Genomic DNA, 71432 nt, shown 5'->3' with positions numbered 1-71432 from the left:
GCTCTGTGGTGATTTAAATGAGAAGGAAATCCAAAAACGAAGGAATATATGTATACGTATAGCTGATTCACTTTGCTGTACAGTAGAAACTAACAATATTGTAAAGCAACTATAGTCCAAAAAAAAAGAAAAGAAAAAAAAACTAAAAAAAATAAATGTCCTCTGTAGACTCTTCTATTGGAAAGGGAGCAGATGTACCACCTAAGATGTGACTAAGGGAAGGACCCCAAAGCCACTCAGATGAAGCAACCATTAAAATCAATAGGCTTGGAGGTGGGACAGCGGCTCAGAAAAGTGCTGGGATGTGGCACGAGGCAGAACCCGGTGAGGCCACGTGGAGCTGAAACAGAGTCACATGGAGCAGGACCAGAGGGGGCCAGGCTCAGGGTATGGGGGGGGGACACAGAGTGGGGCAGTGGGCATCTTCTCTCTGCCTAGGACCCCTGCACTGGATGTTTCATTTGTGCCGTCTGGAAACTTGGAGGAACCCAGGAAAAAAAAAAAAATCAGTCAATTCATTTAAAAAAGGACAACACAGAAAATCAAACTAAACGAATGATTTTTCCATCACAAAGCATCGTGTCATTACAAAATAAAAAAGACTAGAAAAGGTCTTCTTCCCACAGTGATGAAACTGCGGTGGTTGGTTTTACAAAGAAAACAGAATTCAGCTGAACGTGCTGTGAGAGTGTGTGAAAAATAGATGTGAAGGCCTTTGAAAAGTTCGAAGCAGTAATAACCGCAGAGCACCAGCAGCTAGGATTTATTGAGCACTTACTATGTGCTGGGCACAGAGCCGGGAGTGCCCACGGAGTTCTCCATGCAGTCTCAGTAACGTGACGGGGACGGTGCTGATAACTGCATCATTATTGATAGCGGGCATTTGTAGTGGGAAAGCACTGTTCTAAGCGCCTCTCATGCCTTTGCTCACTTTGAATGACAACAACCCCAGGAGATGAGGAAGCAGACGCAGAGAAGGGAAACAAACAGCCACCTCGTGGTGTGGGGTGGGCGCCATGGTTATCTCCATCCCACCAGGTAAGAAATGAGCTGCTGAGGTGGGCAAAGTAAGGAACTCAAGGTCAGAGGCACACACTCCGTGAATGTCAGTGGAATGGGAAATAAACATGTTGCTGGTACATGCGGTATTTGGGAGCGTTTCTTATTTAGGAGCGTTTCTTTAGAAGCCTTGGTTTGTGCTGCTTGGCTGGGCATTGGGGGTCATCTTAATGCGAACCACGTGGGCACTCGGTGTGGAGCATATACCATCACACTCTTTGCCAAGGCCAGGTCTTAATGACAGCTTTGGCTGAAACTTAAAGAGGAAAGGGTGCATGCAGACAAGCAGGTAGCTGTCTGTGAAGTCAGTTGAAACCAGGCTAGTGGTTGAAGAACGGGCAGATCACTCAGCTCCTATTGAGGCTGGGCTTGCAGGTGGGGGTGGGGACTGGAAGCAGTTACCTGCCCAACTGTGCTGAGCTTGCAAGAGAGTGGCCCCCAGGGCCTAGCGGGGTCGGGAAGGTGTCTGGGGGAGGAGGGGGAGAGACAGGAAGCATGAAAGCTTAATGACCTGAAGGAAGGTGACGTTTTATGCATTTCTGGTGCAGATGTGCACCTGAGGTGAATTTCTGGCTCCTGCCTGGGCAGTAGTGTGGGAACTGTAGATGGGGGAGGGTTTTGTTTTTTAACTGAGACGTTCTCTCTGTCACCTTGGAGTCTGGTAGGCGGCTCATTTAGAGTTCTCATCCTAGGAGATGGTCCTTCAAGGGCAATTTTATTTTATTTTTTTCAGGTGCTTAACATTTATATTGACGTAGAGTTGATTTACAGTGTTGTGTTAGTTTCAGGTGCACAGCAAAGTAATCCGGATATATATATATATATATATATATAGTTTCAGATTATTTTCCTTTATAGGTTATTACAAGATACTGAATATATTTCCCTGTGCTATACAGTAGCTCCTTGTTGTTTATTTTATATATAGTGGTATGCATCTGTTAATCCCATACTCCTAATTTATCCCTCCTCCCCTCCCCCTTGGTGACTGTAAGTTTTTTTTCTATGTTTCTGTTGTGTAAATAAGTTGATTTGTATCATTTTTTTAGATTCCACATGCAAGTGATATCATATGGTATTTGTCTTTCTCTGACATTTCACTTAGTATGATAATCTCTAAGTCCATCCATGTTGCTACAAATGGCATTATTTCATTATTTTTATGGCTGATTGACATTCCAGTGTGTATCTATCTATATATATACATGTGTATGTGTGTATATATATATACACACACATATATGTGTGTGTGTGTGTGTGTGTGTGTGTATACACACATAGCACATCTTCTTTATCCATCCACCTGTTGATGGACACTGAGGTTGCTTCCATGTCTTGGCTATTGTAAATAGTACTGCAGTGAACATTAGGGTGCATGCATCTTTTCGAATTAGAGCTTTTGTTCAAGGGCAATTTTAATTTACTGACATTGTCACCTTTACCAGGTGGGCAGGGAGAATAGATCTGTTTTGATGTTGAGAACACAGTGTGGAGCAGTTGAAGACAGCGTGGAAGGGGCCAAAGATGTACTTTGTTCTGAAGTTGCAGGGATGGGATGACTCAGATCAGCTCATCCAGGTGACCCCCTCCTCAGGTGAACTTAATCACCAAATGTGGGGAAGGGACTGGGAGTCAGGGGGCCAGTCCTTTGTCCTGTCTCTGACTTCCACCATTTATTTATTCCCCTTCTCATCCCACCAGGGATATGAGACAGCTGTGCCTAAAAGGGAACAGGATTAAAAAAATAATAAGAAAAATCTGGATGATAGGAACATAAGGATAGAAAATAAGATGAATTTGGTGGGAAAGTCATCCACATGGTACATTGTACCAAAAGGTCTGTCTATTTGGTAGGTGATGGGGTGCTGGTTTGCTTCTGTGCTTCCTGGTGGCCAAAGCAAAGAGGTAAACCAGCAGCCTGAGGACCCTCTCTACTGTCTTAAAGGACTTTCTCATCATCAATATGAATAATCAGCAGCTAGTTTCACGGGGCTGTGTCTTATGAAATCCCTCAAGGCCTGAAGGTCTGCCCCAAAGCGCAGTTCAGTGAAAGCAATTCTTCAGGAGCCAAAGCAAATTAATGCCTGTGAAAGATATTTATAAAAGGCTAGATGTAATTACTGTCTCAGCAGGGATTTATGTATCAGATAGAGGATTGGGCCTTGCTAAGCCTGGTTTCTAGAGTCAGAGACACTGTTTAACGCTGGGCTTCTTGACAAGGGTTTCCTCTAACTGCCTTCAGGAGCTGCCCAGTCCTCCAAAATGAGTGATGCAGGAATGTGCTTAGAACAGTGTCTGGCACAAGGTATGTGCTCAGTTAAGTTTGCTTTTTTTAAAAAATTGAAGTATAGCTGATTTACAATGTTGTGTTAATTTCTGCTGTATAGCAAAACAATTCAGTTTTATATACATATATCTTCTTTTCAATTAGGTTTATCACAGGATATCAAATACAGTTCCCTATGCTATACAGTAAGACCCTGTTGTTTATCCATTCTACATATAATAGTTTGCATCTGCTAATCCCAGACTCCCAATCCACTGCTCCTCCACCCCCTCTCCTTGGCAACCACAAGTCTATTCTCTGCTTCTGTGAGTCTGTTTCTGTTTCGTAGATATGTTCATCTGTGTTGTATTTTAAATTTCACATATAAGTGATATCATATGGTATTTGTCTTTCTCTGTCTGACTTACTTCACTTAATATGATAATCTCTAGGTCCATCCATTTGCTACAAATGAAATCATTTCATTCTTTTTTATGGCTGAGTAGTATTCCACTGTGTATATGTACCACATCTTCTTTATCCATTCCTCATTTATCCAATATTTAGGTTGTTTCCATGTCTTGGCTATTGGGAATGGTGCTGCTGTGAACATAGGGGTGCATGTATCTTTTTGAATTATACTTTTGTCCAGTTAAGTTTGTTTTTGGTGCTCTTGGGTGAGAACTAGTGTGCCCAGTTGAAGTCCACTTGCTACACAACATCGAAACCTCTTTACTAAGAACAGGCCCATTTTAGGAGCATTTGTTGGGGGGTATGGTGCTGCTGGCAGGTGGATTATTGAGAGATTTGCTGCAGAGCAAACATGGGACCCAAGATATCTTAACATGTTTGAGGTTCAAGAAAAGACACAGTAAAGGGCAGGACTCTGAGAGCAGAGTGCAGAAAAAGAGAACTAGGTGACTGGGTGAAAGGCAGTGCCTGCTGTACCTCTTCCAGGGATGCTGGCCTGGCTGAAGCAGAGCTGCATTCCTATGTGTTTACAGTCCCACGTGGCATTGGAAGTCACCTTCTAGTCATCATGCAGGTCAGGATATAAGTCCCATGTAAGCCTGTTGGGTATTTGAGGGCTTTCACAGTATCATTTGAGAAAGGATCACTATTCTTAGCTGTGCCATTTAGTCTAAATTACACCAGATACTTCCTGTTCTTAAAAAATCAGCTGCCACTTCAAGAAATCAGGGAACGCTGCAGCTTGAGGCATTCATTCACCTGATGGCCCCCATGTCCTCATCTTACAGAGGGGCAAACTGAGACCCCCCGTGGAAACAGTGAGTTAACAGGAGACTCCCAATCCAGCCCACTCACAGATATGTTAATTACTAAGTAAAATATTGCAAACCACTTCAATATGCATCAGTAAGAGGGACTGGTTAAATAAATAATGGTACATCCTTACAACCAGATGTATGGGTGGAAATATGTTAATGCAGACCATTAAAAAAGAATGAGGTAATGGATTTTTATTGATGTGTAAGAATGTCCGTGACATATTGATGAGTGAAAGAAGCAGTTTGCAAGACAGCATTTTGTGTGTGTGTGTGTGTGTGTGTGTTATTGTACAACAAAATGTAAGAGGTCATTATCTCCATGTGGTAGGATTTCAGATTGTTTTTACTTTCTTCTGTAAGTTTTGTGCAGCATTTACATTTTTTCCTTTCAATGAGTGTGACTTTGTTATTATAAGAAAAGATATGCTAATTTTGAAAACTTCTAATTGCTCATTTAAAATAGGTTTTAGGGAATTCCCTGGTGATCTAGTGGTTACGACTTGGCGCTTTCACTGCTGTGGCCCGGGTTCAGTCCCTGGTCGGGGAACTAAAATCCCACAAGCTTCACGAGGCTGCCGAAAATAAAAGAGGTTTTAAAAGTTATCAAAGAAATACATGCTCATGGTAGAAAACTTGGAAAACTATTTTTTAAAACTAGTAAGAAAAAAGAAAATCTCATCCATTTCTACCATCCAACGTATAGTGGGTAATTGTTTGTTTCCTGTGTATCTTGTGAGGATTTATAAAAAGAATCACATCTGAAAACTGCATAAAATTTGATCTGATCCACATACCAGAATTTACTCACTGGTTTTCTTGAATGTTGGACATCTAGTTCTAGTTTTTCTTCATAACACATATGGTGAAGAACACCCTTGAGCATATATGCTCATCTACACAGTTCCTAAAAGTGGGTCTTCTGATTGAAAAATCACAGGCATTGGTGCAGCCTCGGTACATATTTCCCAATTGCTTTAAAAAGCAATCTATCCGGCACTTTCTAAGTGGCGCAGTGGTTAAGAATCCGCCTGCCAATGCAGGAGACACTGGTTAGATCCCTGCTCCAGGAAGATCCCACATGCTGCAGAGCAACTAAGCCAGTGTGCCACAACTACTGAGCCCATGTGCCACAACTACTGAAGCCCATGAACCTAGAGCCCATGCTCCGCAACAAGAAAGTCCACTGCAATGAGGAGCCCACGCACCACAACAAAGAGTAGCCCCCGCTCTCCGCAACTAGAGAAAGCCCGTGTGCAGCAACAAAGATCCAACACAGCCAATTAAATAAATTTATTTTTTTTAAAAAAGCAATCTATCCATTTACATTCCAGTTCAAAGTATGGGCGAGTGCCTGTTTGATCCCAATCTCATCAAGGTGGCGACCATCTTTTAAAAATAGGTACTAAACTCCGGTTTGCAAGGCAGAAATAGAGACCCAGATGTAGAGAACAAACATATGGACACCAAGTGGAGAAAGCGGGGAGAGTTGGGGGGGAAAGAACTGGAAGATTGGGATACCAAATAGTACACTCTAAATATATGCAGTTTATTGTATGTTAACTGTATCTCAATAAAAGTTCTTAAAAAAAATTACTAAACTAATTAATGATCTTTGAGCTATTAGAGGTCTGTCAGGCTGAAAATCAGGAGGCCAGGCTGGTACAAAGTTCTGGGGTGCTGCGGGCATCCTCTAAAATTGGCTTCACAATCTCTTGCATCCCTTCCTTTACAAAGGCATCCCAATACTTGTTTTCCTTTGCAAAGACATCCCGAAGTATTGGAGGAAAAGACCAAGTAACTTAGAGGTTAAAAGCAATTTTCCCTAAACTCATATGGTATTGTTGTGTGTGGTGAAAGGGAGCGTGGATTTACGTAATTTTAAATTTCACCTAAAGGATAAGCTGGTGAGAATTACTAAGAAATTTTTGAAAAATAGGAGCAGTGAAAGAGAGCTTGTCCTTCTAGATATTAAGCTCTCAGTGTTCTATAAAACTAGTACTAGAAGATAATATAGGCCAATGTTTATCTGATTTAAGGATGAAGGAAAGATGTAACTAAACACAAAATAGTGAAGAGAAGCTATAAAAAGAAAGCCGAAGTAGATTTTAAAATTTTGTAAATCAAAAAGCATCATAATTAAGAAAACATATTTCCAACATATAGGAAGAAGGGTTAATATCCTTATTTATTTATTCATTCATTTAACGTTTATCAAGTTGGGGCACTGTTATAAATGCTAGGGATTCAGTAAAGTATTAAGTACTTTTATACTTTCATAGAAAAAGATAAGACCCTAGCGGAAAAATAGGTGCACGTATAAGCAATTTACAAAAGAAATAGCCAAAAAAAAAAAAAGAAGAAATAGCCAATAAATATATTTTAAAAAAACCACTACCCTAATAATCATGAGCAGGCAGATTAATTCAACAATGAGAAATAATTTTTCACTCTAAAAAAATAACTTAAATATTTTAGAATAGTTCAGCTGAGTTTTGACCCACTGAAGGGTAAATTGGTTAAAACATTTTGGACATAATTTGATAGTAGTTTTTTTAGTGATTAAAAAATAATGTAATTTATTCTAGAAATTCTAGGACTTTATCCTAAGCAATGAATCAGAGATCCAGCCAAGGTTAAACTGACAAGGATTTTATCACAGCATCATCACACACACACACACACACATACACAAATGGACTCAAAGTGTTCAACATTGGAGTCATATTTTAATAAATCAAGGCGCATTTATAAGTGGAAGATTACACAGACATTAGAAACTTTGTTTCCTAAGAATATTTAATGACATATTACTCGGTTTAAAAAGTAGGTTGTAAAACCTTGTGAATGTTTAAATTCTATATGTTTAAAAGCCCACAATATTCCTATATGTGTATATATTTAAAGGACTGAACAGACGTGAAAAAAGTTTGGAAAGATACACAGCACATTGTTGACTTTGGGGAGGAGACTCTTATTTCTGTTTTACAACCAATATTTTATTTTTAAATTTTTGCTATGAGGAAGTAATGCTTTTGCAAACAGGAGCTATTTTAGGAAGATAACATAAGATAAAAAGTGCAATTAACAAAACACACAGGAAGGAATACTTCCTAGCATTATGATGATTTGAATTTTGAACTACATTTTTATTCTTGTCCATATTTTCCAAATTTTCTACAACAAATAAACGTAGCTTTCTTAGCCAGGAAGTAAACCACAACCATTTTTATAAAATGCCTGAAATGTTTAGGTGACCCTTCCAGTCATTTTTACATTTTGGGGTCCCAAAACTCAAGAAACAGGGTACACTTAGTTTGAACCATTGTTAGTTACATGTTCAATGTGTTCTCTTCAACCTCCAGACACGTTCTCATGAAATACTTCTAAATTTGAAGCAATGGGTCCAATTGTTAATCTGGAAAAAGTGCAATAAATAATCACTGTTTCATGCATGTGTCCAGATTTTTCAGACACTCTGTAATGTATTTGTTGCACTGGAGCATGAAGAACAACATATCGAACATAGTATTTGAAAAGGTTTAAAAATAAGTTTAGACTTTCCTGGTGGTCTGGCGGTTGAGACTCCAAGCTTCCAGCACAGGGGCGGGCGCAGGCTTGATCCTTGGTCAGGGAACTGGAATCCTACATGCCGTGTGGCATCGCCAAAAAAAAAAAAAAAAAAAGTTTAACTGGTGGGAATATAATCACAGTACAACCACATTGGAAAATGGTTTGATAATTTCTTTTCCAGTTAAACACGAACCTATCATACAGCATGAGAATTCCACTTGCCCAAGAGAAATGAAAGCATATGTCTAGACACGGCTTGCACACAAATCTTCCCAACAGCGCTGCTCAGAAAAGCCCCAAACTGGAAACGACCCAAATATTCATCAATAGGTAAAGAGACAAACTGAACTGTATCCATATTTCACAACAATACAAAAAGGACAGGCAACCAGCAATACGACAACACGATGAGTCTCTGCATATGGCCCTGAGGGAAGAAGGCAGAAATACAAATGCATGCTATCCGATTTCATTTTTGTAAAATTCTGGAAATGAGAAAGTGAGCTGTTGCAACCTAGAGCCGATCAGAGGTCTCCTGGGGCTGGGGTGAGGGGTGTGACTACACGGGGCATGAGGGAACCTTCTAGGGTGGTGGAGATGTTCTGTATCTTTTCCTTTCTTTCTTTTTTTTGTTTTGAGATGGTCTGTATCTTGATTGTGGTGGTGGTTACATGGCTACATGACAAACAGTGGTTACATTTGTCAGAATTCAACTGCCCACTTAAAATGGGTACATTTTATTGTATGTAAATTTTTACCTCTGCAAAGTTGTGTGTTTTAAAGTGAGTTTATTCTGTGCACGGGGCCCTTCTGAGTGTGGGGTCCTGCACGGGTCCCACACCCATGAAGCAGGCCCTGATTGTTTCCTGGCTTTTCCAATACCTTCACATACTCTGTGTGTGTGTGTGTGTGTGTGTGTGTGTGTGTGTGTGTGTGTTACGCTACATACATGGGATCTTCCTACAAACACTTTTTAAAATTCATTTTCTAACTCAATAACATGCTGAGGTCATCCCTCTGAGTCAATAAATCTAGCGGGACCTCGTTCTCCTGAGAGCACTCCCCCGTAGGGTGTGCCGTGCCGGCACGATCCATCTCCTTTTGATAGCGTTTTAGGATGTTTTCCATTTTTCCCAAGTATCATCATCCAGCCCCCACACGGTACGGGCCTCCGTACACAGAAATTTCTAGGCTTTTTCCCAGTAGCCCGGGCCCCTCCCCGCATAGGACACCATCACTGACGTGTCTAAAGATTGTTTGCCTTTTGCATTTCCCTTCCTGCTTTCTTTCTCTTGAGCTTTAAATAGAGTGGGGAGGTCTCTCTAATCAACGTTCTTCAGCTCAGAGGCTTCTGCCACCCCTCCCCCTCCCTCCAGGGGCCCATGGGACCTGATCCCTTGCTCTCAAATTATGCCTTGGCGCTCCTGGGACCTCGAAGGAAGTCCCCAGGCTAGAAATCAAAGCTGCCGTGGGGTTCCTGAAGTCAAGCAGTCCATGCCTCTGCCCTGGTAGGATTGTCACTAAATACTCACTGCATTTCCAGCAGCCCTGCCACACCTCGGAAGGGTTCCCAGCCTCAGCATTTCCAGAATCTACCACAAGACAGCCTTAGATCTTCACTGGGGAGGGACACAGCCACATTTCAAAGAGGGGAAGTCTCAACCTATATTTTTACCATATACAGCTCACGCTGGCTCCTACACCCACTGGCAACAGCCTCTTGGGCCTCCCGCCGCTGGCTTTGAGGGTCTTCTGAACCTTCAGGGTCACAGGACCTGATGGTCACAGCCTGGAACGTGGGCTCCCCCTCTGTGAGGTCGGCCAACGTTTGTTTACAGCCATCAGGGCTGTTTGAAATGGGAGTGATGGCCTCTGAAAAGTCATCAGATTTTGTGGCCCCTGGAAAGTCACCAGATCCTCTGCTTCCACCTTTGCTGATAAATGACATCCCTGCACTAGGTGATTGATCTTTAAGGATCTCTGAGATTTGGTCCAGGTCCCAAAATGTCAGGGTCCTGGCTCTCCCCCTCCAGAACAGGAGGCATTTTCCACAGCATAGGAGGACTTCAGTCTGTCCTGCTGGGAGCAGGAGGGGGCTCCCGTGGGAGGGGGCTCTCATGGGAGCAACTGACCAGTGAAACCCACTGTCTGATCTGGGCTGGTTGGGCCAGTCGGTGTCCACCCGCCCAGAGCCCTCTGGAGAAGGGATCTCAGGCCCCATCTGGACTCAGGTCCCTCAGAGACTAGTTGATCGGTGTTGATCGCTGTAGTCGATCAGTGGTTCTGCAGGGGGAGGGGACATGCACATTGTCTACCCTAAGCAAAGCCGGGCACTGATGGTGATACAGATTTTATGTGATGGTAACTCCTGCACTAGACAAGGTGTCCGGTGTCGACTGGGCTCCACATGGATTCGCACAGGGGCGATTCAGAGGGAGCATGGGGTGGAGCTCGGGGGCTCGGGGGGCTATAGCAGAGTCCAGGAAGTGAAAAAACACCCACAGAAGGTAAGAGAGTGGGTCAGCATCCTGTGACTAGGCTGGCTGTGTCTGCTAGCTGGCAGTTCCGGAGTTAGGCTTCTGCCCCCGCTAGAGACAGGGGGACAGAGGCCCCTTCCTTCCTGATGATCGCATTCGAAGGAATGGCTCTCAGTCCTTGAGAGAGACACTCCTAGGTGGCGGGAGATACACACACACAAGGCACATCTCAGAGGGACGGAGAAAGGATTCACAATAGTCGGTTTTTATAATGAATGCTCTATGGAAAGGGAGGTGAGGGTCTGTGCTCAGGTGTTGGCTGGAACCAACAGTGAATTCTTTTGGCGCCGTGAGCTTTTCCAGACAGGATCTCAGAGTGAGCCTGGGTCATCCCAGGGATGTGGCCCTAGGCTTCTAGAAGCCACGCTAGAGCCTGGTCTGTTCTCCTAGGGCAGGGGTTTGGACCACACAGTGTATGCCGAGAGTTTTTGAAGTTCTCAACACAGAGAACATGATGTCCTTTGGTACCCCTCCCAGTCTGCGTCCTACCCGTCCCCTTTCATAATTGTTCTTCTCCCACTTTACTAAAATTATGCAAACCCCACCCTTCCAGATCCTCCTTGGTGGGGGAAACCACCGGGGCACTGACAAAGGGACAGTTTGAAGCGTTAGTGCTGGTGGCAAGGAAGTAAATGACTCTAAGACAGATAACACATCATCTTGCAAGTCACATGGTTTCTAGTTTTTCAACAGCATCTTAAGAATTAAGAAGTAATTTGATGCTAGGTTGCTTTGTGATATTTGGCATCTAACTTGGACACAGTTGAAAAAACTGAGTGGCATCACTAGAAAAATTCTTTCTAGTCCCATCCAGTCAGCACTCACATCTATAAAAATGGAAAACAGGATGCTGATGCCTGTCTTGTTTGAGCAATAAATCATATCCATCCGTGGATACATTAGCTCAATGAGAGGGAAGAAATTTTCACACCTCTTTAAGCGAGAGATACATTTCTGATAACATTTAGCTCTTTGTGGCTAATAATTTAATCAAAATTGTAATCCCCATGTTATTTTGATGTGTGTGCTAATAATAATTCTAACAACATAATCTAGGGGGAAAATTTTTATCAGAGCCTTATGACCACAGGAAATACTAAAATTTTAATATTTTAATTTATATACATTTTTGTTTCAAAGAATGGTAGGATGTTTACTTAAAAAGCATGAAACTATATTAGGATAATATTATATGGAAGGAGTAGGGTTCAAGGAGAAAACAGAATGATGTGAAAGTAATCACTTAAAGAACGGTTTACTCATATATTTTAAAATTAGATGATGGCCCAGTATCTAATGATAAACCATAGTGGAAAAGAATATTTAAAATATATATAACTAAATCCCTTTGCTGGACAGAAGATATTAACACATTATAAATCAACTATACCTCAATAAAAAAGTTAAATGATGGTTGAACATTGCAAGGGAGGCAAATTTTTACCTCTACTCTCTCAGGTTTTTCAGCTGAGCTGAGAATTAACCTGACATGAGATAGATTAAGAGGAGAAAAGCATATACATTTACATAAATGTTACATGACCTAGGAGCCTTCATAAGGAGTGAAGACCCAAAGAAATGGTGGAACCGACATGCTTTTATAGTAGTTTGAACAAAGGGAGGTAATCGTGGGAAAGGAACTAAACTATATGGGAGAGGAAGGAAGGTAAGAATTATTTTAACAGGATCTGTTCATGTAGAATTCTCTTGGTCTCAACTTCTTGTCCTTGACATGAGAAGAATGTTACTTTCCTTCTGGAATAGGAGGACATCTTCATATAGGAATTTCATCTTCTGATTTTATGAAAAAGAAGGAAGGTCAGAGTGTTTTTCTTTTGCTTTTTTTTTCTTTATTTTGTTGGGCTCTGCTAGGTCTTTGTTGCTGCACACGGCCTTTCTCTAGTTGCAGCGAATTGGGGCTACTCTTCGTTGCCGTGCACAGGCTTCTCAGTGCAGTGGCTTCTCTTGTTGCAGAGCACTGGCTCTACGTGTGTGGGCTTCAGTAGTTGTGGCACATGGGCTCAGTAGTTTTGGCGCACGGGCTTAGTTGCTCTGCAGCATGTGGGATCTTCCCGGACCAGGGTTCCCCACAGTGTCCCCTGCATTGGCAGGTGGATTCTTCACCACTGCGCCACCAGGGACGTCCCCAGACTGTTTTTCTTGTACTTGTTGCTTTTCAAGTGCCTTTAACTCACAATATTTCTTACGCCAAAGTGGTATATTTGGGGGTGGCGTATTCTGCCACCCTTCACCCCTCCATGTTCAGAGCAACATTATCACTCTAACTAAAACAGAGAGGCAATCCATTGAAGGATATGAACAGAAAAGCAAAATGTGATCCATCCATATGATGGAATCAGCCTTAAAAACGAAGGTGATTTTGTCGCAAGCTACAACACGGATGAACCTTGAGGACATTATGCTGAGTGAAATAAGCCAGTCACAAAAAGACGGATGCTGTATGATGCCCCTTATGTGAGATACTTAGAGTAGTTAAAATCATGGAGACAGAAAGTAGAATTGTGGTTTCCAGGGGCTGGAGGGAGAGGAGATGGGGAGTTATCGTTTAATGGGTTTTAGAGTTTCAATTTTACAGGATGAAATGAACTAAGGAGATGGATGGTGGTGATGGCTGCACAACGTTATGAATGTGTTTAATACCACTGAACTGCACACTTAAAAATGGTTAAGACGGCAAATTTGATATTGAGTCTCTTCTACCACAATTAAAAATTTGAAAAACAAAAGTTCTTTTCCACTAGGTTTGTTTAAAAGGACGATGTAACAGTTTTCTTTTAAAATGTCAGTATATAAAATGTGACACTGAATATGAAATGTGAATCACATCCTGCTTCATCAGACTTTGGTGAAACATTTTAGAAAATGACTTAAAAATGTGTTCAGGCCTGTGATGCAGCTTTCTTCAAAGCATTTCACAAGGCCGGGTCTGGGGAGGCAGTGGGGGCTGGGGACGTCGGGGCGGGGTGGGGGCTGAGCAATTCCCACCCTTGGGCGAAATCTGACCCCGTGCTTGCTTTTGTATGGCCTGCATGCTGAGAATGCTTTTTACGTTTGCAAGTGGTTGAGAAACAGTTAAAAAGAAGAATATTTCGTGATACGTAAAAATGATATGAAATTCAAATTTTAGCATCTAAAAACAGACGTTGATTGGAACACAGCCATGCTCGTCCATCTACATCTTGTCTGTGGCTGCTTTCCCATCCCTCGGCAGAGCGGAGCCGTTGCAACAGAGACCATGGCCAGCGAATCCTCAAATATTTACTATCTGACCATTTACAAAAAAAGTTTGCCAACTGCTGCCCTAAACCACAGATTCAGGAAAGCCGCATTGTAACTCCTGCCCGGCTCCTAACTATGGATCAATCACTTCACCCCTTTGAGCCTCAGGCTTCTTATTTGATTAAAAAAAAAAAAGTCTGCAGCTTGGACAATAGGGTCTCTGAGTCCTCTTTCAGCTCTAAAAATTCAAGAGCGTCTAGGAGAACAATTCGTACTGGTGTTAATGGCTGATGCCTCTCAGGGGGACTTGCCTTTACAAATGACACCTGAAGAGGCCTTGACCCAAGGGATAAAGCACTAACAGCAGGATTTCAGGCACCATGAGTTGGTGGTGGTGATGTTGGTGAAGGGGCTCTTTTTAGCATCACTGGATTTCAGTGTTTGTGGTGAACAAAGGTTTGTACAAATCAATCTGCCCAGTTACAAACACCCGTCACCTTCCCTAGGGGCCAAGCTTGGTCCAGCCCATAAATTCCCCCGGGCCCTGTAGAAGCCTCAGGGAAGACCAGGCACAGAATAGACCAGAAACAGCTCTGAGCTCAAGCGAGCCCCTCCTCTGGCGCCAGGCTAGGTGGCAGGATGGACTCTGTCTTTGTCTACGGGAAGCTCCCCTCTTGAGCGGGCTTGCAAGGAGCAGTGGGAGGAGCCACGTGAGTTACAGGCAGACCAGGGACGGGCCACACCCAGGAGGCCCTGCTGCTCCAGGTGCCCAGGAAGGATCCTTGCAATCCCCCACCCACTCCAGTGAGCTGTGCACTGGCTCTCAGCCAGAGGGAGGGGCAGCAAACAGAAAGGGGGGATGGCTGGGGATCCAGGGTCTCCCTCTGCCTCCCCCCCACTTCCTCCAGCCAGGGGACCAGCCATGCTCTGCTTCCCCACATGTCAAATGTGGCCACACCAGCTTTTGTGGAGGGAGAAGCCATGAGGAAAGGGACAGGGCTGGGGCACCCAGTACCAACAGGGTGACAAGTTGGGTGACAAGTGGTCCTGCACCCTCTGAGAGGGCCACCTCTCCTTGCCCCAGCCTCAGCCGGTTATAGTCAGCTGTTGACGTGCCACGCCTGCCATGGCAAAAGTTTCCGATTTTTCAAATGAAATCAGAAATCTGGAATTCTATGTGAAATCTCCTGATTTTCAAGTGTTGCCAGTTCATTTCCAAAAAAATTTAAAACACTGAACTGGCCTCAAAAAAGCACATGTGTAGGTCAAATGTGGGCTCCAGGCTGCTGGTTTGAGAGGGAAAATCCTAAGTGTGGGACGCAGGAGCTGGGACTCCGGTCTCAGCCCGGCACTGACAGTGCAGCCCATGGGCCTATCACTGAAGCACCATCTTCCTCGTCCCCAAAGCGGGACCACGGTCCCGGGCTTTACAGGCATTTCCTGAGGTAGCACCGCCTCCAGTGGGAGGGTCACACGTGTGTGTGGAAGGCCTCATGACTGCCCTTCCTCTCCTGACTGGGGAACTTGCCCGTGTCTCCTGATGACAAGAGAAGTGAAGCTGGGGCAACTGATGGGGCGGGTTTGAGGCTCCGCCCACCGCTCTTTCTCGCTGCCTCTGGAAGGAAGGGCTAGACTTACCTGGGCAAGGTGCCGTCTGGCCACCTCACTGTGCCCTTGCAGGTGCTGTCAAAGTCCTTTCTGGCAGCCCTCCCCCCACCCAAGGAAGCCTTTCAGACCGGAGATGCTCTAGATCCCCCTGATCGAGACCTTGGGGAGGGGGCGGCTGCTGAGATGGCGCCGATAACCTCATCACGCGGCACACAGACCGCTTTCCGGTTTTCGTGTGGGCGTTTTCCCCTGAGAGGAAGATGTGATGTCCTTGCATCGTCTCTTCCCTGCTGAGGGCGCCGTGACCAGCGTAAGGCCATCTGGAGGAAAGGCCTTGCAGCCCCTGGCTCAGGGCCCCATCACGGGAACCTGGGGTGTGTGGGGGAAGAGCAAGGTCTTGGACCCCACGATCGGGTTTGAAGTCATTCTGCTGCTAGTCGATGGTTGTTCCCCAAGCTTCTATTTTCTATCCATAGAAAGGAGATAATATCAGTAGCTGTCATGTGGGGCTGTTAGGATTAAATGTGATCACGTAAGTAAAGTGCCTGCGCGCAGCCGGCGCATGGCAGGCCAGCCTTTGGAACAGGAGCAGGATAAAGATTTGCAAATGTAATGAAAGCAAAAGCAAATGAAGGAGGAGGAATATTCTTTCTAAACCCTGGGTTGTACAAGAATGATTTCTCTCTGCTCTCGGAATATATTGAGTCCCAATGCCCTGTCCCGCAGACTTGCTTTCTAATTGTATTTCATCTTTTCATCTTGCTTAATTAAGAATATACTGAGAGACTTGGCATTCGGGGGTGTCACTCACATCCCACCCAGGGCTCTGTGCCTGAGTGAGGGGTCTCCTCACCCCTCGGGCAGGGCCTGGGCTCACTGTCACGCAAAGACAACCTGAGGTGCGGCTGGACCTTCAGAAGACCTAGGCAGGTCCGCCAGGTGTGCGATGGGGGTGTGCTGGAGTCCTCGCATTGTCTGAAATTGGGGTAGAAATGAAGGATGACAGTGACAACCTTTTACAACTTTAAAAAAACCTTTTTGGGACACAGATGTTCAGGTTGCTGCATAATCTATTTATAGAAATGCAGTCAAAGGAATGAACAAGACTTCTTCTCAAACAGATGGTGAACTGAAGACCTTCTGATGCTGTGTAAAGTCTTGCCAGGTTGATTTCTCCAAGGGCCAGAAGCCAGACAGGGCCTCTTCATTCCATCCCTTCCCTGGGACAGGGAGAAACCATGCCATGGGGACGGGGTGGGGGGGTCAGGACCCATGTCAAGGGTCTTCCCAGATGGTTTCCACTTTGCCTTAAATGTATTAGATCAGTAAGACCTACTCTTCTCACTTCATCTGGCCCTTTTGCGTTTCCATTTTCCATTCATCTTGACAGAATAACGCTTTATAAAGTATCAAACAGCAGCTCAAGCCCATGACGCTAGGAAGGTGGGTGGCAGGCAGGGGTAGCACCAATGCTCATTCATCCACTGATGCGGGTGATTCAGATTCAGCACCAAAGGGGATATTTAGAGGTGTCTGTGGACAAGGAACGAAAGTACAGGGGGCCTGAGAGGCACTCAGACAAAAGTTAAGGACGGCCCCTCCCTCTCTCCCTCCCGTCCTCAAACATTTATTGAGCAGTTCCTACCGGCCAGACTCTGTTCTGGGTACTGAGAATACAAAGGTGAATAAAGTAGGCAAGAAATCCCCACCCGTGTGGGGCTGCCATTCCAGCCTGCCTCTCCTCTCTATGTGGTCCTCTGCTTGTGATATGTATCATCATTCCAGGCAGGGGCCAGGATCTTTCATTAAATGTTCAACAAGTATTTATTAGTACCAAGAGCAATTGAAGAAGCAGCACCATATTCTACCCGTCTTTGCGTTCCTAGAGACGGGCAGAAAAAATGACTCATAGTGGACACTCATGAAATATTAATTTTATATATATCTGTATGTATATACATACAGATATATTTTTTAAGGACATTCTGCTAGACATTGGTCAGGGTGGGGAAGTGGACAGAAAAAAAAAAAAAAAGCTCAGGCCTTGCCCTTGAGGAACTTATAATCTTTAAAAAAAATTTTTTTTTATTGAAGTATGGTTGATTTACAATATTGTGTAAGTTTCAAGTATACAGCATGGAACTTATCATCTTGATGGAAAAAATAATAAGGTAAAATAATAGAATCAAACAATGAAGTAAGTGGATAGTGGGTGGTGGTGCCCAGTTTCTTCCTGTTGGAGAGGAGGTGGCTGCCGTGATCCACGTGGTACTAGATTAGAGTTGAAGGTATTAGTATGAGCTTATGTTTACCTTAATATGCATCCAGGTGGCTGCAGGTGGATGTGTTTATGGACTTGTATATGCACACAGGTTATTAAACACACATACATTTCCTTGCTCTGTCAGCTGTGTGGGCCTAGAGACATCTATGCTCCAGGGGCAACGAGTACACCTAGTACTCAGTGCATATCTTGGTTTCTAAGATTATTCTCCAACAAGAGGAACCAGGGCTCCGTAGTGAAATGGCTGATTCTAGGGCTGGTGCAGGGATTATACCAGATGAGCCTGGAGCATCTTGCAGTGCCAAAAAGTGAGGAAGTGTTCAACAAAGAAACACACCACGATGGGGTTGATGAAGTAGTCCCGGAGGCAAAGGAAAGAGCCCCCAATGGCCAAAACTGGCACCTTTGACCAACAAAATAAAGCAGTGTTGAATTAGAGCCTAGAGTAAAGACCCACGAGCCCACACTGACACGAATAAATGATTGAGTAAGTAAACAGAGGAAAACAGACAAATCTCCCATAATTTATGCAGATACTTCATCATCAAGGGGGTGAAGCATTACTCCCTATTCCTTAAATTCAGGCTGTGCATAGAAACTTCCTTCCAAAGAGGATGGTACGGAAGCAGGGAGGGGAGAAGAACTTTACATGGAGAAACCTGGCAAAGCTGCCTCAGCATTATGATCAAGATCAACATCAGCAGTGATAACAGTCGTGGTGATAGATGGACCGTTGATGGAGTGGGATGCAGATGGTCCTTTACCTCTGTGATCTCCTTCCCCCAAACCCCTAACCCCACTCTAAGCATGAGAAAAATGACAAACCACAATTGAGGGTCATTTTACAAAATACTGGCCAATACTTCTCAAAACTGTCATCGTTGCCAAAAACGAAGTCTGAGAACCTGTGAGAGCCAAGAGGAGTCTGAGGAGACGTGATGATTCCATGTAATCTGGTATCCTGGATGGGGTCCTGGAACAGAAAAAGGACATTAGGTAAAAATTAAAGAGATCTGAATAGCATAGGGACTTTAGTTGATAATAATGTATCAGTATCGGCTCATTAATTGTGATACATTCGTGATGCTAATGTAAAAGGTTAATAAGAGGGGAAACTGAGGGTGGGGTGTAGAACTCCGTACTGTCGGCAATTTTTCTATACATCTAAACTATTCTAAAATAAAAGGTTAATTTAAAGAAATGAAACATGCCATAAGAAAAATGGGGAGAAGCCTCGCTTGTTATCTGAGCAGGGAGCAGGACAGGCAGGAGGACTGGAGGAATCAGCCCGGACACTAAAGGCTGAGTCGACTTTGTCTTCCTGAGTGTGATAGACCGGGGGCTCGGTCCTGCCACCTCCTTTTCCACACACTGATGATTTTCTTCTGTTTTTACCAGCCTGAGCTGCCCCTGCTGTCTGTCTGCTCCCAGGGCAACTGCTAGCCCTGGGTCACCACCTCTGGACTCCAGGGAGCCCAGGAATGTTCGGAATTCGAGACTCGAGCTCTGCCTGGACACACTTCCATCCCAGGTTCCCCCTGTAACTGTCTCTGCCCATCTGTGGGCCTCTAAGGGCAGCGACCCTGTCCTCTCTTGGTGCCAGGGCTCCCTGATGGGCCTGGCCCCAAGGGTGCCCATTAAAATGTCATGAAGTGAACACCCCTGAGCTCCTAGCCATGGGACAGGACTCCAAACACCATCCAATCACGTAGTGAGAAAGTGACGCCCTTTTCAACTCTGTGCCAGGCTTTCTCTGAAATCAAGGAGAACATCTCACCCCCACCCTTACCGACCCTGACGTATAACCAAGAAGAGGCAGGTCTTAGGCTCAGATTCGGCAAACCAATGCATCTAGCAAGAGTAAGAGCATTGCTTTATTTTAGAATTGCCTTCAATTTGTAGCAAGTGATACTGGTTTTCCATTTAAAACAGCAGTGATAAATTGTATTAAAATTTAAATGTGTTAAATTTTAATACAATTTCATACTTAGAGAGGAGTTGCAAGAATAAAACAAAGACTCCTTGGGTACCCTTCATCCAGATTCCCCTAGAGTTAATATCTTACTGCTTTTCCCTCTCTGTGTCTCTCTCTGTCTCTGTCTCTCCCCTACCCACCCCCACTACCACCCCCAACTACAGATTTTTTTTTAACCATTTAAAAATAGGTTGTCCCTTTACTCCTAAATACTTCAATACTTCAGTTTGTATTTCCTAAAAGCAAGACTATTTTCTTACATAACTATAGTACACTTAACACCGATACAATACTATTATCTAATCTGCAGACTTCATTCCTATTTCACCATCTGTCTCAGTAACGCCCTTTATAGCAAAAGAAAATCCCAGCTCAGGCCTTGCATTCAATTGCTGTGTCGCTTTCCTTTAATCTGCAATAGCTCGTCTTTGAATTTTGTGTTAACAGCATTTTTGAAAAGCACATGCTAGATATTTTGTAAAATGGCTAAGATTTCTTTACAAATACAATTTTAAAAACGTGACTTCATTTAAAGAAAAACTTTTAAGTAAGCAAGCAAACAAATTGTTCACAGATAAAGCAAAAACAAAAAACAAAAAAACCAACAACAACACATAAACACACAGAAAACCGAGGTTTGAGAACTGTTGGTTTAAGTCAACTTCCTTCAGCCCCAGGATGCTCATCCCACTGGGGTGGTCAGGGCTGGCACGCTGGGTAAAGGATGGTGGGGAAAGCATGGGACAAAGGCTGTTTCAAACTCCGGGCGGGAGCTCACCCTTGTGGGGAAGGGATCCGGTGCTGGGCTTTCTCCTGAGTGCTGGTGAGTGGCTGGGAGGAAGGCGTACTGTCATGCGGGTCCATGGTGCATGCAAATCCCAGCTGTGTAGGTCACCAGAGAACAGGTCATAAAGTCAGGGATGGAGAAGAAAGCCTGACAAATCAGCTGGAAGACTCATGTGTGGACAGGAGAAGAGGTGAGTTTCCTGGAACTGGAAGTGGGGGATCTCAGGATCTTTACTGGGCAGAGCTCCAGAGTCGATGCTGTGGCCATCACCCCACACTCTGGGAGGTTCCCCCACAGCCAGAGATGCAGGATGACCAGGCTGTCTCTGACCCTGTCTCCAGGGTGGGTGGGAACAGAAGGCCAGGATGGTCTTTTGTGACCCTGGACCCCACAAGGGTCTTCTTGAGGGATGGGCTGCTCTTGCCAGAGGGTGAATGTGGGCATAAGCCGGATGGTCCTGCGGGGGCCGGGCCTATGTCTTGGGGCTGCTGGGTGCCTCTAATGCATGACAGTGAGAACAGAATAGGAAAGTGCAGGAAGTCGGGGCACTGCCGCAGAAGGGGCCTTGGGGCTGGGGGAGAAGAGGGTGACTGGCATGGTCACATGACAAAGAGTGTCTAGGTTGTGCAGAAGAGCTGGAGAATTACGAACCCCTGGGTATTTTAGCATCTCATCCTCAGATGAGAGCTGCCTCCGCTTGCCTCAATGTCAGACTGGGGAGTCTGAGCGAGGCCCAGGGGAGGGGTGGCCACACCCCAGAGAGGAGACTGGGATTTGATGAATGCTCATGTATTCCGGAGGGATAGCAATGAGCAGCCTGGGGGACCATGGGGGACAATGTGTTTGTGAGTGCGGGGACGTGGATCCTTTTTCTCTGCCCGCTGTGTGAGGGTGGAGGGGAGACGGTGGGCCTGGCTCTGCTCGGCCTGGAGGGCAGGAGACCCCACAGGCAGAGAGGGTGCTTGGGAACCGGTCCCCAGAAGGAAACCGAATCTCAGGCAGAGCCATGGCCCTGGAGGGTGGCTCCCCTTTCTTCTGCACTTGGGGGGTGGCCAGGTGGGAGAGGCTTAATATGGTGGGCTGGGGGAAAGGCAGCCAGGAAGGGGTACCTGCCTTCAGCTACGATGGGCTGCGGTCCTCAGTTGGGGGTGGGGTGCAATCCTTCCCCAAGAAAGGATACATCACAGTCCTCTCTCGTCCTCCAATCTACCCACCTCACTCTCCAGCCTTGACCTTCCCATTTTCTTTCCTTTTTCCCTCCCTGCCTGCTGTGCAGAGCCTGCTGACTGGCTGAGAATCCAGCTCCTGGGGTCCCAGCTGGGTGACCTTGAACTAGTTCCTTGACTTCTCTGGGCTACACTTTTCTTACCTGGAAAACAATGGAAATTAGGATACCTCAGTGCCCTGGGAGAGTTTGAGGATTAAGTGGGGCCACAGGTGTAGGGGATTCGGGATAGCGCCTGGCCTGGAGGAAGCACAGATAAAGGAGGAAGGCAGCTTGGTGGGGCCTGGCTGTCTGTTCCATTGTCTGCTCAGAACTGCGGTGGCGTTGCCTCCCCTTATCTGCCTCTGTCTCATTACATACACACTCTCTCTCCTCTCCCTTTGTCTCTCTCTTCTTTGTCTTCCTCTGTTGCTATTTCGGTCCTTCCTCGATGCTGGCGGTGAGGGGTGAGCCTCTTTTCATGTCAGGATGCAGAACCCCGTCAAACTGGTAAACAGCTGAAGGATGTGGTGGGAGATGAACTTTCCACTGAGGCTGCTTTGAACTCATCCCTTCCTTAATGGGTCTCCCCAGCTCCTCCCCGCTTTGGAGACTCCATCCTATCTTCATGAAGTGGGGACGAGGGCCTGGGGCCATGGCCAAGAGGCGTCCACGCCGAGCGGCCACACGGGGCTCCCGTCCCCTCCGCCTGTTTCCAGAAACTCTGAGAGGCTCTCAGGGAGGGACGGAAGTGGAAACCACAGATGGGGTGATAGGGAGGGATGGGGAGCTGAGTGGCAGCTTGGCAGAAGTGCCTCGGAGGTTTCCAGTGGAAAAGATTGGGTACCAGCAGGCGATACCCGGCCAGGGCTGGGAAGCCTGAGCCTGTGCCCCTGGGAGTGGCCTCAGAGCCTCAGAACCATGTCGATGCAGCCCAAAGAGCAGACAGGAGCCGGGGACCCTGGTGGGATATCCTGCCCAAGCCTCCTCCCGGCCTCATCCCTAACCTGTCCCAGGTCTGGAGGATGCAAATGAACGGTGGGCCCAAAGAGCATTAAGATGCTTGATTAGGCATTCTGATCTGCAAGCACAGAAATGAGCCTTTAGTGTGGACCTGACCACTTCAGAAGGCCATGTGGAGTGGCAGCAGGGCCCAGCCACGCCGTGATGAGCTGGCAGCCATGGGAAAAACTCAGCAGCATCCAGAGCCTCAGTTTTCTCAGCCATAAGATGGGGATAATACTAATACCTCACGTGTTGTGAGCACAAATGAGTCCGTACCTGTAATACGCCCAGAATGGTGCCTGACTCATAAGTACTCAGGGGTGGGAGCTGTTATTAACGTCGCTGTCCTGTTACCATTGTGGCTGAGGCTGCTGCATTGGGAAATCACCTCCCATTTATGTGATCACTTTCCAAATCTTAGAATCCTTCCCGATTCCATAGTCCTGGCCACCAGTGCTCCATGGCTGCTTCTCAGGTGGCCTCCGTCAAACCCACCTCCACTTTGCAGCAGTGATCTTTCTAGAGCATCCATCTCATCAGATCAGTTCCCTGCCTTAGAAACTACTCATGACTCCCCAGTGCCTTTAGGACAATGACCAAACTCCTGGGTGAATTTCATAGACCCTCTGAGATGCTCCGCAGTGGCCTTTCTCACTTATGCACTCCTTGCCCCCCAGGCTTCAGCCAACATGGACCACATGTCATCACTCTCATCTCTGTCCAGCAAACTCCTATACATCCTTCAATAGCCTGGTCATTTTTTCCCTCTTTGTCATGCTATCCCCAACAAACTCTGGCAGTTGGTGGCTTCTTTCCCTCTGTCCACACAGCCCTCTGTAGCATTGTGCTGGAGCCCTGAATGAGGCAGAGATTATGTGCTTGGGTAGCACATGGAAGAAAACTTGAATACGGTCAACATTACTTCTGAAAATCCCTTGAGAAGTGAAAAGAAGCAAGGCACCTAGGAGTGTGGATAGAATGACCTTTTTTGTATAAGGATGGGTGGGGGCAAGCAAGAAGTATTCTTATTTGCTGGTGTTTGCATCAGAGAAATAGTAGTTTACTTGGGGAGGGGGAAGGGCGGGGAGATGGTAGATAGGTGGGTAACAAGATTTTAATGATATGCATTTGTATGTTGTTTGGAGTTTTGAACCATGTGCATATATTTACTATTTAAAAAGAAGGAAGGAAGGAATGGTGGGAGGGAGGGAGAGAGGGAGGGAAAGAAAATACAAGCTCCTTAGGAAGGCTCTTGTATTTGAGTCTGTCCTGCACTGCCTCCAACCTAGATGTTTCTCCCTCCAATGTTAGAGCAACGAGATGAAGCTACAGGCTTGTTTCAGGTCCATCACATGTGAAAAATGTGAGTCATTAATAACCAAGATCCCATCTAGTGTGACAAGATGCCCACTCAGTGAATGGTTCTCAGGGTCTGAGGGAACAGAGTCCCAGCTCCCATCTCTCTCCTCCCTCCCTGGTGTTTGTTCACTGAAAGGTATGATGGGCTCTGTTGTTCTCTTTCTTTCTCTTTTGCTGCTGAGTAGATACGGTTCAGTTACTGTGGTTTAAGTATGCCCATTATGCGCCCCCACTGTGCAGTGTGGTGGTTTCACGTTGGGGCTTTGGAGTTAGGTAGAAAAGTTGTACTACTTGCCAAGCTGTGTGGCCTCTGGCTAGTCACTTAACCTCTCTGGGCCTCAGTTTCCTTATTTATAAATTAGGGAGGATACTATCTTCTCAGAGAGCTCTTATGAGGATTATAAGAAATAATACAGCCTGGCACATAGTAAGTGACACTCGCTGTCATCATTATTACTGTCATTGTCACCACCACCACACCCATGGGATGTATTACAGTTACTGGTCTTTGTGTCTGTCTCTCTCAGGGAATGGCCAGGTTTCATTCCTCTCTGTGCCCCAGGGCCAGCATAGAGCCTGACTACATACGGGTGCCCAGGCAATGAGTTATCCCATGCTTGAAGTTAGCATCCAAGCCCCCAGCAGGTGCCTGTGCTGTTAGTGGAGAGACAGGCTGGTGTCTGCAGATTCAGAGCTAGGCTGGGGCTCTGCACCCAGCAATGTAGCTCCAGTCGGCACAGGAACAGGGATGGGTTTCCACCGGAAATGCCATGGTTAACGCTCAGACTCTGAAGCCAGACGGCACATATTAAAGTCCCAGTGTTGCTGCTTTTTAGCTGTGTGACTTGGATGTTTCACTTAACCTCTCTGATCCTCAATTTTCTCACCTATGGAATAGAGTTGGTACGAGACTTGGCTGTCCTCTGCCTCTTCTCAGGCTGGACCACCCTTTACCTCGGAAGACAACTGGTTTCTTGCCGTGTCTTTGCTTATACTATTCCTTCAACTTGGAATGTCCATCCCTCTCCACTCCCATAGCTAACTCCAACCCATCCTTTACAATCCGGCTCAGGCATCACCTCCCCAGAAAGCCTCCCAGGATGGCCTCCCTCCAGCAGGGTCAGGGGCTCTCATGGGCCCCTGTACGTCATTCTCTCACTGAGCTCGCAGAGCCGGAAAATTGCTGGAGTGCCTCCATTGCAGATTTAGCCCCTCGCCCATATCAGTGTTTCTGAAATCGGGGTTCAGCTGCCACTTCCATTTAATACCTTCGTGTTTCCTCTCCCAGATCCTTGAGGCATATGTAATGCAAGGTCTCTAAAGCGTGGAGGGTAAGCACACCCACTTATGACTATGACTCCCTTGCCAGGCTCCTCCTCCTTCAGGTCACAGTGGGATGCCATTCATTCCAGCCTCTCCAGCCCCAGCTCAGGGCCTGGCTCCATAAGGAATGGTCTCATTGCCCTGGAGGCAGAGAGATGGGGGAAAGGTCTTCCCTGGGAGCAGCTCTCATCACCCAGCCCAGGAGGATGGCTCTGGCAGGAGGTCTTGTGGTTCAGGATGCCAGCCCTCAGGAAGTCCCCTTTCTCAGAAAGGCCATGCGTGACCCTGGTGGTCCCAGGCTGCCTGGGGGCTGGGAGGGAGCAAGGGAGACATGTCTGAGAGCTTCCCCAATTTCTCTCAATGTGTATGGAAAGGAGGGGCCCAGGGATGGGGAGGTGGCTCTAGTGAGAAATGAGGGAGAACTCAGAGGGTATCACCATCTCCCTGTCTGAGTCCCAAGGGGCAAAGGTGGGGAGGGGTAGGGCCAAACTGTGAATCGGCTACTAATCTCTGAGTGACCTTGGACAAGTCCTTTCGGCTGCCAGGGCTCAGCATCCTCATCTGTAAAATGAGAACGGGAGGAGCCTCCTCCAGCACCAACGTGCTAAGACCCCACGAATTGCTGTCTTCTCTTCTCCCCTTTCTCCTTTACGGAGATCTTTCCCCTCCAATGATTAATCTACCAGTGAGAGGGAACATTTATTGCCAAGCCTCTGCCCTGACCAACAGCCATGTGGTTCCTTCTACTGCTGTCCACATTTTGCAGACAAACTTTATAGCAAAGACTCAGAGATGTAGAGTGACTTGCCGGAGGCCACACAGCCAGGATGGTGTGGAACTGGGATTCGAACCCTGGCTGTCTGAAGAAAAGGCTTTCCACAGATCACCCTGGGAGTCTGACCCCGCCCACCCCAGCACTGGCTCCTCCCCTAGGAATCCCCCACAGCCCCAGGAGGGTTCAGAGGACCTGAGGAGGGGGCCCCATCACAGCAGCAACCACATCCTGTGACGGTTGCCCTAGGGAGTGCCAGCTTTCTCTGCACCTCTGGAACAGGTGAACGGAAAACAGGCCCTGCTCACCCCCTCCGGGCAAATCCACTGAGTGGTCTTCTCCACCATCCGCAGCTCTGGGAGGGCTCAGAGGAAACCCGACACCCAGCCCTCTCCCTGCAGGCAGAGCTGCGCAGTTGAACTAAAACCCCAACCTCTGAGTGGCCTGGGATCCATGCCTTTTCCAGGCAGGTCTAAGATAAAATCCACTCACCCTCCCTGGCCTCAGAAGCTTTTGGAGGCCTAGGTCTGAGTGCGTTCAGTGCAGCAACGCTGACCCTGCTCACAGGCGTCTGTCCATCACCTCCAGGAGAGCAGGCCCTGTGTCTTCTTGTCTCTGCATCCCCAGCATTTTTCATGGTGCCAGGCCACAGTATTGAATACATTTCCAATTCACCCTGACATTTGCACATCGATGGATAGAGCTGCCCCTACCCAACACACACACACACACACACACACGCACGCGCGCAGAGCCCCGGTTCTGTGAGTTCAAAGACTTGTCACTCCACGCCCCAGTTTCATTCAGCAATTAGTTTAATCTTGGGATACTCAGAGCAGGACACCAGAAGCTGGCCCTGAGCCCTCGGGCCTCTCCCTGGAGGCTGCCTGGACACATCTATGGCTTGAGGAGTGACACTGCTGTTTATGTGTTCATCAGGGAGGCGCCCATCAATTCAAATAGACAGATGGGGACTTAGTGCAGGCTCCTCCTGGAAGACATCTCTGTGCTTCTGCCCCCACAGGGACTGGGCCCCACACTGGGTCTCCAGCGGGGCTAGATGGGACCACCTTTGTAAACCGTCGAAGGGCTCAGAATAAGGACAGCTGTCCAGAAACGGTCACTGCAGAACAGGGCTGTGTCCCTGGTAGGCTCTGAGGATCTACAGAGGCCGGGCTTGCCTCAGGCCAGGGCCCCAGGTGGTTGAGGTCGCTGTCAGGTAGCTGTGCCCAGGAAGGCTGGACTCCCTGCCGGCTGCAGGTACCAACCTGAGCTTAGCCTGGGTCAGCTGGCGGCACGCCCCACACCCAGCCCCAGCCCACACCTATCAGAGCAACAGTAGCCCAACAGCCCCTGCACATGGGGCCTCCCTGCCCCTTGCAGTCCCTCTGGGCCCTGAGCTGTCAGAGACTCGGGCAACCAAAGCCCCAGACACACGAGGGTGGGAAGGGGCCTCAGGAATCTTCCGGTTCAAACCTTCCACGCGGCCTGCCGAGCAGGGGCCTAGACTCTGCTTGTTCGGCCCTGTGGCAGAGAGCTCACGGCCTCTCAGAGGCAGCCCCTCTGCCTTGGGGCGGCTGTTCGGGGCTAGGGCAGGGCTGTGCCGCAGGTTCTGGTGATGGATGGAGGCTGTGCCAGCAGAGGTGTGGGGTTTCCTTTCCTGTCTCCAGGCCAGGACTCTCAGCCCCCGGGCGATGATGGGAGGGTGAGGGTGGGGCAGGGGGAGTAGGCAGAGCAGGAGTCCAGAGGGAGGGAGCACACAGAGCCATGTGCGGCCCAGGCTAGGCTGCTCCGATGTCGTCGTAGTCTTCATCAGAGGAGGAGTCAGGCTGGGGAGGGAGGGACCCTGTGTGGCCAGGAGACTCAGGTCAGTGAGAGGCCCAGTCACTGCCTTTCAGCAGCGGGAACAGAGCTGAGCAGGTCTGGGTCCACATTCCTCTCCCCTGCGGTGCTGTGTGAGGCCATCTTATCATCTTGCTCACGGCTACCTCCCTCACTAGAATGTCAATCCTGAGGGCAGAGCCTTGTCTGGGCTTGTTCAGGGCTGTAGTTCCCAATTGCTGGGAGCCCCTCTGCTGCCACCATCTCCCAAGGGGCCATCTGGCTGCTTCTGCTTGAATGCCTCCACTAATGGGGAGCTCCCTTCCTCTCAAGGCATTCTCTTTGAATCTTTTCTGTCCCACCTACATCCATTTTCCCTACCTCCTCATATTCTTGTTTGTTAAAAAAAAAATCCCATTACTTTTCTATCCCCATTGGGCCGATGTATCCAGAGCTCCCCCACGCATGCACCCTCCAATCCCTCTCTGTGCCCCTTCCCAAGACCCCCTCCCCTGCCATTGGCACCTGGAAATCCAAACTGCTCAGTAGAAGGGGGCTGCGGCGGCAGCTGGTAGTTCTGGTACCACTCCCCGGAGGAGGTGCTGGAGCTGTCATCAGCTGAGGGTCCTGCTGGAAACCCCCAGAGCCAGTCACCCTCTGCCAGGCCAGTTCATGAAGTGCCAGAGCTGGAAGGCCCTCAAGATGCAGTAAAGTCCTTAGCTTGACAACTGAGGAAGTGAAGGCCCAGAGAGGAGAGGAGACCTGTCCAAGGTCACACAGCACGTGGCTGCCAAGCTGGGACTAGAATCCTGAACTCAGCCTAGCTCAGGGCTCCCAGCTTTACGCTTCCTCCGGCCAAGTTGGCTACAAAATAGGAGGCTGGAGCAGGTGCACAGTCCTCCCGGGCCCATCTTACCTGGAAGAGTTGCCTGGGAGCTGGCCAGCTCCAAGTTCGGGGGCTGTTCAAGGAAAGGTTTCCTCTCTGAAGAAAACACTTGAGAGTTCCATGGAGCTTGCCTGCTTCTGGGGCTATTACAGTACCCCTCCCCCGACGATGTGCTAGAGCTACTCTTGCTCCTTGGGTGGTGCTGAGGGCCCAGGGAGGGGGGGTCTGCAATGCAGTATTCAGGGTTGGCAGGTGGGACCTGGGAGGGAGGCACCTCTTCAAGTCCTGGGTCTGAAAGAGAGAACGGTGATAAAGAAGATGCAGAGCAGCAAGAGGGCTTTCAGTTAGACTTGAGAAAGAACTTACTGCCCACGGGAATTGTTAACGTCAGGAAGAGCCTGTTGAGGGAGGTTGCGCTGATGCTTCTCAAGGGGAGTGAGCCGCTAAGTCTGGAGGGTTAGGCTGGTGTTCTAATCACCACCCTCCACATCCCTCCCCAGCCTGACTCACCTTCCTCCAAGGGGGGCATCTGGAACCTGTTCTGCTGGACCTCCTCTTCTGCAAAGCGGTGCCGCTGGGAATCTACAAGCAGAGGTGGTGGTGAGGAAGGAGGCGGGCAAGGCTCTACCTCCTTGTCCGGGGAGCCCGGAGCAGAGGCTGGTGTCCTGTGGGATTTAGGAGGCTGAACAGGGCAGGAGGACAGCCCTGATGGCTTAGTCTTTTTCATCAGGTCCCAGGCTCATGTCCTAGTCCAGGCAGACCCTGAGCCTCCATCTGAAACCACCATGGAGACAGGCTGCTTCTGGCCAGAAACCCTAGTGCTCTGCACCTCCCCACCCCAGCTTAAGGGAATATCAAAAGTTCTTCTGCTCAGATAGCTCTGGGCAGGAAAAGGCCAGAGGCTGCCCCTTGAGGAGTCTTCCCAGAGTGAAGCTGAGGGTCTGGAATCTTCGCAGCCTGGGCTCTGCAGTACCTCCATTTCAGAATCAGAGCGATGCAGACTCATAGCATCTTAAGGACTTGAGTGTCTGGAATCTGGGAGTCAGCTCTTTTGAACGTGTGACTGCTGCCTTTTAGTCAGTGTCATAGGATTTTGGACTCCTGGTCTTGCATCTTACATACCTGGACTCAGAATCTCAGGTTCTAAGGACACTCATCTCTGTGGCTCCCAAATGCTGGTCCGTGGCCCCGCAGAGTGGAATCATCCACGTTGCCCCCCCAGAGGCCCTGGTTGAGCAGGTGGGGCAAAGATGGCTGCCGTCCCCGATATCCATCCCATCCCCTACCCTGTACTAGGAGACCTCTGGCCTTTATCTGGACACACAGCTGCCCAGGACAGAGGCTTCATCTCCCCGCCTCTCTTGCAGCTGCTGGGTTTAAGTTCCGGTGGGTGGAAGGTGCGTGGGAGCCGTGTGGGTGTCCCTGGTGCCTGCCTTACAGGATAGGGTATGCCCCACATTCCCCCTCCCTGCGCCCCAGAATTCGGATGTGGTGGTAAGCCGTTCTAGACTGGGTGGACAGGCAACGTCTTAGGGACTGTAGCGTAGCAAGAAAGGAGCCTGGATCCCCTCCAACTTTTCCAGCTGATGTCATTTGGAGTCTGTGTCACACACAGGAAAACTCTCATCCTAGCTTAGAAAGTAGGTCCCAGGTGGGGCTCAGGAAGTTTTGATGAGCTCCCAAGGGACTTCACAATAGGTGTGAGAGCCTCTGCTGTCGTCTGACCTCCCGGCATTGTGTGGGCCCTGCCTGAGCACTGGCTTTTCTCCTCCTGTATCCCCAGCAGGCAGAGAGCAGAGCTGGAGAAGCCAGCTAAGAGGTGCGATCTGGGCTCACGGTGGAGGTGGGGGAGGAGGTGAGATTGGTGGGGTTGGATGGGACACAGAAGGGGTGTGAGCGTGCGAGAAGCCATCTGAACTGGTCTCATTTATCCTACACAGACACAGCCACGGTTAGGTGAATATTGAGGGACTGGTCTTGAGACCCTGCATGGCCGCAGACAAACATGGGAGAGAAGGCGGTCCAAGGGAAAATGCCTTGCTATGTCTCCAGGGTCACAAGGCACTTTGAAAACTTCAGTGCAGGACCATTGAGAGTCAGTGCAGTGGTCACAGCGAGGGAGATGCCACCCTCATCATGCAGGCGTCACCAGGGGCGGAGCCTGCTGCAGGTCCCCCAGCCAGCTGGGCCCTCTCCCTGGTACGGGCAGGTGGGCCCTTGGGAGTCCGGGCCCAGGCACTCACTGTAGAAGGTGGTCAGGGCCACGGGAGGCTGGGTGCTGAAGTCATAGTGCTCATAATCTGAGTCCGAGCTGGAGTTCGAGTCTTCGGGGGGCAGGGCCTGGACCTGGATGGGCAGCTTGGGAACTGGGGAGAGAACAGAGGTGGGGGCCATGGCAAGGCAGGGGGCAGAAAGGCGCAGAGAGAGGCAGCAGAGAGCGTGGACGGTGGGGACCGGAGACAGAGGGGCAGGGAGCATGCCAGGCAGCCCCTCTTGTACAAGACCATCAGGCCTGCATTTTCTAAGTTCCCCCCATGCATTTCAAACACGGGGAACTAAATAACATTTCTTTATTTAACAAACACATAGTAGTCCCTGAATGCCAGGCATTATGCCAACATTTACAAATATTGTCTCATTTAATGCCCATAATAACTCTGTGAGGTAGCTAGGCTAGCGTCCCAATTTTACAGCTGGGGAAACTGAGGCACAGAGAGGTTCTCACATTGCCTAGAGGAGCAGGCAATGTGGCTTTTAACCTCTAGACCATAATATTCAGTGAGTGGCCACTCCATGCCTACCCTCGTGCTAGGTTCTGTGTTCATATTCTTTTCTCAAATATATGAATCCCATGTGCAAAGAATCTTTATAATATATGGCTGAGTTTTGTATTGGTTTTTGTGTCATTTGAACTCTTTCAAATAAAGGTGATTTAATATATTCACAATGCAATGTGATTAAACTCGAACTCCTTCACAAGACTTTGAAGAGGTATACATCGATATATCATTAAAGATGGATGACTGATTCCATTTTTTTCACTCGGAAAATATGAGATAAAATAATGCTCCAGGAAAATCTTGTTGGGGCTCTGCAGGGAGGCTGATTGGGCAGACCATTGGAAGAAGCAATGATGTCACAAACCTACTGGACAATTGGCAGAGCAGAGCTTTCCTTTGAGAACCAAGGTCCAAAATGTCCTGGGCCTGTTTTGGTCCATAATTCAGAAGCCTAGAGCTCTAGAATGAGTGCACAGGAAGGTCATCTGCCCATCAAGGCCCAGACTGCGGCTGGATCTGCTCAAGGTCCTACAGCCACTCATGGGCTGGCCCTCATCTCTAGCTGGGGCACTGCTTTGACCTAAGCAGTACTGACCCTCCAGAAAGTATTCCCTTCTTGTCCTCCCTGCCCTCCCCACCCCCAGGGTGGGTAACATCCTACCTTCTTCTTTGGCAATGGTGATGGGAAGCTCCTGATACTCTATGATCCCTGCTGGGGTGGTGGTCGGTAGGTGCTGGTGGTTCACCATAGCAGGGAGAGCTGAGGAAGGGGAGCAGAGATTCTACAAGTCACTTTTTGCACCTTCTCAGTCTTCCTGGTTCTGTTCTTATGGGGACACCTCCCTCCTCACCTCCCCAGCCCCCAAATGCCCTCAAACACACACACACACACACACACACACACTGGTCCTCCCATGGACCACTTCTGGGGGGCATGCTGGGAAAATCCTTCCCATCAGGAGGTGCTTCTTGGGGCCAGGGCTGCGTGGCCATTGCTGGATCACTGCCACTCCTGCTGGGGTTTCCCACAGCTCACATTCCCCTGGGAGGGCTGCGCCTCAGGTCTGCTTCTTTTCATCCCTGGGCCTTTCCCATGGCTCCCTGGACTCTGCACCTACCGTATTTTCCTTTAATTCTCAAGAGGATGATGGCTATGAACACGAGTGAGACAAGAAGGAGAATTCCCAGAATGATGCAGGGGATAAGGAGCATTAGCTCTCGAGATTCCCAGTCCTTCGTTTTCACCAGCACAGAAGAGTCTGGAAGCAAGAACCACAAATCAGGGAGAAAGAGGAATAGACATGGACTTCTTCTTGCCCTTCTCACCTCTCCTTCTTCTCTGCATTGGACTCACTTTCCTTTTGGACCTATCCTCCTCCTCCCTTCTTTTTTTGAATTTTCCCATCTGCTTTCAGGTGCCTAGTATAGAGTAGGTGCCTGAGAAATGCATATTGAATGAATAATTCACTGAATGAAACTTTCTCCTGGCCGCCATGCCAGGAGATATGTCTCGCTCAACAATTATTGACCACCCACTGTGTGCCAGGCACTAGACCTGGGGAGACAAATATGACAGCAATGTCACAGGCCTTGAGGGTCTCTGTCTAGGGGGAAGATGAGAAGCTGACTGAGCGCAATTCAGTAAGATGCCTGCTGTGATTAAGGTACAGACAGGTGCGCGGCCCTCCCAGGGGCACCTGATTCTTTAAAGGGAAGACCAAGGCTGGATACCCAGAGAAGGTGGCTCTGAGCATCAGCTGGCAGGGAACAGACCATCAGGAGAGAGAGATCTCCCTTCCTTGCCCTAGATGCATCCTTCCTACCAGGCACGGACTCCCTGAGGGCAGGGTTGAGGACCACGATTCCAGACCTCTGGGCTCTGCAGCCCTGCAGTGACTTCTTGCCTTCCCCTCCATCTTGGCCCCACCCCTGCTGCAAAGAACCCAAAGCAGAGCACGGGTGGAGGCTGCAATGAGGCCCTAACCCACATCATCCCAGAGACACGAACCATCTCCTGCTCAGTGCAGAAGGCCTGGGGTATGGAGACCACAGAACTGGAAGAAGGGTAGTGACAGTGACACAGGAGGCTGGGGGATGTGATCACCCTGACCCCCTGGCTGACGGCAGTGTCTGCTCCCCTTGGGAGATTACCTCCCTCCCCACCCTCATTTTCTCCCGGCTCCCTTTCTGTTTGCAAATGGGGCAGGTCAGGCCGGGGTGAACTGGATTTCGCAGCAGGAAGCAGGTGCAAGAGACAGTCTGGGCTGTGCGGGGCTGAGGGGAGACCTGTGAGTGTGGGTCAGGGGCCGAGGGAGGGGCAGCTGGACCAAGGGCCAGCGTGTGGTCCTTGGGGACAGGGTCTCCATAAAAGCTTTGCTCTTCTGAGGGTGGCCTGGCCCCCTACCTTGACCTCAGGAATTGAGAGTGTGCGAGGGTGTGCATGGGGGTCCTGTCAGGAGCGTGCCCTCCACCCTGGAGGGTCCCCAGCATTGCACTCTTTCTCCGTGCCCTTGGCCACCGCTCGGTTGTCTGGCAGGACTTGGTGCCCCTCTGTCCCCTCCCCAAGCTGTCCATCCACCTCTAGAGAGGGTCTGAGAGAGGGAACCAGGAGGCAGGGGAAGGGGTAAGCCTGTGAATATGGGCCGGCCCCCGTGGTTATCTCAGGGCTGCCAGAGAGGCTCCCTGCCTGGACTAAATAATCAACGAATAAGAATAACTGATGCCCAGACAGTGCTTACTACGTACTAAGCCCTGTTGTATGTACTTTATAAAAACTAATTCACCGGAGACTCCCAACAATGCTAGGAGAGAAGTACCATGATTATCATCCCCACTTTATTATTTTTTTTAATTAAAAAAAATTTTTTTGGGGGGTGCCGTGCCTCATGGCTTGTGGGATCCCAGTTCCCTGACCAGGAATCGAACCTGGGCGCTTGGCAGCGAAAGTGCCGAGTCCTGACCACTGGATCGCCAGGGAATTCCCTATCATCCCCATTTTATAGTCAAGGGATCTGAGGCTTAGCGAGGTTAAGAATGGGGGACTTCCCTGGCGGTCCGCTTCCACTGCAAGGGGCACGGGTTCGGTCCCTGGTCAGGGAGTTATGATCCTGCATGCTGCGTGGTGCAGCCAAAAAAGAAAGAATTGCTTAGCATTACACAGCTACACACAGCTGGAGGGCAGACCAAGCGTGGATCCAGAATTCAGAGCCTTGGATGCAAACTCTTGCCAACACTGGCCGTCACTGTACCTTCCGAGCCCTCGCTTCTTCCTCTGTGTAAGTGTTGTGGGAAGGCCTCCCACAGGGGACTGCCAGGAGGTTACAGGGTTGGGAAATCATGACTGTACAGCACTGGCCAGTGCCCAGAATGTCATAAACACACCGGCTGTGCCCTCGGTGTCCCCACCCCCTGGCCGGTGTCGGGTCGGCTCTGGTTCTCTCCGGCTCTAGCCTCCTGCCCTACAGGAGCTCTCAGAGAGTGGGGAGAGGACTCCTGTCCATGAAATATCAGGATTCAGGGAGCTGTGGAGCTGACATGATAGAGGCAGGCAAGGTGAGAGGAGCCCAAAGCACCCAGAGAGCCCGGGGATGGTGTGGGAAGTCAAGTTCATTGCCTGGAGGTGGGGGATGGTAGATAAACCATCAGACCGCTTCTGCAGGCGCACATGTGCACACCCGCACGTGCGCGCACACACACACACAGAAGCGTGGGCATGCACCCAGACCTATGAGAAATTGCGCCCCCAGGAACACTCACCCACAGTGACGGGCTGACCACTGGCAGGGACTTCAGAAGTGGACAGATTGAGCAGGCTCCGGGCACCTGTCAGAAAGCACCACTTACTTGTTCACTCAGCACACATGCCCAAGCACCTACTGGGGCCAGGCCTTGTGCTAGAAACTGGACAAGACAGACAAGTGGCCTGGAACTGGGGGTGTGTTCCCACAGGGGCGCATGGCTGAGTCTTTCCCACACCCCACAGTAAGGAGGATCTCATGGATTAAGTGCAAAGAAGGCTCTTCGGTTTAAAGAAAGAGCTAATGAAAGAATTTGCCCTTCCTTCTGTATAATCTGCTCCAGAACACACGTATTTCCCTTTTCCATCCGGTACTGGATTTGTTCTTCACACCTGCCTCAGGAGGTGGGAACCTGACAGTCTTTTTATTATCATAATCATTTGACTGGTAAGGGATGGGACTTAACAAGGTCCCTTGGTGGATAGTATCTGACTTCCTAGCTACCCTGTGAAGTGCCTGGTATCAGCATCCACGTGTTCACCAGACGAAGCCTCCCAGCTGGTAACGGGCAGAGCTGGAATTCATAGCCTGGTGTCTGAACTCCATAGATACGCTAACACTGTGTTTGTTCAGGTCTAATGCTCTTGCTTTTTCACGTTTTAACACCTTGGAAATTGGAGTGATGACATCAATCAATTGATGGCACGTCAAGAGTTTATTTTGGCAGCACTTTTGTCCTTTATGGTACATAAAATAATAACAGTGTGATTTATAATCAATGCCATCTTAGACTTGGTGAAACCCAATGCGCAGAGCAGATGGGAGGCCCAGCTGAAATACATACAGAGTGCCCAGCAATGCCTGGCACCTGATTAGGGTTCCGACGCTGCCACTAATATTATTAGTGTCTCCTAATGTTATTTTTACGACGATCACCAGCCCTGGGATTGGCAAATGGTTTTATTTCCTGAGCCAGCTCTGGTCAATAGGCAATACTGCTTCACATTTAATAATGTCTTCATAAAGACTGAATTCATGATTCTGGGGCTGAGTCAAGGATCTGGGGGAAAGAATACCCTGATTAATTAGTAATGTCTGCCTGGGCATGGTAAGGGCCCCATTCCCTCTTACGCTACTATTTGCCATTCTTGATCTGGCCCAAGCTGTAGTCCTTGGCTACAAGTTCTTAGGCTGTGGATTCAGATGGAATTCCTGGTCCAAATCTGGGGGTGGGGGGAGTGGGGTGGGTGGAAGGAGGGGTACCTGAGCAGAAGACCCTGGCGGCCTGTGATTGTCTGCAGAGGTTGGAGTTGTTGAACCGCCAGAAGCACTTGGAGAGGGTGGGCTCCCCTCCCTCGCATGAGTAGTACATCTTGCCCGACAGGGAGTGGGGCAGCCCCTTGGGCACCCGGGCCACAGTCCCACAGCCCAAGTCCCGGCAGAGCACCTTGGCTTCTGGTTCATACCACGAACTGTCACACACTGTGTTCCAGACCCCTCGGAAGTATACCTCCACCTGTCCCTCGCAGGGGTCTGTGCCCCCCGTCAGGCGCCAAGACTGGTGCTCTGCAGGGGGTGGGGGGGGGTCAGAGTCAGGTCAGGATCCTTTGAGCGGAAACCCCCACCCTGAGTCCCACGAATGCAAACTGCCCAGAGCCAATCGGTCTCCAGATCTTGAGTACTCTCCTTCCTGCCTCTGCATCCCCCTCTCCGCTGCCCCATCTGCTCTGGCTGACCCTGCTGCTGTCTGCATCCTTGTTGCTAAAAGTGTGGTCCTCGGACCAGCAGCTTCAATATCTCCTGGGATCAAGCCCTGCCTCAGACCTACTGAATCAGAATGTATATTGGACGAGACCTGCCTCCCTCCCCACTCTTGGGCACAGTAAGAGAAGCACTGCCTGGACCAGAACTCCCTGTCCTCATCTGTGCGGCCGATAGCCTCCTCAGGGCCTCCCTGCCTCCATCTCCCCTTGCTGCTCTTAACCAGGTGACCAACTACCACTCAGGAAGAGCCTTATCTCTATGTCACCTACTCCAGGAGGTGGGCAGGCAAACCCTCCAGCTCTGGACTGCCTGCTGCCTCTTAACTCCACCTGGCTTTCTTTCTTAAGGCATTTGCCACTCTCTCTCTTAGATTATGTTTGTCTGAGTCTCATCTTCTCTCTTGGACTATGACCTCCCACGGGCAGGGACCATCTCTCCAGCACTAACTGCAGGCCTGGCTCCCAGCAGGCCTACAGTAAGTGTTGGATAACAGTGGTTCAGCATCGCCCACTGACCTGAGCACACCACACCGGCGTCCTCCTTGTGGCCACAGTAGCCGTTTCCTGGCAGCCCCATGCAGTCCCACAAGTAGGTCTCCGACCCAGAGCAGTTCACTTGGTCCCGGTGGATACGTCCTTGGCCAGGGACGAAGTGCAAGCCGGGCAGGGCCTGGACTGCCCAGCCGCAGCTCAGTTGCCGGCACACCACGTGGGCATCGTCCAGGTCCCACGTGTCATCACACACCGAGCCCCACTGGCCGTGCTCCAGCATCTCCACGCGGCCCTCGCACGGGCTGCCACCACCCACCAATTTCAAATCGCGGTTTTCTGGGGATGGGAGGAGAGGGATTTGTGGATGGCAGGAAAGACAGAGAGGAAGGGAAGGGGTGGGAGGACTGTCGGGACTGGGCAGGAGAGTGGTGTCTGGCGCTGTGGACCCAGTGAAAGGGGCTGATAACCCAGCAAGACTGGGGAACACTGCCTGTCAGGGCTGGAGACCTGGGGTGGGGCAGAGGCGCAGAGCTGGTCAAGACGAGAGACGTAGGGGCGGTGCTGGATACCTAGTGGGCGGAGCCGGGAGCCGGTGGGCAGGGCTAGTAACCTGGTGGGCGGTACTGAGGCATCCTCTCAGGGCTGCGGGCAGGCAGGCTGAGCGGCAGGCTAGTGCGTGGGGCTAGAGACCTGGTGAGCGGGGGCCGGAAAGACAGGGCTGGGGGCTGGGGAGCTGCAGTGCTAAGGGAACCTGGCGTATTTATGAATCAAGGGGTAGGGGGACTGCAGTCCTCCAGGGTAGGAACCAGTTGTATTTGTGTCGGTGGGGGGTGGGGGTAGAAGTCCGGAGGGCGAGGCTTGGGTCCAGTGGCCAGGGCTGAGGACAGGAGGGAGGGGCGGTGGAGGAAAGCCTGGGAGGTCGGACAGGCGCGGGTTGGTCTGCTGGTACCTGCACAGGTGACCTGGACTGTCCTCTCGTCGCTGCTGCACTCCTGCTCCACCACGCTGCAGAGCTGCCACTCGGGGTCGCTGCACTGGACAACGGGCGCCGGGGCCCAAGTGGTATCCAGGGGCCAGCTGGTGGTGTTCTCCGCGGCTGCACCCGGCGGCAGCGCCGGGGTCGGCAGGAGAGGCTGTTCCATCCGCTTCGCCTGGCCGCAGCCCAGAGAGAGGCACACGGCCTCGGAGGCGCTGAGGTTCCAGAGCGCCCCGCACGCGGGCTGCCAGGACTGCCCGAACCAGACCTCCACCGTCCCGTCGCAGCGGCTGCTCCCGTTCACCAGGCGGACCTGGAGTCGTTCCCCTGGAAGCGCCAGACACTAGCTGAGCATCGGCGCCTTTGGATTCTGCCGACCTTAGGGATGGAGGTGGGGGTGGGCAGCTGCCAAGGGCTCCACCACTGAGCTGCTGCATCACCTTGGACCATACGCTACCCCTTCTGGGCCTCATCCTTCCAGCCTGCGAAATGGGCCCGGGCTGGCTCATCCCCTGACCCTTTGGCTCTCCTTAGAATCAGGAGAAGGTATGGCCAAAGGTGACTAGAGGTTAGGGTGGGTTAGCCCTGGGGTGTCCAGTCCTCGCAAACTCTTCTCTCTTACCTCTGTCTCCAGAGTCACCCTTGTGTGAAAGGAGTGCAGGGTTCTGGGTTCAGAGGCCCTCCCCCCCACCCCCACCCCACTGTGGGTGCCATGTTTCCCCTCTCAGGCCCCTCTGCTATTCTGAGGGTATTACCATGGAGGCTGCCACTGTAACCGCAGAACCTTGGAGGATGGACATGGGGTTGGTGATGGGGTTGAAGATGGGCTGCCTCACTGGTTGGTGGTTCCCCCTTCCCCAGAGCCCCTCCTTGAGGAACCACCTCCTGTTTCTGCCCAGGGTCGCACACAACTTTGCACAGAGTAGGTCCTTAAATATCTGTTGCATTAATCAAGGACTCATCTGATGGAACCCCACCACCCCTTACCAAGAGTCCTTTAGCTTGTTCTCAACAAATCCCCTTTTTTTTCCAGCAGTCCTGCCCTCAAGAGAAACTATTTATTTTATTTTAAAGTTCTTTATTGGAATATAATTGTTTTACACTGTTGTGCCAGTTTTTTTCTGTACACCAAAGTGAATCATCTGTATTTACACATATATCCCCATATGCCATCCCTCCCGTGACTCTCTCCCACCCTCCTTATCCCAGCCCTGTAAGTCATCACCCATCATCGAGTTGATGTCCCTATGTTATACATCAACAGCCTCCGCCAACAAATCCCTCTTAAATGTTCACTGAGCACCCAGCCCACATGTGCATGTCTTTTGACCAGTGGCCTCCCAAATATGGTAGCTCTAAGATCTCAGAGTGAATCTAGCGGCAGAGCTTTAGGCATTGGGTCAGGAAGAAGTGTGGTCTGAAGTCAAGGAGCCTCCCTGGTACCATAAAAACCCATTTCCCTTTCCCATCGCCCCAGCAGACCACCTACTTAGTCTCAGAAAGCTGACTATAAGCCCAGTAAGATCATTTCCTCACCTGGCTCCAAGGGCTGTCTCTCTGCACGGGTGGTATTGGGCTGGCCAGATGGAGCTGGAGATGGGTGACCTGAAATTAACCAGCAACAGCCATGATGAGTGAGTGAGCTCAGGCCTGGAGGGCACACAGGTGCCTCGAAGGGTAGGGGGCACTTTCTGAAGCCTGCTATGGCTACATGGGACCTCTGGTAAGATGGGGTCCTCGAACTTGGGTGCACTTACCTCCCTTCAGGGTAGGGAAATTCTCAAGCTTTGGAGTTACAGCAGCCTCCACTTCATCGACTAATTGCGCACACATCCTCAGAAATCAGAGAACAGAGAGGAACAACCAATGGCTTTGGGGCCAGACCCACTTACTGGCTGAGTGACCACAGATGGGTTACTAACTGCTTTCAGCCAGAGTCCCAATGTGTTGGCAATAACACTTAAGGAAGTATTGTGAGGCTAAAAAGAGACAATACCTGTAAAATACTTCACATACAGAAGCTTGAAAATGGGAGTTATTATCAGGAGAAACATTTTTGGTTTGGAAATTTTTTTGAGAAATTCATACCAGACTTTAGGGTAATTGACGCACCTGAGCTGGGAACCATTGGACTACGGAATACTTTCAGACACTGAGAAACTAATATTTGCCGAGGGCCAATTATATGCCAGGTCTTTGCACAGGTTATTCCATTTTTCTTGAACATAGGGTGGTAGGTGTTAGCATCTACTTTTTAGAAATTAGGAAAGGGAGGCCCAGAGAATAGAAATCGATTGTCTGTGCCTGCTTGTGTCCATATGTCCCTCCAGAGCCTCTGTCCACTTTGCCCCGGGAGGCTGACCTGTTTGGACTAAATCAGCATCTTCCAGGGCAGTTTGGCTTCTGTTGGTGTCAGCCAATGGGGAGCCCCCGCAGAGAGAGGAGGGAGGGAAGAGAGTGAAATCATGGCATTTATCCTCCTGGTTCCTTCCTGGTGGGATCCCTTGGGCAGGCTGTGTCCCTCATCTGAGGGTCATTGGTATACTCTGTGGCATTACTTCTCTTTGACTTTCTCCTTCCAGGTCTCACTGACCACTCTGGTCTTGTCTCTTCAGGCTCAGGGTGGTAACAGTTCAGCTGCTCCAAGCTCCTGGTTGTTGCATTATCCTTTTTAAACATTCCTTTCCTAAATAAGACCCCTTCAAACTCCTATTTTGGGGGTGCCACCTGTTTCCCATTGGGACCCTGGCTGAAACACGGCCTGCAGCCACTCAGCTAGCAAGGGGCAGAGCCAGGATGTGAACTGTCTCTGAGGAACTGGCTCTACACCAGGCAGGGATAATCTGGTTTGCAGAAACATAAAAGGAGGGATATGGCTGGGGCCATAGTGCTCATTAAGGAGCTTCTCTACACTCCTGGGTTCTCCTGCCCTTGGGTTGGGGCCATTGACGTCTAGGCAGACGGACCTGTGCCTGCTGCCGGGCCGAGGTAGATAAGAGGCAGTGAGCCTCTTCCATCTCTTTCTGCACTGTTGTGGCCGAATTAGAGGCCCTGGGTTCCAGATGCAACAACAAGATGGATGGGGATGTTGACCCACCTTGAACTTTGTGCAAGAAGCGAGCCTTTATAGTGTTAAGCCATGAAGATTTTGAGGTGTACTTATTATCACAGCCTAGCCTGGTCTTCCCTGATTGCTACAGAGGCTAAAAATTCAGGCATGACTGCTACACATTCTCAGCCTCACCTGAGAATATCCCCTGGACTCACACCTGGATGAGCGCACACACACACACACACCTCTGCAGACACAGCTCTCCTACAAGAATCTGACTGCGCTACTCCATCACTAAGACAGAAATAATCAGGCCTTCAATTGCCTCACAGACTCTCTGGTTGGCTGCCCAGCGTGACGCCCCGAAGGGGAACTGACTCAGAATTCAGAGCACAAAGTCTGCGGCTAATGTCATAGAGCAAGAATTCAGATGCCCTTAACTTAGGACTTCAGAATCCTGGTTCTCGCAGAAATGGTCCCAGTGCTCCGATGTAGTTGTTATTATTTCTATGTGAGCTGGGGAGGGTGGAGGGGAGAATGGGGTATTGAGATGCTGGCTGTAGTGCATGTGTGTGTGTGATTGTGGGGTGTGTGTGTGTACATGGTTGTGACAGTGTGTGGGTGCCATTGTGTATTCTTTGTGTGTATGTGTGTGTCTATGCGGTTGTGACTACACGTGTATAAGTGGAGGGCTCTACATGCCTCTGTACGCCTCTCTCTGGGTCAGAGAAACCATTTCTCATGCATAAAGGCACACGTGTTTTCTGCCAGATCAGAAAACCCTGGAGAGCAGGGCCAAAGGCTCAGTCAGCTCCTCAGGGTGCCCAACACAGTGTTTGTTGATTGACTGACTGAGTGAAAGGGTGAGCAGGAGCTGCCAGCTCCAAGGACAGCCATCACGGAGGCAGTTTATTGATCCCAGGTATACTCAAGGGTTGGTTTTCTACATCACAGGCATTTTCCTGTCCCCTATCCCAACAAGGGAGACTGGCTTCTGTGTTTTGACTTCTGTGCTGCAGGAACAAAAGCAGAAGTTATCTCTCCGCCTCCTTCCATCCAGGCCTCGGTTCACAGAGGGCCCAGCACAGCATCGGCACTTCCCAGACCCCGTTACTGCCTTTGCCTGGCCCTGGGCTTCACACTTTTCTATCAATTTTTTTCACATTTTTGCTGCAATAAGTTTATTTGAAAAGGAAACTTTACCCTATCCTGTGAATTTGCTTTACAACACAAAGATGCCCCAATGTAGAAATAGTCTTTGCAGTTTTTTTGAACAGCAAACCATCAGAAAGACCGCATGCCCATCTGTTGGGAAAGGTGCAGAATAAATATGGTCTCTTTACAGGATGGCCTCTTATGCAGCCTTTATAAAGAATGAAATAGGCTCATACCAGTTGGAGGGATTCCCACACTCTGTTGAGTAAAGAAGCAAGATACAGAGAAGAAAATATATGATACAACTTTTGTAAAACAGTGGCCAAAAAAACAGCTCTTAGGAATTGGTATGATTATGTGAACATGGAGGAATGTATGGAAGAACACAGACCAGGTTATGAAAATGGGTCATTTAGAAAGGTGGGTGGGAATTCCCTGGCGGTCCAGTGGTTAGGACTCTGCACTTTCAGTGACGAGGGGGCAGGTTCGATCCCTGGTTGGGGAACAAATATCCCGCGAGCTGCGTGGCACACCCCACCCCCCCAAAAAAAAAGTGGGCTTCAAGGGAAGGACAGAGCAGGGCTAACTCTGTGGGCATGTGACCTGCACTTAGAAGTGTCCTGGACTTGGTTTAATGCTCTGCCATCTCTATCTTGAAATTCTTAATAATTTTGGAACAAACGGTCCTGCATTTTCATATTGCACTGGGCCTGGCAGATTATGTTGCTGGTCCTGGGGGTGAGTCATGCCAGTGGGAGAAGAGAAGGGAGAGAGAGAGGAAACAAGTGATGAAAGAGATGAAGGGCTGTACTTAGAAAAATCATGTATATAACAGTTCATCCAGCTCAATATCAAAAAAAAAAAAAAAAAAAAAAACCCAATCAAAAAATGGGCAGAAGACCGAAATAGGCATTTCTCCAATGAAGACATATGAATGGCCAAGAGGTACATGAAAAGCTGCTCAACATCACTAATTATTAGGGAAATGCAAATCAAAACGACAATGAGGTATCACCTCTCACCGGTTAGAATGGGCATCACCAGAAAATCTACAAACAGTAAATGCTGGAGAGGGTGTGGCGAAAAGGGAACCCTCTCACACTGTTGGTGGGACTGTAAATTGATACAGCCACTATGGAGAACAGTATGGCAGTTCCTTGAAAAACTAAAAATAGAGTTACCATATGACCCAGCAATCCCTGGGCATATACCCAGAGAACACCATCATTCAAAAAGACACATGCACTCCAATGTTCATTACAGCACTATTTCCAATAGCCAGGACATGGAAGCAACCTAAATGCCCATCGACAGATGAATGGATAAAGAAGATGTGGCACATATATACAATGGAATATTACTCAGCCATAAAAAGGAATGAAACTGGGATATTGTAGAGGCATAGATGGACCTAGAGACTGTCATACAGAGTGAAGTGAGTCAGAAAGGGAAAAACAAATATCATATATAAGAAAATCACATATATAGATGGTTATACATAATTTTATTTAGATTCCATCTATATAAGGTTAGGTACAGATGTAGATGTGCAGAAAAACTAGAAAAGGTAACAATATAAATGGGCTTTTTGTATTGCTTGCCTAAAATAGAAGGGAATTGTAAAAATAAGTATACTAAAAATAAAGCCAAGTTAGAAGTATTGAAAGACACATCATCATCAAATAGAGACTCGTTGAGGAGATCAGCAAGGATGACAGAGCGTTGCAAATAAAATCATTAAATACTTTTCTTACCACGTGGTTCAGTGTTCTTTAATGCTCAGTTCAGTTACTACCTGAAATTCTCTTGTGTGCTCAGAAAACCATCTTGGGTTGGGCCTCACATTCTGGAAAGTTATGGACCAAGAGGGATAAGGGATGGAGGGGAGGGTTTCCAACTGGGAGGAGAAAGAAGCTGGGAGAGCTACCCCCTGTCCCAGCCCAGGAAGGTGGCAGTTTTTTAGGCTGGTCCCAAGCAGAGTGGGGCAGGACGTTGGCAGGGGCAGCAAGAGGAAGATACCAGGGGAAGATGAAGTAAAGGAGATGGAGGATGGGGAAAATGAAAGCACTGAAGAGCAACCTTGCCCAAGAAAATGGGCCATTCGTCCCCTTCCTGTGTCACCCAGGCCCATGGGATTTCCCTATGGCTTCTGGGAGGTGAGACACACAGGGAGGGAAGAGGTAGGGACATTGAAGGAAAGGGGGGTGTTTTCCTAGCCGAGGCCTCAGCTGGCGAGCCCAGTGTCAGAGCAAGACCAGCAGGGAGAGTTTCAGGTCCTTGTAGGGGCTGTGGGAACACCAGCCTCGCCACACCCCGCACATCCATAAGGGCGGGTTGAGATAAACACCAGGTCCCGCCGAGGACACCTGGGGCCCCCGCTCCATCAGATGTGCCAAGGAACACATAGGCGCATAGTAAATGCACACCAACTGGATGATGGGTGGAGAGATGCTGTACAGAGGGGAAGGCAGAGTGGAGGGGGGCTATAGAACTATGGGTGGAGGGACCCACAAAAAGGACCAGTGTGAGGAGCATGGCAGGCGTCATTTGCCAGAAGCATGTCTTTCTCTCCTTTGCATCAGTGCAAAGTGTTTGTCAGCATGTGTGTCAACAGCCTTAACAACAAAAGACAACAAACTAAGTATTTTTGATCCAGTAATTCCACTTCTGGGAACCAATCCTAAAGAAACAATCTGGAATACCATACTACATAGCGGTTAGTGTCCACACGTCAGAACTGGAAGTTTCTCAGATCTTTTTTCCAGCTGAGCCCCTTTCTAACTGTGTGACTTCAGCAAATCATTGACCTCTTTGAGCCTCAGTGGCCCTTCTGTAAAACAGGAGCGACAAGCACCAACGCTGCGGACTTGCCATGGTGATTAAGAGAGACGGTACAGCCTGGGTGCCCTGAGTTGCTGTCTCATTAGACAAAAAGCCTGCGGCCACATGGGTTTCTAATAATTAAAGAAACGAACAAACAAAAAAAACTGGATACATGGAGACAACTGAATTGTCTAAAAGGGATTGAGGGATTGGTTAGGAAAACACAGTATTGTTAAAAATATTTCCAAAAAAAAAATTTTTTTTTATGAAGAGTTTTTAAGGATGTGGGGGGAAAACTAGGCTGCAAGGTTAAGTGATCAAAGCAGGATACACAGTTCTCTCTCCCCTCCAGCGCCCGCCTCACCCCTGGCTTTAAGCTTCTGAAAGTCTTCCAGGACCCAGAAGGACCCAAGTTCAATGCCCCCTTCTAGCCTCTCAGCGTACCCTGGGCTTTTCCTCTGCAGCCCCAGCCACAGGTGATTACATAGTTATTTTGTTTTTGAGCCGGTTCATGGCCATCAGTCCCACTGGATTCTAAGCATCCCATGTGTACCGCAAGGCCCACAGACTCCCACTGCAGTGGTCTCCCAAGTTGGCCCAGCTGCTGCCCAGGGCACTACGGGGGCAGAGGGTGGGGTGTGCCCCTCTCCAGGATTGGGACCAGGCCTCCGGGACTGCAGTGCCCACAAGCTTTGGGAGCGGCACGGGGCTATTGGCCAGGAGACCACCATGAATCTTGCTCATGCAGACCAGCCTTTGGTGTCCTGAGCAAGGACGACGAAGGCTAATTGAACCCAGAAGGGCCTGCCTCCCAGGCTGTAGCTCGGGGGCCAGATATTCAAAGAGGGCAGCGCTGCTTCGGGGAGCTGTCTAGAAACATCCACTGACGCCTGCCGCCAAGATCTACTGGGTGGGCACTGGACTGCCGTACCCAGTTTGCAGGTGGACATTTTGGGGACAACCAGATGGGCACCTAATGTTCTGTTTCCAACTGATGGGAGCCATTACCCATCTCAGGCATCTTGAGTCCAAAATGTAGGGAGATAAGGGAAGGACATTGTGATTCTTCCCATTGCTCTAATGGGGAAAGGGGAGGCCCCAAGACATGCCAAGTATTCACCACAACCTCCTGGCACAGCTTAGTGATACAGCTGACATTTATTCAGTACTTTCACACACCAGGCCTTTTAAAAATACTTTAGACGAATTAACTGGTTTAACTCTCATAGCAAGTCCACAAAGTGGGAAAACCAAGGTGCAAAAAAATTTAGTAGTAATTTGCCCAAGATGACATAGTTAGAAAATGGCAAAGCTGGGATTCTGACCCGACTGTCTTGTTAGAGAACCCACATGCTTAACCACTCTACTCCACTGGGTTAGAATCCAACATTCTGGTTTCTGCTTCAGTGACCGTGCCAAGGGCGAGGGGCAGGGAGCTCTGACAACCCATGTGGTCTTCCAAACTCCTTCCAACTCTGCAACACTCAGCCAGCCCTGAACTTAGATAGCCCACCCCCAAGGGTGATACAACTCAGCACTCAATCAAGCCCCAGGGACCAACTCCCGAAAGAGCCCTGACTCTAAAGATGTGCAGCAATGAGGAAACCGTCCTTCCCCAGGGCAGGAGCCCCTAGTATGGCATTTGTCCCGCTGTCCCCACAACAAGGACAAGATGAGGTCTGGCAACTCAGCCACGAGCTTCTCTGCCCCTTCCCCTCTGGATCTCCCACACAGGATGGCTCCAGTGCTGCCCGAAGCCCCTTGTTTCAATTCTGAGGCCAGAGGAGAACTGGGCCACTTGGAAAAGAAGAGTCAATGGACTAATAGTCCCGGGAAGTTTAGCGGGAGGAGCCCTGAACCGGATGGTGCCAGGACTACGGTGAATGATTTTCTTTAAAAGAGTCCCTTGAGGAACTTCCTCGGTGGTGCAGTGGTTAAGAATCTGCCTGCCAATGCAGGGTACACGGGTTCGATCCCTGCCCCAGGAAAATCCCGCATGCCACGGAGCAACTAAACCCATGTGCCACAACTGTTGAGCCTGCGCTCTAGGGCCTGTGAGCTACAACTACTAAGCCTGTGTGCGCAATTACTGAAGCCCATGCGCCTAGAGCCCATGCTCTGCAACAAGAGAAACCACCACAATGAGAAGCCCGTGCACCACGATGAAGAGTAGCCCCCATTCTCTGCAACTAGAGAAAGCCCGTGTGCAGCAACGAAGACCCAGCACAGCCAATAAAAAAATTAATTAATTAACTAAAATTTTTTAAAAAATAAATAAATTACAGCTGCTACTAGAAAATCAAAAAAAAAAATAAAAAGAAAATAAAAAAGAATCCCTTGAGGCTGTTGATGGAGAAAAATTTTTTCTAAGTTTAATACTAGTTTTATTTACTAATAGCTAGTGATCTTTCATGGAACAGTGAACCTCTGAAATGTTTTGGTTTTTTTTAATTTTTATTTTATATTGGAATATAGTTAACATTGTTGTGTTAATTTCAGGTGTACAGCCAAGTGATTCCGTTATACATATATATGTATCTATTCTTTTTAAAATTCTTTTCCCATTTAGGTTATTACATGGGCAGAGTTCCCTGTGCTATACAGTAGATCCTTGTTGGTTATCTATTTTAAATATAACAGTATGTACATGTCAATTCCAAACTCAATGGAGAGCAATTGTTAAAACAACTGGAAAGAAAAGACAAAGAAAAGCCTATAATTCCATTAAAATTGGAAAGAAGCATAGCGCTGGCTTGCACAAGTAACTTATGACTTGATTCAGAAGGAATCACTGTGCCCTATCTTCGAAGGGACTTGGAGAAGTTGGTCTGAGTTTATTTTGTCGCAGAGACCGAGGCTGTCCTGGGGCTCAGTTGGACAGTGTGGCCCTCGACCCCAGAGGTGTCCATGGCTACAGTGAACAGAACAGGCTGAACCCACTGGGGGCTGTCCAAACCCAAGAAGGCTGAGCTGACTTCTCACTCCTTGGAACCCAAGAGAAAGTCAGCAACTTGCTATCTTAGGCTTATTTAACTTATTTTACAGGATTTTTGTTTGTTTTCATTCTCTTTTATCATACCTAGGAAGGGCTTGGGGACACAAGGAAAACTCAATGCACAGGCTATGGACTGAACATTTGTGTCTTCTTAAAAATTCATATGTCGCAGCCCTAACCCACACTGCGATGGCTTAGGAAATGGGGGCTCTGAGAGATAATTTGGGTTAGATGAGGTTATGAGGGTGGGGCCTCACGATGAGGAAAAAAAAGCAAGGGACGTCCCTGGTGGCCCAGTGGTAAAGAATCCTCCTTCCAATGCACGGGACTCGGGTTTGCTCCCTGGCGGGGGAACTAAGATCCCACATGTTTTGCTGCAACTACTGAGCCCACCTGCCTCAACCAGAGAGAGAAAACCCGCACGCCATAAACTAGAGAGAAGCCCGAGTGCCGCAGTGAAGATCCCACATGTCGCAACTAAGACCCAGTGCAGCCCAAAAAAAATTAAAAAAAAAAAAAATCTTGAAAAAAAAAAAGGCAAGAGACATAGGATCTCTTTATCTTGTGAGGATACATCAAGAAGGCGGCTGCCTGCAAACCAGGAAGAGAACACTTACCAGACACGGAAGCTGCTGGCACCTTGATCTTGGACTTCTTAGCCTCCAGAACCGTGAGAAACAAATGTTTGTTGTTTAAGCTACAAACATTTAAACCACCCAGTCTATGGTATTTTGCTATTGCAGCCCAAGCTGAGGCATCACATGATTGACAGAGAAAAGTGATGACAAAGGCTCGAGTCCCAGCCCCAAAGGTCCTCAGTCACGCAGGTCAGAGAAATCCAGCCTTTTTAGCTGTCTTTCGTCACTGAATTACACAACAGAGGATGCTCACCTGCTCACCTGCATGACATCCTCCCTACATGCCAGATTGAATTCCCCTCCTTTGGATCACCAAACCCAGGGGAGATAAAGGATAACAATTCTGCAGCGAGAGGAAGCTCAAAGATCAGATCAAGCTACACCACCGGCTTTTGGGTATGTTCGATTTCTGGAACTCCCCCTCTTACTCTGTGCTCAAGAAAATGAGGGCGTGTGAGCGACGTTATCCTGAAAGTTGAGAAATGAGTCTATTGCTGGTCCGCATTCAATCCCATTAACATTTGTTGACCTTGTACCACATGCTGGGGCCTGGAGTAGATATTAGGGAGGTAAGCGTAAATGGGATGATCCTGGGAGTAGGAGAGTTCACAGCCCGCCCCCACCACCCTTCCCAGCACCAATGCACTGCCTCACAGTTGCCATTCTGGGGAAATTCTTTTTTATTTGCAAGTTGTAACACATTTATTGTCTTCTCAGTTTCTAATAAAAGAACAGACATATTTCATCAAAGAAGACATGCACCTGGTAAATGAACACAAAAATGTCCAACATCATGAACCATTAGGGAAATGAATGTAGTGAGATATGTCTCCACACTTTTAAAACAGGCGATATTCAAAATACTGATCGTACCAAACAAGTACTGGTGAGGAATACAGGGGAAATGGACTGCTCCCATACGGTCGATGGGAATATAAATGGGCATAGTCATTCGTTTTAGAATATGAAACCAGGACTTCCCTGGTGGCGCAGTGGTTAAGAATCTGCCTGCCAATGCAGGGGACACGAGTTGGATCACTGGTCTGGGAAGGTCCCACATGCCATAGAGCGACTAAGCCCGTGCGCCACAACTACTGAGCCTGTGCTGTAGAGTCTGAGAGCCACAACTACTGAAGCTCACATGCCTAGATCCTGTGCTCCACAACAAGACAAGCCACCACGAGAATCTTGCACACCACGATGAAGAGTAGCCACTGCTTACCGCAACTAGAGAAAGCCTGTGCTCAGCAACTAAGACCCAATGGAGCCAAATATAGAGAAAAGATTATGAAACCATATCTTCGTATAAAGCATTTTACATACATGTTCATAGTAAGCTTATCTGTGATAGCCAAACTGGAAACAAACAGGAAATTCTTTTTTCATGATTTAGAATGGGGACTTTGCGGGGACTTCCCTGGTGGAGCGGTGATTAAGAATCTGCCTGCCCATGTAGGGGACACGGGTTCGATCCCTGGTTTGGGAAGTTCCCACATTCCTTGGAGCAACTAAGCTGGTGTGCCACAACTACAGAGTCCGTGTGCTGCAACAAGAGAAGCTGCCGCTCCTAGAGCCCGTGCTCTGCAACAAGAGAAGCCACCACAATGAGAAGCCTGTGCACCGCAAGGAAGAGTAGCGCCTGGTCTCTGCAACTAGAGAAAGCCCGTGTGCAGCAACAAAGACCCAACACAACCAATAAATAAATCAATTAATTAAAAAAAAAAGAATGGGGACTTTGGGAACAGACAGAGTAGTGATCCAAACCCACCTCTGCTGATCACTAGCTGTGTAACCTTGGGAAAGTCATTGAGCCCTGCTGGACTTCAGCTTTAACCTGGCACTGGGCATAATACATGAGCCACATCAGATTGCTTTGAAGGGTGCGTGGATAACATATGTACATGCTTAGGACGCGGTACATGGCCACAGCCATTATATTCCCCATCCTGAGGCTTTGACCTGCTTTCTCCTGTTCAGTCCTGAATGGACACGGGAGGGCAGCTGGCCATTGACTATCTATCTGTACATTCATCCCAGGCATAAATATGGCTCTGAGGGTGCCTCTGTTTTCTTCTCTGCAAAGGGATGATTCCAGTTTCCCCAAAGCCGCCTTCTTTCCTCCTGCCTCCCCGTCTTTCTTAGGAAGCTTAGCAGAGCTGCCTCACACTCACGACTCTCTATTCCCTTCCCTGGCTCTGCAAGTGTGGAGTCCAGCATTTCTAGAAATGAGGTGTGGACTGTAGTTGCCATGGTAACAGGAGTTCCTCTAAAAGCAAAGACTCTTGTGGTCCTGGCCCCAAGGCTTGCTCAGGCTGCCATGCCAGACTCTACCTTATTTGCAGCTACCAGATGATAAGACAGGACACCACTAAGCATAGAGAATCATGAGCAACTCAATAAAAATCCCAAGGGAGTTGGGATTCTGCTCCAAGTGAGCCCAGCAGGCCAGAGATGCTTGCCTTTTATAAGCTCCATTTTCTTGAATCCCCAGAAGCATTCAGACCGTTGCATACAGGAGGTGGATGTCCAGGTTCCCCGTCTAGAATTCTGATTCAGTAGGTCTTGGATGGGGCCCTAGAATCTGGTGTGGGTAGAACCATCTACCAGGTCTTTGGCAGAAGAGAGAGCATTGGATTGGGACCGAACAAGCCTGGATTTGAAAACCAGCTTCTTCCCTACTATGGAAAACTTGGACAAATCTCTTCATATGCCTGACTTGCCGCCCTCACCTCAAAGGTATAAAAACCTCACAGGACTGAAACAAGATCACACAAAAATCCAATACTTGGCCCCAGTAAGTAGCCAAGAAGATCCTGCAGAATCAACAAGCACAAATGTACATATGTGATGGATGTGTGTGGACTTATGTGTAAGAGGTGGTAAAAGCAGATTATAAACAAAATATATAGGATGATCGTATTTTTGCAAATACAATGCATAGAAAAATGACCAAAGAGACCTCATGAAGTTGAGGATGCTGATATCTTGAGTCTAAAACGATACCTTTCTATAAATAGCTTGGGAAAATATTCTCTGACTTGTACACATGCAGACATATACAGGGATTTTCACTGTAGCACTGTTTTTAATCAAAGAAAATTAGAAGTAATCTAACAGTTCACCAGCAGGAAATAACTAAAGATACCGTACTATACTTACAGGCTGAATTATTTCATTAAAAGAATGAGCTAGATCTATATATATATATATCCACTTGGATAGATCTTTAAAACATATTGAACAAGAAAAGTAAGCTGTAGAACAATACGTCCAATATAATATCCTTTATAGAAAATACGGCACATGTACTATCTATTGGGTATTGATACATTTTTGTGTAATAAAAGTATAAAAACATGGAAGAGGAGGGTACACCACACTTTGGAGCATGAGTGCTCTGGGGAGGGAGGGATAAGGAAATATTTCAGCAGCATATGTATAGTTTTCTTTATTAAAATAGATCTGAGCAAATATGGCAAAAATATAAGCATTTCTTAAATCTGGGTGGTGGGATGTCTAGGGGTTGTTGAAACACTCTCAGGGCACTACTCTGTGTTTGAAATATTCCTCTCTAACAAACTGTGTGGCAGATTCTATACCAGGGTAATAACAACAGTTATCATTACAGGTAAGCTTTTGGTTTTGTTTTCCTGTATTTGCTAAATTCTGTAATATTTACACTATATAAAATTTTAGTGATGAAAATGAAAACAGCAGTTTTTTAAAATGACAACATATGTGAAAAAAACCTTTGTAAATTGCTTGAATCATATCAATGCCCCTGCCAATGAGTCTTGTGTGCTTTCCATGGATGTTTAATTGTTTTCATTTTTTCATCTCCATCACGACGCTCAGAGAAAGGTATTATTATCCCCACATTACAAACAGGGAAATTTAGGGTCCAAGAGGTGTGGAGGAACTTTCCAGAACAACAGGGCTCATAAGAGGCAAAGAGGATTTGAACCCAGACAAAGGATTTCCTGGGCTGCCTTGATTCAGGAAGTTACTGCAAGAGAAGTGACTTTTGAGCCAAGCCTTGGGGTCAAGGAACATTTCCCTGGGGCAGAGAGAGCAGATCCACACTTACTGAGCTGAGAGCTTTACAGATGTTGTTGTATAGAACCGTCAAGACAACTCTGTGAGGAGGTTTAGTATGATACCTGTGTAACTGACAAAGAGCCTCAGAGAAATGATTACTAGCTCAAGGCCACTAAGCTTGGTGGTGACAGAGCCAGAATTCAAATCCAAGTTTGTTCCCCAGATTCACTCTTTCCACTGTGTCAGGCAGCTTCCACAAGTGAGAGGAGGCAGAGGGACATTCCAGGTAGGGGGTACAGCACGTGCAAAGGCCCAGAGGCAGGACAGGGCCTAATGTGTTAAGCTAGAAACTCAAGTATGTGAAATTCAAGAATAAAATCCCCCAGAGCTTGGCCCTCTGTGTGAAGGGCAGGGCTGGTTTTCTGGGTTTCAGTGGAAGCTGAAACTCTGCTGGGCCATGCAGGATTTTCCAGGGGGCCCGTCCCCACCCACCGGCTCTCAGGAGTGACTCTGGTTCGAAGTCTCCGAGAGCTGCTGGAACAGCAGTTTCTGGGTGAATAAAGATTGAGTGTGGGCAAGGGGTGAAAATCCCCCCAACTCTCAGGAGTGATGCTGACACCTTCCTGAGGTGGCCAAAAGCCCCCCTAAGAGAAGGGCCTTCTTAATGTCAGGTATCTAGTAGCTGTTGAAAATGATTAGCATCCCTCCTAGGAAGGAAACACAGCCCTTCCCAAGCAGGTGGGACTTTAGGCTGGGACCAGAATGTCTCCTGGGGGAGCAGGGACCAACCCTGACTCAGCAGTTGTGCCCATCAGCTCCAAGGGGCTCCTCCCCTCCCACCAACTACCTCTTCTCTCTAAACAAATCCAGGCCCAAATCCAGGTTCAAAGAGGAAGCTGGGGAGGCATGGGGGATGTTCAGCCCGAATCTCCACGGCCACCTTGTGTCATTAGCAGCTGAAGGCTGGCAGCAGCCAACAGCCACATGAACAAGTTCAAGTTCAGAAAATAAATTTGAGTTCAAGTTCAGAAAATAAATTTGGGTTCCCTAGGAGGAGGTAGCACGTGCGTATCCCTGCTTTGCATACAAAACACACTCTCCTATGACTCTCCGTTGAGCCCACTGAAGTCTCAGTTTTCCAGATGAGAAACTTGAGCTACTTGCCCAAGGCCACAGTTACTAAGAGGTGGAGACAGAATTTAACTTCCGGTCTTGCTAAATTCAAGCCCACTTCTTAGCTCTCTGGCCACAAGGTCGCTCCACACTCCCCTCTGTAAGTCATATCTAGGGCACTTCTGAAGTGGCTCAAAATCCTTCACGTTTCTGCCTATCTTAACCCTTAGTCAGGGAGGTGCCCTTCCTTCCTTCCCTCCTTCTTTCCTTTCTTCCCCCTCTTCCTTCCTTCCTTCCTTTCTCATTCTTGGCCAGGCCCTGTGTCATGGAGGAGGATGAAGATGTATTCATAGTGGATTATGATCAGTAGACGTGCTATCCGGGGGTCAGAGTAAAGTGCTCTGGGAAGAGTAGAGGTGAGAGGGAATAACTTTGACAGGGACAATTGGGAGGGGCCTTAGAGGATGGGTAGGAGTTCTCAAGGATGAGAACATGTTGGAGTGCAGGAGATATCCAAGCCTTTTCCAAACAACCTGGGAGATCTAACTTGTACCTTTCCAAGGGGAGAGTGGGCTCAGAGGAAAAATCACGTGGGGCTGTGACCTGCCACTCTCTAAAGCACGCTTCCTCCCCTCCAGTGGCCTGACACCATGGGGCTTCCCCATCCTTCCTTGCAAAGATGCATGAGCCCTGACTTAAATGCTGGGAAGACGTTGCTTTCTCAGCCCCTGAACCCAAGTGATGTGTAAGATCTCTAGTCAGTGCCTCTCTGTGTCTAAAGAGGTCTTTAATCTGGGGCAAGGAGAGAGCCAGCTGAATGTTTGTTCAATGCCAAAGTATGATGGGCCCTTGGGAAGTTTTGCAGAGGTTCCAGGTGGGCATCCCAGGCTCTGGCAACCATTATCCACTGCTTTAGGATGAGGGTCTGGCTCAGCCAACTGACCTCCCACCTCTTCACCCCCCCTCCGCCCCCCCCCCGCCCCCCCCGGCATCCTGCCCTCTCAAGCCACTCCACTGGCTGGTGACTCTGTTTCTAAATTCCGGAGTCCTGGGGAACAGCACTGCCATAGGGCTGGGGGCAGTATGGCAGAGTTGGAAACAGATGGGCTTTGGAGTCAGACAGATGTGAGTTTGAATTCCATCTCTTCCTCTCAATACCAGGATCTGGATTTCTTTCTTTCTTTCTTTTTTTAATTTTTACTGGAGCATAGTTGATTTACAATATTGTGTTAGTCTCAGCAGTACAGCAAAGTGAATCAGTTACACGTACACAAATATCCACTCTTTTTCTTAACCTCCCGTATCCTCAGTGACCTTTGTCCACGTAAGTGGTGATGTTAATAGCCACCTCCTGGGGCTATTGGGAGATTAAAAGAGAAAATGATCATCATGGGGCCTGACTCTCAATAGCTATTTGGCAACACACTTGCACAATCCTTTACTGCAATTTTGAAGCCCTAGATACCCCTGAGTTTTTTATAACTCTGTGGGTGGCTTTCCTGACCTGAAATGATGCGGGGCTGTTCACGGTCTTTATTTATTCTGTGTGGTGCAAAAAACCATATATTTTGCTGCAGAAATGTTTATGTATTTGGTTACAGGGGCTGCTCAGGGCCCTGCTGAGACATTACATAACATACACTATATGCATCATGTCACCTCCCTAAAATCCGAACATTCTAGATTCTGATCTGCACCTGGCCCCAGAGATTCCAGAAAAAGACTCGCGGCCTGAAATGGTTTCCTATCTTTCCCTTGAAGAGCAGCTGTGTGGATGAGTTCTCAAAATTTAAGGCCAGAAAAGTTGCCCTAACTTCCCCCTTTATCTTCTCTCCTCGCCTTCCCCAGCGCAAACCCTCCTCGGAAAAGAACCTTCTTCCATCAATCAATGAGGAAAATGCAAGCCATAGAAAAATGGGTAAATGGCAGGAAGAGGCCCTTCACAGAAAAGGAAACACCCAGGATGCTTGAACATATGAAGGGCACCCAGCCTCACAGCCACAGAGGAAAGCAACATCAGGCCACAGGGAGAGAGTCTTTCATAGGCCCCAGATTGTCGAAATGAAGAAGGGTGATAACACGGAGTGTTGGTGAGAATGGGTATCAGTAGGGACTCTGTACATTGTTGGAGGGAAGCAAAGCCGTCACAACCACTCTAGAAAGCATGTCCATAGTCGTGACCCAGAAATTCCACTCCCAAGTCTCTCACTCACACACACACACACACACACACACACACACACTGCTATGGGCTGAATTGTGTCCCCCCCAAAAAAAGATATGCTGGGGTCCATACCTCCCAGAATGCAACCTTGTTTGGAGATCGAGTCTTTACAAAGTTAAGGTCACTAGGGTGGGCCCTAATCCAATATGACTGGTGTCCTCATAAAAAGTGGAAATTCGGACCCAGACATACGCACATAGGAAGGCAGAGGTGGGGGTTTGTTTCTAGAAGCCAAGAAACCTAAAGATTGTCAGCAAACCACCAGAAGCTAGGAGAGAGGTGTGGATCAGATTCTCCCTCACAGCCTCAGAAGGAACCCACCCTGATGACACCTTGATCTTGAACTTGCAGCCTCCAGCATGGCGAGACAATATATTTCTGTTGTTTGTGCACCCGTTTGTGGTACTTTGCAGTCCTAGGAAACTAAGTCACACACGTACCTGCAACAAAGGTTGCCTCTAGGAGAAAAGAGCTGGCAAGAGCCCACAGCTGCTTCTAGGGAGTCCTGGGAGGGAGGAGGAGGGGAACCCACAAGACAGATGGATGTGCCCTCCTTCACTTCCAGATCGCCAGAGTCAGTGACCCACAAGTGCTTTGTGGGACTCACACTTCATGGCTACATGGATGTGGCTGGACCTGAGCCAGCCCCTGCAGATGTAGGTGATGAAAAATGATCTCTAAGGAGCTTCAGGGAGGGCTTTAGAGCCTATCTGGAGAGCAAGGATTGGGGAGCTGACATTCCGGTGGTACCCATTTCCCCTCAGAGAGGTTCGGAAACTAGCCCAAGGTCATAGAGGAGGTGGTGGGGCCTGCCATCAAATGCTGGTCGCTGAGACCCCAGAATCCACGTTCTCGCAGCCATTCTGACAAATAGTCATCAAAACCAACATGGTGCTCCTCCGCACACCCACATCCGCACGGATGAGACTGAACGCCCACGACACTCCAGAGACCTACAAACTCCCTCCTTCAAGAACGAAAGGCCGTGTTGTGTGAGGGTGCTGGGTGAGATCTCTTTTAATGTGGCTGTTTTAACATTTTTACAATAAGGATGACTAATGTTTACATTGTGTCTGAATTTTCAGCTGGAACCGGGTGGGAGTGACAGGAAGAGACGGTAGAACTGAGACCAGCTGTTATTATGACCTTGGGTGAGTCCCTGTCCCCTTTGGCCATCTCCGACAGCCCCTGATGTGAGGTTGCCAAGAAGACTCTGCTTCCCTCCCCCACAACACAGTCCCCGCTGTGTCCCCACTGCGCTGTCCCCGCTGCGTCCACCCACCTGGTCCTTCCGTCAGCTATGCAGCATTTCCCAACCCAGACCAGTTTAAGAGTCAAGATCAAATAGTATTGAATCACACAGGAAGCAAATGATTCCTTTTCCAGTTCTTCAGTCCTGGGGATCACAAGTCTTCACGTGTTCCTGCTCCACCTTTAACACGTAACACTTTGTAACAAAGGGAGTGCTGACTCGGGTTTGGCTGTCAGGCTAGTGAATGACACAGCTGTTCTGAGTGTCTTATCTGTTTATACAGATATGTTCAATGTATTGAAGTCATATTGGTTTGAGATATATGAAACCTAGAAGATGTCTAGGTTTAAATAAACTTACTTAGGTTCACGTGTGAAGTTGATTATAAAAAATATTTGTTAAATAATTGCATATACTTAAGGGCAAATCAGATCACATCCTTTTATACCTAAAACTCTCTGATGATTTCCCATTTCCTTTGGATTAATTCCAAGCCCATACATGATCTGTTTTCCCTGACACGTGTCAACCTCTCCATCTCCATCTCCTCCACTCTCCCCTTCCTTCTGTAATCTCCTCCAGCTTGTGAACCTCACTCCTGCCTCAGGGCCTTTGCACCTGTTGTGCCCTCTGCCTGGAACGTCTTGCTCCCTGAACTCGGCATGCCCGGCTCACCCCATCAATCAGATCTCTGCTCACATGCTGGCAGAGGCCTTACCTGGATCCCCATTCCAGTCTCTCTGTCTTCCTTCCTTTGCTCTACTTCCCTGTTGCACATATTCCTCTCTGAAATGATACTATTTTTTTTTTGGCAGTCACTTTTTAAAATTAATTTTTATTGGAGTATAGTTGCTTTACAATGTTGTATTGGTTTCTACTGTACAGCAAAACAAATCAGCTATACATGTACATACATCCCCTCTTTTTTGGATTTCCTTCCCGTTTAGGTCACCACAGAGCACTGAGTAGAGTTCCCTGTGCTATACAGTAGGTTCTTATTAGTTATCTACTTTATACATAGTATCAATAGTGAATATGTGTCAATCCCAATCTCCCAATTCCTCCCATCTCCACTCCCCCCTTCCTCCTTCACGTCCATATATTTGTTCTCTATGTCTGTCTCTATTTCTGATTTGAAATGATACCATTTTTAAAATGTGTTTATTCATTTGTCTATTTTCTCCACTAGAATATAAGTTCCTTGACATCTGGGGCTTTGTTGCACATCCTCAGTGGCTAAAAACAGTGCCCAACACGTAATAGGAGCTCCACAAATGAATGGCAGGAAGCTGTGAAGGTGGCAGGAGGACAAGCCAGGAGCTGGGAGGAGCCCAGTCAGGCTCCACAAGGAGGCAAAGGAAGATGGCAGCTGTCAGAGGCTCAGCCTGAGGGCTCACACTTTGCCCCATCAACACCAGCCTTCAGGACACTGAGCCAACTGGTTCCCACCCACTGTGCCAGCAGAGAAAGCAAAGTCGGCAACTATACCTGTAAAAGAATAAGGGTGTTACCACTTCACCATCAAGAAACTATCAGGGGATTTCCCTGGTGGCGCAGTGGTTAAGAACCCGCCTGCCAATGCAGGGGACACAGGTTCGATCCCTGGGCCGGGAAGATCCCACATGCCCACATGCCACAGAGCAACTAAGTCCGTGCACCACAACTACTGAGCCTGTGCTCTAGAGCCTTCGAGCCACAACTACCGAGCCCTCGTGCTGCAACTACTGAAGCCCAAGCACTTAGAGCCCATGCTCCACAACAAGAGAAGCCATCACAATGAGAAGCCCATGCACCAAAACTAAGAGTAGCCCCCCGTCTCCACAACTAGAGAAAACCTGCGCGCAGCAACAAAGACTAATTCGGCCAAAAAAGAAAGAAAGAAAGAAGCTATCATGATAATAATGGATTCAGGCCAGAATCAGCTAAATTATAATCAGTGAGTAAAGTTTTGAAGGGGACCAAAATATTTACATATTCTCAAAGAATCTGCCCACAAGAGACATGTTTATCACAAAGGAGAAGAGTGACTTTACCTAGCAGACATCATCTTAGCCAAGCAATCAAAGTTAGACCACCGGTAATGGGGGAAGTTGATACCATGTCTGAGGACATGGCTTCACTTCTGTGATGCTCCTGCCAAAAGAGGTACAACCAATCATGAAGAATCACGAGACAAGCCCTGAAAAGGAACGTTTGACAGAATAACTGGCCTGTACTCTTCAAAATGATTAATATTGTGAAAGAGAAAAAAAATCTGAGCAGTTGTTTTAGATGAAAGGAAAATAAGGAGAATGAAATGCAATACATTCAATGGAATTTTTTTTTACCTCTAAGGCAAATTGTTTTGGAACAATTGGCAAAATCTGAAAAAGTTCAATAGATTATTTTTATAGCCGTGTTAATCATCTGATTTTAATCTGTGTACTGTGATTACGTAAGAGAATGCCGTTTTTTTTTTTAAAGACGCGTTGAGGTATTTAGGAGAAAGGGACGTTACGTCTACAACCTACTCTTAAATGATTCAAGAAAAATGTAAGAGACAGAAAAATAGAGAAAAATAAATCTGAGTAAAGAGCATATGAAAAATCTTTGTATTGTTTTTGCAACTTCTCAGTAAGTCTAAAATTATGCTGAAATAAATATTTTTTTTTAAAAATCTAAGCAAAAAATTTGGGGAGCTGTTAAGATGGTGGAGGCAAAGTGGCTGCAGGAAGCCAGCTCCTCGCCTCACAAAGCCAACATCTCAGAGTCTGGGGTCAGCTGCATTCACCTCAGACCCACGTCGGACCACAGCCCTCCCCTGCCATCTCCACATCGAGGTGGGGGAGCTAAGGACACATCCGGGTGCACAGGCTGCACCACGCCCTCTGGGTAATGTGTGGAATGGGCCCCAGGCAGAGCCTGTAGACCTGACCTTGAGTGCCTCACACCCCACTCCGCAACTCAGTTTCCTCCTCTGACAAATGGGTAGATGTGGATGACTGGCAGCCCTCTGGGGATGGAGTCTTCCAGCTCAGATACTGTCATGATATTTCTAGAATCCCATCTGGAGAGTACTACACATCTCTCCAAGGAGCCTGATCCATCTGGCAAGTGTGTTTAGTTTAGCCGAAGGAAAGAGAGGAAGGTGGTCTCACTGAGCAGAATGGGGAGTGGTCGTCCTGTCTGTCTGGGGCATGCTTTTCTACCTCTCTCCCCCTACCCCACCCCAGCCCAGGTCCCAGTCACCCCTCCTGGAAAAGATGAACATCCTAGCAAAAACTCACACTGAAATGTAGAGAAAATCTTTCCCCAAGCCCCATTTAGAAAGAGATAGCTGGTGCAGGTGGGTTGGTGTATGCCCAGATAGTGACTCTGGTCCCAGTTCTGTCGGCAACTCGCTGTGTGGCTCCAGCTTTCTGAGCATCGTTTTGTGCTTCTGCAAAATGGACAGAGCCATGCTTGGCTTTGCACACGGCTGAGGACACAGTGACTTCACCTCTGTGTTCTCCCTGGCTCAGGGCTCCGTAGGTGACTTCCAAATTGCAAGTGGGGCACACAGATCAGATCCCCAGGACACCTTGAGAAGCTCTCAGCTCTGAGGAGCCCTCCACTCGCACAGCCTGTGTCCCCACACAGCCCTGGCCCCCGGCGCCAGGGCACAAACTCCCTGGGTTGTGCTGGCCCTGCCTGGAGACCCCGGCCCAGCTCAGGGTCACGATGGAGTGGTCAGGGGTGACCTGGAAACTTACAGGCCAGACCTTCTAATGTGCCCTGCCATCTCCCAACATGCAGTGGAGATCCGGGGACACCTCCCCTGCACGGGAAAGTAAGGGGGTCACTTTCCCATTATGGTACCCTAATCCAGCATCTCCCAAAGGCCCCACAGCCTCCTCCTCAGCCCCTCAGCCCTGCCTCCCTGCCCAGGCTGGCCTCTTGGAGGCTGTCTCAGCTGCCACTTTCAGGCAGAGGCAGTCGGGCCACAGCAGTCTACAAAATGGTGGCCGGAAACTCAGGCTTCCCTCCGCTGTCCCCACGAGCTCCTGCCCTGGCCCCAGGTCCCACAGCAGTTGTGGCCGTGGGGCTTTTGGGCACTGCAAGGAGCCCTGCATTTCCCCAAGTACTTTGCAGCCATTGCCTCATGGAGCCTCCTCCTAGCCCTGGGCTCTGGAGGTGGCCACTGACCCCACTTTACAGCTGGAGAAACTGAGGCTGAGTGGAAGCTCGGCCGGGAGGCGGCTTCTGACATACACGTCCTTTCAAAGTTTTTTTCACACAAGTTCCATGACAGCCCAGCTGATGGTAGCTGAGGTGAAGACTCCCCAGAGAATGGGGGACCTTTCCTATAAAAATCTTGAAGTGGCTGGGGTCCCAAACCCTGCCCATCTTCCAGGGCTGGGAAAGAGCATGGACTTGGAGTCATAAAGTCAAGATAAAGCTCTGGAGCCTGTTGGTTAGCTCTGAGTCCTGTCAAAAAAGAGCCAACGGGCCCCAAATGGAGTTGCTTATGCTAAAGCCCCACATCACCAAGCCGAGACTTATTTATAGTCTCAGTTCTCCCAGAAATGGAATCTTAAACCAGTCAATCAGGAATCACCTGACCAGCACTAGTTAGGTCATCTGCCTGCTGGATCCCACCACCCCCTAAAAGAGAGTAACTTTGAGATAACCAACAAGGACCTACTGTATAGCACAAGGAACTAAACTCAATATTTTGTAATAACCTATAAGGGAAAAGAATCTGAAAAAAATAGATATATATGTATGTACAACTAAATCACTCTGCTGTACACCTGAAACTAACACAACATTGTAAATCAACTGTACTTCAATTAAAAAAAATGGGGACTTTCCTGTGGTCCAGTGACTAAGACTCCATGCTCCCAATGCGGGCAGCCCAGGTTCAATCCCTGGTCAAGGAACTAGATCCCAGATGCCGCAACTAAGAGTTCACAAGCTGCAACAAAAGATCCCACATGCCGCAGCTAAGACCCAGTGCAGACAAATAAATAAAATAAAATATTAAATTAATAAAATTTTAAAAACTATAAACAACAAAAAAGTAACTTTACAATAACCAATCTGCTTTTTTGCCTAGTGTAACTTTCTTGTTCCTACTCCCTTCTGCCTATAAAAGTCCCCTTTTATACCTGTCCTTTCTATCCGCTAGATCATATGCTGCTGATTTGAATCAATTTTTCTCAGTTTAAAAATTTTAATATGCCTCAGTTGATCTTTCAACAGTCTATTAACTGTGCCATCCAGGAAAAGGGACTTCACCTCTCTGAACCTCAGTCGCTCAGTCAGTAAAATGGGGTAATAACTCGTACTTCACAGGTCTGCGATGAGGAGAAGAAAAGTAATTGAATTTACAAAGCACTGGAGAATGTGAATGTAAATGTAAATGTACGGTTTGTGTGGGGTTTCTCTGTGCCTGGCGTGCTCACTGCATCCTCACAACACAGCAGCCTGGGTGAGTCAGCAGAAAAAGAGCCTGGAGCCTAGTTCCTTTGGGGATTGGGGCCCCACTCACCCAGCAGGCCTTAGAATTTCACCTTGCTCTCCAGATTCTGCTCAAATGGGTCTTTTTGCCTGAAATGCCTTTTTTTTTCCTTTTAACTTTTTACTTTCAAATTATAGACTCACAAGAAGTTGCTAAAATAGCACAAAGAAGTCCCATGCACTCATCACCCAGCTTTCCCTGCAGGTGACCTACTCTGCAACTAGAGTAAATTATCAAAACCAGGAAGTTGATAGCGGCACAACACAACTATCTCATCAGCTTTTGCATGCACACATTTTGAAATATGTGTTTGTGCCTGGGATGTTTTTGCCATCTTTCTTTTGTATGCAAAAGCCTTCTTGTCCCCCATCTCCAGCCCCTCTGGGACAGCACTATCCCCCTCTCTGGGAAGCTCGAGCCCTCCCTGTTCTGACTACTGGCTCCCGGAAACAGTGCAGCCCAGTGATGCAGAACATGGGTTTTGGAGGTCTACAGACATGGGTTTAAACTCAGCATCTGCCACCAGCCTGGGGCACAATACAGAACTTTCTGAACCTCCATTTCCCCACCTGTAAAATGGGGGCAAGTGCCCCAGGGTCAGTGTAGGATAGGAGAAGCATGGCTGGTGCTTGGAGAATGCAAGTCCCCTGCAATGGATGCTGGTCATAGCTGTCATCAGATTGCACCTGTTGTCACATCTATCCCAGGATGACCCTTGCACGTTTGGCCACCTTCCTCACATTTAACATGTTCAAGGTCAAACCTTCACATCTCAGTGTGGTGTGTGCCAGTTCAGAGCCTGGCACACAGCAGGTGCTAAATAAATTGTGGATAGATGGAGCCCCCTGCCAGGCAAGCTTTCCTTTGGCTCACAGTGTCTCTTTAGCTTCACTTCGTTCATTCCTGGCCTGGGTGGGCAGGGTAAGTGAGCAGCAAAACCATGAGGGCTGTGCCTTGCTGAGGGAGGCAGCCCATTTGCTCCCACCCATCCCTAAGAAGTCTTCCAGGGGGCCCTAGGACCCCAGAAGCCTCTCGGGGCTGTCCCTGCATGCAATGTTGAGGGTACAACATCTGGGGGAAATGCCTCATCCTTGAGGGCAGGCAGCCAGGAGACAGGCCAGGCCACTATTTCCCCCCAGGACACCTCAGCTCAAGCACTGGCATGTCTTAGCTACAGACTTCGGACAGGCCCCAGCCTCGCTAAACCCCAGTTTCCTCACCTACACCATGGAGTTGTCATGTGGTAAATGACTTTATTGTGCAAAACGGTATTATGTTAACCACTAAATCCTGTATTTATATATAGGAGATCTTTGTTCTGGCTGTGTAACATTTATAAGCTCACATTTAGGTGGTCACTGACATGGTATTAAATACCACACGGTCTGGCCAGAAATGAATAACCTTGTTTCCATGATGTTTATTTTCACCATTGTTACTATTAAGGTGATTTACAATGGCTTTATCTTGAGGGCAGCGGTATAAAGTTTTTTCCAAAAATAAATGTTTTTATACGTTAAAACATCCATTAAGAGTATTACGCAAATTGTCAGGTAGCATGGCTGCTTTAGCAAACACCGGGAAGGGACAGGAATGAGGGACCCCAGGAAATGCTGCTTCCCTGACGCACCTCGCCCTGACCTGGCCAGGGGGAGGCCAGTGCTGAGGGTGGGATGGGTGGTCTGGAGGACACGGAGACTGGGGAAGGCAAGGGACTTGGGCATTCCAGCCCCACCAGGGTCTGCTCACCGCAGGGCTGAGCATCTGGCATGGGATTTAGTTGTGGTCCAGGCAGGGGGCGGTTGGGCCCGGTGCCAGGGGGACAGGGACAGGTCCAGTCCCTCTCTCAAAGCCTCAGCTTGAGCCACCTGCTCACTCTTCCCTGTCCCAGGGGAAACGGCTGATTGCTTCAGCCTCAGACTCCGACAGCTGGGGGCCCAATGTAATTCTCCAGCATTCCTGTAAGAAATGAGGCTGGCTCAGAACAGGCGTCAAGAAATGCGCACTGAATGAAGAAGACTGTGGGCAGTGTTTCTCACCCATGCTAGATCCCTCTGGAATCGTCTATGTTTGGCTAAATATGCCAGCCCCAACGCCCTAGGAGCCTCCTTGTCCCACCATTACCGCCATGGTCCCGACAGTGCTAACTGTCCCCACGAGTCATGTGGCCAGAGAGCCAGACTGAGCCAGGAGACATGCAGTTGCCTGCCATATGTTATTCATAAATCTATGAGTTGGAGTCTTGCCAGGCAGGAAGAATGGGGGGGCGGTGGGGGAAGAAGAATAGTAAACATTTCTTTAATGTGATCCAATCAAGTGGTTAAAAAATCCCTGGGTTTGGGGGAGACAGAGAGGATTAGGTTTTTGAAACTTGGATCATGGGTCGAGGAACCAGCTCAGTCAGAAGGACTGGGCTATCCATCAGCCGCACAAGAGAATCATAGCTTATATTTTGGCAGAACAACAAAAAAGCTGCCCTCATTTCAGTTCACTGAGATGGAAACTCCAACCTTCTCGGAATAAGCCAAGTTACGGGCAATGATGTGATTCTTTTCTCCTTGGTAAATGGCTTTTAAGCCCAGGAAGATTAGAATTTTAAAAATGGAAGTGATGAAATAAACAAAACCCCATAGTATTTGTACCTTTTTGTTAAGTTTAACTTGGGTCAAGTTCTGTGTGTTGGGGTATAAAATCCTGTGTTTTAACGTTTAAGAATTTTTGGCTACTAGAGTTTCTCGTGTTTGTGATTGAGTAATTGACTTAGTAACTGAAATTTTAAGCTGAAAATTTAAGAGAATTTGACCATGTCTATAAACATGATTAGACTACTTAAGAGAACCTAATATTCACTTTGTTTATAAGTTAGTTTTTTAGGTATATAAGCATTCTTTTAAATCCTTGGGAAGGTTGTGTTTCTTAGAGGTATTTGAAGCATTTATAAGAAAATCAAATTCATTACATTTCTTAGAGGTATTTGACACATTTATAAGAAAATCAAATTCATTACATTTATAAGTGTAGTGTAGAATATCTAAGGCGGTTCTATCCAATACAAATGTCATGTGAGCTCAATCTGTCATTTTAAATATTCTAGGAGCCACATTTTTAAAAAGGAAAAAAGAATAGGTAAAATTAATTGTAACAGTAACTCTTATTTTACCCAACATATCCAAAATATTATCATTTCAATGTGTAATTCACCTAAAAGTTATTAAGGAGATATTTTACATTCTTTTTTGGAACACAGCTTTAAACTCCACTGTGTATTTTATATTCATAACACATCTCCATTCGGACGACCAGATGCCAAATGGCACATTCTAGCAGTGGCAGCTAGATTAGACATCACAGATCTAAGGGAATGTAATTAGCTACATTTGTAAGTGGTATTTATTATTTAAGGAGGCTTACTCTGTTCAACCTGACTTGCTGAAATATTAATCAAAGACCCCTTGAGAGCCACTGTTAAAAACTCCTGGACTTATAAAGAACATGAGCTTTGTGTATCGAATTTACAAGGTAAGGAAAAATAGATTTTAAAAAATTTGTTAATTTAAGAAAGTATTTTTTAAAGTAAAACCACGGTTAGCCTTTTCAGGTGCACAATAGCAGCCCTTGAGGACCTCGACAACCACAGTTGGGATAGAATTCGAGTCACTGACCTCGGCTCAGTCCTGGCGGGACTGGCCAAGCTCTGTGTTCCTGCATCTCACACGGAAGTGTCAGATCTGACAGAGCCCTTAAGCAGTGTCTACCCAAAGCGCCCCATTCCACCCAAACAGAGGTCCTGGGCCAAGAAGCACCATCACAAGGTAAATTACAGGCAGGGCAGTGGCAATCCGCTAGCCTCCTGACTGCTCCCCACCCGCCTCCCCAGTCAGGAGCTTCTAGTTCATTCTCTCCACCTCTCCATCCCCACTTGGCCGATCTAGAAACTGAGGCAGAACTGGAGGGTAGGTGGACAAACAGGTCCTGGACCCAGGCCTCCAGGGAGCACCAGCAGAGAATTGGGAAGCACGCCTCTCCAGACCCCAGTCTCTGCCCTGGTCATTCATCAGTACAAACCAAGGCCGGCCAAGAGGCCGGCCCAGAATCTGGGCCCACCTGACCAGAGAATCAGCGGTGTGCAGCCCAGGATGGAGCCTGGAGATGGGACTGAAAAGGGAAGTAGCAAAGGGGAGGCCAGGTCCACCAGGACCCAGGAGGGCCAGGCTCCACCTGCCTGTGGTCCCAGGGCACACCCTGGTAACCTGCCCAGGCCACAGGCAGCCCTTGGGGTGAAGCCCTGGAATTTCCTCACGGCCCTCATTCTCCCAGCTCCCTTTCCTTCCTTCCTCTTTTCCGTTGTTTTTCTTTCTTTCCTTTTCTTTTCTCAAGTTCCCTCTGCCCAGAGTTCCGCTCCTGCCAGGCCATATTTCCCATCACTAGGACCTATACCACTGGGCACCCTTAGGAGGGTTAAAGGGAGCAGAACTTAATGCCGTTAAATCGCATAAGGAAGCTATTCCCACCCAGAGGGCTTTCAGTCCCCCTGAAAAGTCAAGAAGAAAATAGCAATGTGGCGGCAGGATGTCTTTATCCTCCCCTTCTGTCCCCTTTAACAAAGAATGCTGGCAGAGGCTTTGGGCTCAGGGGCCTTACATTCTTTTTCACTTTTGGCTAACACGTCATAGGAATCGGTTTTCACTGCCATTGATTTTTCTGTTTACCTTTCCCTTTTATTCGTGGCTAATGATATCCGTTTTCCATGTGTAACTGTGACATAGTTTCCTTTCAAAACTGAACTTGTGTTCCTAACAAGTGAGTCAATCGACTCTAAATACAGTTTTGAAAACACAAAGTAAGTAAGTGAAGTAAGTAAATAACTGTTCTGAGAGTAGAGTGGGCCAGTCAGAGACAAGGTGAGGTGTAGGGAACTGGGCCCCAGGAACCCCTCTGTTTGGCCTTCCTGGGCTCTGCCCAGCCCTGGTTCCTGTCTTCCTTCAGGCACCATTCAAGGCCAGATCCCGAGGCCCAGGGGCCAGCCCGCAGACCCTTCAGACCCAGACTTAATTCTGAGCCAAGGCCGGTGGCTCACGGAGAACAGAGGATGGAGATGCAGAGCGAGGGGCCCACTCTTGGACCATCTGTCTGTTCAGCTCGGGGGCAGAAAGTGGCCAGGCTCCAGGGACTCCTGGTAGATGGAGACAGGCAAAACCTCTCTTCGGGGGCCCTGTACGGGGCCGAAGCCTCACCCATTCCCTCTCCCAGAGCTAAACGGCTTTCCCTGAACCAATGTGAAGTCAGGAGTCTGGGAGCACATGCCTCTAGGTAGAGGGAGGCAGAGAGGAGAGGCTCCCACGGCTCCCCGGATGCTCCTGATGGGGCCTTTCTGTTAGGACCTTCCTGATGAGGCCTTCCTGGTCTCCCTCACACCAAATTGAAAGCACTTAGCATCTACCTGCCAGGTGGACCCAGACTCCCAGGCCCAGAATTCTGTTTCCACACCCATCTCCTTATCCCCCAAATGAGAGAGCCCAGAGCAGCAGGATCTCCTGCCCAGCTCCTGCTGCCTGGGACCCCACACCCTGCACGGACCAGCAAGCATCCAATGAGCACAGGCCAGTGCCCCAAACTTCCTGCCACCCGATGCCTGGCCCAGTTGGCCCGGGTGTCTTGGCACCCAAGGGGAGCTCAGGATCAGGGAGGATCTGGGCCTCAAGAGCCTTTCTGTTCATTTTCGCCCTAAGCTACCCCCCAACAGAGTTACTAGCAGCCAGCTGTCCCCAGCTCTGCTTGGCTTCCCGAGTTCTGTTTTAGGACGGCTCTGCTATGAGCAGGACGAGCCAGGTGAACCCAGAGCCTCAGTTTTAGGGTGGAAAATACAATCACCAGTGACCCTACTCCTCTGGGAGGCAGACGGTTCCTTCCTGAAAACTGGCAAGAAACAGAGATGCAGGGGTTCCCGAGCCTGTGGGTGGGAGGCGTCTCCCTCCTCAGAGACTGAGCCCATTGGTAAGACACCCATATGTTGCCCACATTATCTGACCCTTGGAGGTCCTTTTAGCACTATCCAGGCACAGGCCCAGCCCCTCACGGAGGTTCCTGTACCTTCTCTGGGCCCTGAATGCTGTTGGCACAGCTGGGACCATCCTTGGCATAGTCTTGGCCAAAAGCCTCCAGAAAGGTGAGCATGAGAAAATAACCAGAAAGGGGGCCCAGAGGGCAGGTCCCAGGCTCTCCCGCAGGAGCGGCAGGAGGTGGGGAGGGATGGAAAGGGGGCTACCTGAGAGCGCTGCCGTCAGTATTCCAGCGACCACGAAGAAAAGCATCATGTCTGCTGCCATCTCCGACCGCTACGCATGCCCGCCAGCGGAAAGCACCATCCTAGGGAGGTGGGCAGGCGGCCGAGTGCCCCCTCATAGCTGCTCTGCCCTTGGCTGCTCCTGTTTGTGTATCTCTCTCAGCAGGAGACAGCACCCCTTTGCACGCATGCGGCCAAACCCAGCCTGTGAGTGTCTCTCACGCCTCTGTGCTCTGCTTGTGGTTTCGGTCTCCAGGAAGCCAGGCTGGTAATATAAGTGAGGAGAGCCCAACTGCCTCGACTGTGAGCCCACCAAGCCCGGCTGAACCCCGAGAGTCACAGAGCGAGACACACACACACACACATACACACACACACACACCCAAACCCAAAGGTCTCCTAAGGAAGAGGGAAGTAGAGCAAGAATGCCTCATTTCTGGAGACCTGATACACAGTAAGTAGATGCTCCATCAGTACATATTGGAAGAGTGAATGAGTGACCCATTTCTGTCCTATTCCATGGGATCTGGCTTTCATGGGATTGAATCCCAAGCTTTACCTTGTTCTCAGGGGCAAAGATGGCTGGGAAGAAGGAGGACATGGCCTTGCACATTCGAGAGGGAGAGCCTCCACCTCCCTTCAGAGAATCATAAATCAGGAAGGGCCTGAGAGATGGTTCTCCCCCGCTTCCTCCCGCAGGCTGGAGCCATCCCCAGTGACGGCACGGAAGGCTCCAGTTTCCCCCACCGCTGGGTGCCGGGCTAGGCATTCATTGCTCTGTAGGAAGCAGGCACGGGAGCTGGGCCCAGAAGAACGAGCAGGATTTCCGCAGGCAGCGATGGGCAGAGGCTGCTGAGTCAGAAGGAGCAGCAGAAGCAGAGGGACAGGGGGATTTGCAGAGGGAAGAGGCAGGCCCTCCAGGGTGGTTTGGGAAATGCTGAGTTGTCCGGTTGGGCTGAGGTGGACGCTGGGAAGGAGGCAGGGACGAAACGTGTTTAGTTCACCGCTGTGCTCCCCGTGGGGCCTACAGTTGATGCCGAGTAAAGGTTGTTGAGTGAACGAAGGAACAGATCACTTAATTTGGTCATCCAGACAGAACCCTCGAGGACGTCGAGTCCAGAGGAGGCTGGTTCTGTCCTCACCCTTCCCCATCGTGACCCCATCTCAGATTCACCTGACACTTTCCTCTTCCTTGCATGTGTTCACCTCCCCACCTGTGGAATGGGGAGGGCAGGTTTTAGAGCCACAGGGACCCAGGCCCCCATGGTAAACCCTGAGCCTCCCTGTGGGGTGGATGGCGTTCTGGCACCAGCTCAGACTGCCCTCTTGTGGAAGGTTCTGGAAGCACAGGCAGCCAACAGGTGCCTCCTGCTTCCATTTTCAACTCCATTCAACTGACCCTCAGAGAGACCTCTTCTGGAGAAAGAGAGGAAACCACATCCCTGCCGTCAAAGAGCTGGTAGCTCACGAAAACATGTGACCAGGGTAGGGCAGACCAGGGTAGGGGGAACACAGTAGGCGGTCTCTTGCTGATAAGCAGGGTCCTGAGAGACACATGTTTGATTGGGCAGGAAAGATGGCTAGACTTCCGTTTCCTCCAATATAGGAGATAGCAAGTGCTGGAAAGTTCTCCTGAAACAAAAC

General features: G+C 48.7%; 1 protein-coding gene across 1 annotated transcript; it reads right to left on the bottom strand.

Annotated features, from left to right (window-relative positions):
* Positions 1 to 27737: 27737 nt before the first annotated feature.
* Positions 27738 to 69918, bottom strand: CD6 (CD6 molecule). The gene is made up of 13 exons (XM_057727913.1): positions 69771 to 69918; positions 40270 to 40338; positions 38707 to 39060; positions 37782 to 38093; positions 36766 to 37068; positions 35522 to 35587; positions 32884 to 33024; positions 32427 to 32525; positions 31229 to 31351; positions 29496 to 29567; positions 29016 to 29276; positions 28625 to 28726; positions 27738 to 28124 (listed from the first exon to the last, which is right to left on the bottom strand). The coding sequence occupies exons 1-13, from the start codon at positions 69829 to 69831 to the stop codon at positions 28060 to 28062; spliced, it is 2028 nt and encodes a 675-aa protein (XP_057583896.1). The 5' UTR covers positions 69832 to 69918; the 3' UTR covers positions 27738 to 28059.
* Between the last annotated feature and the right edge of the window lie 1514 nt (positions 69919 to 71432).

Source organism: Hippopotamus amphibius, chromosome 3, assembly GCF_030028045.1.
Source record: "Hippopotamus amphibius kiboko isolate mHipAmp2 chromosome 3, mHipAmp2.hap2, whole genome shotgun sequence".
Lineage (NCBI taxonomy): Eukaryota > Metazoa > Chordata > Mammalia > Artiodactyla > Hippopotamidae > Hippopotamus > Hippopotamus amphibius.
Note: the sequence above shows the minus strand (reverse complement) of the source record. Positions and strands in the feature narration are given on the sequence as shown.

Bases quoted from the DNA above. Each gene is read 5' to 3' on its own strand.
- CD6 (XM_057727913.1), bottom strand. From the start codon at position 69,831: ATGGCAGCAGACATGATGCTTTTCTTCGTGGTCGCTGGAATACTGACG. The intron at 31,352-32,426 runs GTAGGATGTTAC...TTCTCTCCCCAG, and splicing joins CACCATTGCCAAAGAAGAAG to TTCCCAAGCTGCCCATCCAG. The intron at 29,277-29,495 runs GTGAGTCAGGCT...TCTCTCTTTCAG, and splicing joins GATGCCCCCCTTGGAGGAAG to ACCCAGGACTTGAAGAGGTG.